The 72,089-nt window shown below is 41.3% G+C and overlaps 1 protein-coding gene across 1 annotated transcript; it reads left to right on the top strand.

The window, feature by feature from the left end:
* The first annotated feature begins 22,963 nt into the window (after window positions 1-22,963).
* Window positions 22,964-43,854, top strand: LOC126284076 (39S ribosomal protein L30, mitochondrial). The gene is made up of 3 exons (XM_049982706.1): window positions 22,964-23,950; window positions 35,712-35,838; window positions 43,499-43,854. The coding sequence occupies exons 1-3, from the start codon at window positions 23,847-23,849 to the stop codon at window positions 43,784-43,786; spliced, it is 519 nt and encodes a 172-aa protein (XP_049838663.1). The 5' UTR covers window positions 22,964-23,846; the 3' UTR covers window positions 43,787-43,854.
* Window positions 43,855-72,089: the final 28,235 nt, after the last annotated feature.

A 72,089-nucleotide genomic window follows, 5' to 3' on the forward strand; every position in this document is an offset into this window, starting at 1 on the left:
TGCTAAGCACTTTTTCGCCCGATGGAATTCTTTCGTCATTTCCACAGTCCACTATCCTTTTTCCTGCATTTACCTTCGCCAGCCAAGGCGTCTGTGAGAGGAGACTGCAATGTGGCTGCAGGGGGAAGTGTCGCCAATAGAAGCTAAGTATTCCAAGGAATCGACGAAAGTAGTGAAAAATTGCTGAAAGTGGAAGGCTTTTTACCATGTCCATATATTCCATGGTTGGTTTCATGCTGGACAAATTGAGTGTATGGCCTGAGAACGTCACCTTCATTTGTTGGAGTTGTTATCTTGTTTTGATAATTACAACACCACATTGCCGCAGCAGAGCTAGAACTCGTTATAGATTATGCGAATGGTCCTCATTGGTGCTGCAATGTGTGATAGGTGCAGCAGTACTGAAATCGACGAAGTAGGCCGTCAGTAACACGTTGCCCATTCGTGTGACGTTCTTAAGGCCACATGGCATGAAGAGCTACTCGTTCAGCCCAAAAAAAGGGTAGTGATCGTCGTTTTCGGGATTTCATCAAGTGTATTTGTAAACACACTTGCTTACAATAAATAAGACTGAATATTATTGTTCCAGCGACCACGTGTGCGAAGTCCTAAATGTTAGGTGTAAGATAGCTGTCGTGTACAGTTCTGCACTTCAATATTCTATAGTCTCCACAAAGTCTGATTGACCCCTCTTTCTTAGAGACAAGTTTGATGCTGTCTGAGAGTTGAGTAATTGTCACCTGTAAAACTTTCTGCACCGCATTATTAGCGTCTGCAGGAAACAACCGCTGGGGTGTGTGGCAAACAGGAGACCTGTCAGTGGTCACAGTTCTGTGAAAAGCTCCATTTCGCATTTCACAGTTGTGGGCTTAGGTGCATGTCTGTTTCACTGTTGAAAAACACTGCGCTACAAGGTGTACTGATTTTGTAGTAGTCGTTGTTGTTGACTACTGTTGTCATGCATCTCATCCAGTTGACTGCTGTGTGCTAAATGTGGCTGGGTAGGAGAAGTTGGTTGTAGGTGGTGCCTGTGAGCTTGTTGGGAGCATAGAGCACTCAAGTGTTCATCTGCTGATGTGAGTGCTGCCACAGTCTCATTGATGCTGCACTAGAGGCCTGTGTTCTCGATTAGTAGCACCTGTGCATGTGTTTTGCAGTTAGCTTGTTGCTTATATGTAGCAAAAATATCATCTAACAAGTGGGCATGCTTACTGAGTGCATGGGAAAAGGAGTCGTTAGTGGGAAGGCGTTCAGAGAAAAGATCTAGTATGCATGGTCGAAGCGAATGGTCCATCGATGTGATTCCCTGTAGTGTAGTGGATCAGTTACTACATCAGGAAAGAGCTGGAAGAACTGTAGAAAGTCCATGTCGATGATTAGTTCACTGATGTCTGTTATATAGAAAGACCAGGTGCACTGCAGGTTCGTTGAACATTGAACAGTGCACTGCCAGTGCACTGTCACTGGCTGACATCTGTGAGTTGTTTGCTGAATGAAGAAAGAGTGACGAGGCTGATATGATATGAAAGTTAATGTGCTGCTGTGTGGTAAGGTGCGGATGTCAGAGCCCATATCAATTAAAAATTAGTATGTACTCGATTTTCACAGTCATATTTGCACAGTAATGGCAGTACACATTATGCAATACTGTTAGCGCTCTAATCCAGATGTGGTGTGATGGGTAATATATTATGTAATGGCCACATTGCCATGACTTAATAAACTGGACTGGATTATCTGACATAGCGGATTTATTGAGTATTTCCCAACCACACAGCCACTAGTCTAAGAAGAGAGGACCTCAGTATGGTAGAACAAAGGCTGTTGATAGACTATCGACATATCTATACTTTAAAAAAGTATCGATTCATGTGGCCGATATTCCTTTCCCCAATATATCTACAATTCGATTCCAAAATAGCAATATCAAGCACTGATATTTTTCTATATCGCAGTTTTGGGTTAATATTTGACTCTGCTCTTAGTTTCACTGTGCGAAGGAGTCTTACTTCCTTTTGAGCTTTCATCACGTCCAATCTTTCTGTTTGACTGTGTGAAACAAGTATAGGTGGCACAAAGAAGATGTCTGACGTCCCTGGGTGGGGAGGGGGGGGAGTAGGGTGGTGGGGTGAATGGAACAACAAGATTTCCGATGTGAAGATATAACACACTTGTTGCGTTAAAAAACAATTTTAATGCGACTAGTGTGCAATTTCTTCCCATCGGCATTCTTCAAAAACAGTTGCTGAAAATGGTGAACGAAAATCTACATGACATGATTGGTCTTTGCGGTGGGTGGAGATGTGTGAAGGGAAATGCTGATGTACATAGTACTTGGCACTAAAAACAGAAACTAATGAGTTGAACTTCACTGCGCAATTTTCACACTACAACTACTAGGACGTTGGCATTTGGAGAGATGAAAAAACAAGGAAGTCGATATGTGACGAAAACGAACGATGGACCATCAGAAAACTTTCATTGTGCCACTTACATGCCGTGACCATTATTAGCTACTGGTTACCACCAAGTGTGAACGTGTATCGTTTTCCTTTCAGTTCTTACTCTAAGGAGGAGAGGCAAGCTGCTACCTTGTTTATGTTCAGAATATATAATAATAAATCAGTTCTTAAATACGCAGGTCTAAAACCGGCATCATGTTTACAAGGTGCAGCCGATATCATCTATCTTCAGTGCATTTACATTTTTTCGTCGGTATGTCGATTCTTTTCCAATAGATCGACGAGCAGAAAGGTATTCCTTTAAATATCGATATATCGGATTACTGATAGTCTTAAAAGAATCAAAGGTGCTACTAGAAACTCTTTCCGATCATAGATGATATGGATAGTGTAACGTATACTTCATGCACAAAGGTCATTTTACATACGCCTGCATCAAACGATAACTCAGAACGCACTGCATCTCTTTTTTCACAGTTCGAAGATTATCCTCATCGCACTCACCCAAGACGTTTGAGTCCCACTTAGATATGGATATTCCCTCAAACTCAATTGCTAAAATAAGGGTGGATGTGTTCTGGCGTAATGAAGGCGCCAGCATGAAGATGAAGCACAAAAGAGTAGGGAAGGCTATGAGACGATGTCAGCCAAAAGTTCGCTGACTACGTCCGCACCACGACATGAACGGCCTCTATATGAAGAGAATATAAACGCCGCTCCTGCAAGCCTCGGCCAGACGGTAGTAGATCGGCACTAGCAGACCCAGACAGTAGTAGACAGACACTAGCAGACCCGGACTCTGAGAGGCACTACAAGAACCATGGTCAGTGATCCATATGATCTTTTGCGATAACTAGCATGGACATTCTACTGTATAACGAAAGACATTGATTACTTGCATGTCGCCTAATTTGAGACACCATTGTAAATTGAAGTTAAGTATTGTCAATCTACTTTATTGTAATAAACAGCATTAATGTGATTTGCTTGAATTGTTGAACATCTACCAAAGAAAGCAGCATCCCTTAGGCACCCTGTAAGAGACGAGTGGGCAGGGTCCCACAGGATGAACCGAGGCGTTGTCAGAGTGTGTGTTATGTGCATAAAGGACAACAAAATTTAGTAATATAATATGGGCTGTTAATATTTGAAAGTGATTTTTTTTTCATTTTTAAATTGAGGAACTCTGATATTTGTAAAGTAAATGAGACATAAGACGAAATGATCAGTTTCATTAAGTAACGAAATGTGTTCCCGCTGCAAAGCTTTCATACTTAAATCTGATAACCGCAAATTTAATAAACGAAATACAGGTAGGCTGGGGGTTTTACAATTGGCTTACCATGCTGGGAAAACTGCTTTTTGGTGAGGAATAGCGATTATAAACGCAATAATGAGGAACAGGTTCAGAGTGACGAGTTCATTTTCGGAAATTGTGAAAAGTGTGTCATTGCCGAGGAAATCGTGTATGGTATGGACATCTGCTGCCTCTTGTTCAGCAACGAAAACACTGCACATCAGCTACCAGTCACAGAAATAACACAAGTGTCACAAGAGTGGCAGCTCTGTGTAGTTTGAAATGGCTGCTGGAGGTGAAACAGTAACAGTTTTTCGTATATATACCAATGTGTTTTTTGTACTCCATAAAATGCAGATAATTTCTCGAAGCACACCAATGGAATATACTTCAATCAAGATGTCTTAAATGATGCAGGTAAAAAGGAAGTCGCAGTTAAAATGGGTTTTATTTCGTTTTAGCAAGCCGCAAACAATGAAGATAGCAAGAGAGACAATCAGAAACAGATGGAAGTATTGCTATTTGTTGGTATTATAGAGAGGACGTGAGCTGTCGAGGAGAGTGACATGTATGAGTGAGTGAGAAAAACAAAGCAGCGCCAGCGAGTATTATTTTATTATTTTTTAATCAGTGGCATAGCTGTAACTATTAAAAACAATAATTATTCTTTGATATGGTGATGTATTAATTTCTTATTCTTACGAATGTTCTGTTCTTTCTTGGATGGAGAAATGAAATGTGCTGGCACCTGTTTGACTATAGACACGAAAAAGTCCCAAAATAATTAGCCAAAAATGAACTTAATCCGAGCTTATCACGTATCCTCATAAATGCTTTCAAAAATTTACCTTTAAGGTTCGTACATGATCTGCCAGTATAAAGTATCACTCGTCTAGCTTTGCAACCAACAGCGGCCGGGGCAATTCTGTGCTTCTTACGAGCATGCGAAGTAAGCCCATTTCTATCACGTGGCAGACTGATGTTTCTACAGCGTGGATACGGTCATTAAAACCTTAAGTCTGATTCGTTTCTCTTTCTCGGCGGTTGGTGGATACATGCCTAAGTGGAAAGACAAGTCATTCAGCAGTTCCCTAACTGATAGCGCTACTTCACATCATCTAGCTTGCTAGCAGCAAGCGAGGTAGAATGAGAAGTCATTAACTCGTAATTCAAATATTTACTTAAAACACAAAGAACAAGAAGTCATTCATAATTCATAGAAAATGAATGTGAATGCATCATTGTATGTTGTTACAAGATGGTAGGAAATAGGGTATGTATTTTCATTGTTCCTCAGATTAAAATTTAGTAGCTTCTCTTATTTCAAACTTTGGTAGTTCCGTAGCATGTCTGTAGGTTTTCATATAAATAACACTAGAAGTTAGGTTGCCCTCCATCAGGTGGGTGCACGCAATGACTGTGGTTATATTGGGTTAGATAGAGCAGCAATCGGTCGTGGAATTAAGATGCTTTAATACGACATTTATAGTCAAATGTCATATTAAAGCAACTTAATTCCACGACTGATTATTGCTCTACGTAACCCAACCCTAGAAGTGCTTACGGCGAAACCAGGAACATGAATTCTGTAGTTAAAATGTAGTAAGTTGTGGCAGTGGCTAACTGATTTGTGATCTATATTTTGATATGCCCTGACACATGTGAGGTGTCATCGTCAATTTGTCTTGTCATTGTGTTGTAGAGAGCAAAATTATAAAATGTCTAATATTGAAATCATTGTCTTGTAACACTTGCAATTGCTGACTACATTAAACTGCCATGGACGTGTTTATTTCATCGCAAGATCCACAAAATTTTTTAATATAAAACCTTGCATGTTCTATCGTCTTTCTTTGGAAGATAAACTCCTGGTGAAAGAACGAAAGCCGACGTCCCGTTTGTCTATTAAATATCTTTCCGAAAATTTGTAAGGCGCTTCCAAAGACAATGGTACAATTCAAAACCATTGATAAGTGGCAGCTTTCTAACAAACAAACTTTGTTGTTCTTACTGTATACTATTTGGAGTGGGTAATGATGGTTTTGAATGACGGAAGTGGCGTGTAGGTGAAGAGAGTCCTCAAAGGTAAAAAGCATGAATGTTCCATTCATATATCATAGCAGCTGTTAAATACAATCAGCTAGGTACAGTAAGAATTGATCATGCTCTTTCAGAAGCAACAAGCCTGGAGCCTTTGAAGCATAAGCATTATTACGAAGAGACATGTTTCGACTATCTGCTTTTTAGCACAGCTACAGTTAGCTCTTCCAGGTCATGATGAATCTGAGTTGTAAGTAAAAAAGAAAATTATTTAAAGCTTTTGGATTTCGTGGCAGAATTGGAACAATGCATGAAAAGTCATCTTCTGACACACAGAATGAGTTAATAGGTTGTATTACAGATGATGTTGAAGAACAAATTTCAAGTAAACAGTGGACGTCTCAACTACAAATCAATTTTTCGTTCTGTAAGTAAAGAATCAGGAGAAGTACAAGAGAGATTCATAGGGTTTTACGACCTATCCAAAACCTGGAGGGCATAAGACATAGCCAGTTTTATTGCAAGCGTTAAGCAGTTGGAATATTGATAAAAACAAATTAGCATCGTAAACATATGGCAATGACAGGGAAAAAATATGTTGCCCATTGTATTGTGAAACAAGCATATCTACATGCTCTCTTTATCCATTGATACGCACATCAGCTGAACCTGGTCTTCCTGTATGCTTGCAAAATGATTTACACAAGTTCAAATGTTTGTGGCAAATCTATCTAGATTCCATACATTTTTTAGACATTCCAGTAAAAAATATGAACTTCTGAGGGAAAAGGGATTTAAGCTACCAAGTTCTTGTGAAACGAGGTGGAATTTCCTATCACACACTGTACAAACCATTATTTTTCACTCTACAGACCTGAGAGAAGAATTTAATCATGTGATAATGATGAAGAGTGGGATGATAATTCTTTCCACCAAGCAATTGGGATAAATAGTATTCTGGATAATCAAACTTTTCTTTTTCTACTGCAGCTGTACAATTCGATTTTCCATCATACAAGTATCTTGTTTGACATCTTGCAAAGTAAAACTGTGGACGTAAGATTCTGTAGGCGTAAACTTCATCAAGGCTGTTCAAAGACTCAGCTGTGAGGGAATTCTTCTGATATCCATAGTGGAAGCTAAGAGCCTTATAAATTCAAGAGGAGTATCTGAAATTAATTTTAACTAAACAGAAGCAAGTATTCAGAAACTGAGAGGGAAATAACTGACACAGTACATGGAAACTAGGTGCCACAACTGCTGTGAAACAGATAATACAGAACTTAAATGAGATAAAGCTCTTAGGTTATAGTAGCCAAACAGTTTCCTACTTAAAGTGTATCCTTTAGTTTACAGTGAAAAACTGAAAAGAGAACTTACCTTTATTTACAGCAATGGAAATAGACGTCAACAGTCTCAAGACTTCCTTAAATAAATTACAAACAATGGATTAAAAAACATGTTTCCTGAATGTATTAAATTACTGTCGTTGGTTCTCGCAATTCCAGCAATCACCACATCTTGTGAAAGAAGCATGAGCACATTAAAACGCGTTAAAGGATACCTTCACAACACAATGACAAATGACAGAGTGTAAAGCATTGCGATTTTGGCTGTAGAGAAGGGAACTGTGAGATCTTCAACCAAACATAAGGGGGTTCATATCTCGTGTTATCAATGTTTATGTCCAGAGAAAGGAGATAAAGATTCTACTAATTTATAAAAAGATTTAACGGTGAGTCACTATGTGTTATATTCTCATTAATCTGTAGCTGTTAAATATTTAACATATTTCTTTATAACGATTTCTGTAGTAGTTTCAGTCCTAGAAGAAATATGCAATTAAGTTACTTTTGCAATGTTTCTGTTTTACATTGTTTTTGTTTTAAGCCTTTTTTCCTTTTTTTGATATTCGTAATTTTCGGCCTAGCCTACAAAAACATGACACACTTTGCCACTGAATATATGCTACTTAATTGGAATGATAAAACAGAATGCAATAAATTTTACTCTCATTTCAGTAATCAGACTGCAGATGTTCTCTTTTCCTTGTTAAACTGGTATTGCAGCCTTTTAGTTTTAAACAAAAATCGGTACAAGGGTGTTTCGCTGGTAACATTAAGTAAGCTGTAGTGAATCGGAACCCCATTACACTCACTTGAAACCGATTTTACGTAACGTCATATTCAGAAAGTAGTTACATGTATTCATAGAAAATGTAAACCGAAAAGTCATTGCGTAAGAGTAATCAAATCGTAGCAGTTGGCACAACATTTTTCCTGTACGATTTCTACAGCAAACGAGTGTACTAGCTGGATGATTTTTGATTAGACATTCATATTCTTTCGTATACAGGTAGCAGCTCCAGTCTCCTGGCGGAAAAAGGCGATAAGTGCAACGAAATTTTACCAACGAATTTGGAAATGCCTATATATCTGTTGTTTAGTGACATAGCCCATCACAATACAAAGCCACCACTGCAACTGAGAAAACGAAACATCAAACACATCCAGCGAAATCCAAGTCTTAACTTTCTGTTATATTACGTTACAGTAGCAAACCCTCCTTATTTATTTTCGGTACAGGTCTTGGCTAAGTACGCAGGTGTTGCATCTCTGGCGTAGAGTGCCCAATCTTTGTGACTTTTGCTTCTTTCGACTGCTTTTTTCTAGTCTTCACTTTCGGCCATGTCTGTTATGTGTCAGTGATTAATAAATGCATATTCGATACTTAGTGTGTGTTATCTCCAACTGATCCTACGTGATAACCACAGTGGTCATCCCAACACCGTCATCGTCTCATTGCGAGTTATTTTGTGCTTGTTTTCGTCATTTACGAACTTCATGTACCAGCCCACATTGTTTCCGCCACAATGGAGCTACTATTGTCTTTCAGTGCAAGTGTAACGGGGTCCTATTAACTATGGTGGTGACCACGAATGTCACCTCGCCTGTGCTGGCTTCCATGACCGTTGCACTGTGGTTGCACCACGACTGCTCACTTTCGTAACAGTGCCGGCCGTTCCGCCTGCACCTGTTACTGGGTCAGCCCGCCTGTGGCTCCACCACGACCGCCACCTGCCTGCTGTTGCAACGGCACTACGTTTTTCGTTGGGCTTGCAGATTGGACACACCGTGCTGACTTATACGCCTGCTCCCTCTTCTCCGTGTGCTGCATGAGGCCATCGTCCTATGCAGACCTCTACCGATGCACCATTCACCACTACTGCACTTCCGGTGTCATAGGTGTCCTGCTCTGCTCTTTCCGATCTCTGTCTGCTGGTACTGCGTCAACATGTGTTACCCAGCAGCTTTCTCAAGTTACCTGCTCTGCAAAAAGATAAACCAAAGACTTGGTTCACTTTGGTGCATCACCTACTGGACATCCACAGCATTTCGGGCTATGACGCCCGTTTTGTCTGCCTTCTGCCTGGTGAGCCACCTCCACTCTCAAACGGACCTCATCAGCGACTTGCTTCTCTCACTGCCTGCCTCCCTCAAATATTCGATGCCGAAAGCACTGCTTATCGAGCTCCTTTCTTGCCCTTCAGTGGGGCCTATCCACCACTTTATTCATGACGAGTGCCTCGACGAACCTTTCGCAGCTTTGGTGGCGCCTTAATCGACGATCAAGCATTACCTGACACAGTGCTTTGGATGTTGTGGATAGTCAAGGTGCCTTCAGATCTGCAGCTTCATCTACTGCCTCATGTTGCCGACCCACTAGAGGTTTCTTTTACGCATGGCGGACCAGGCTTATGCAATCATTCGTCACCGACACCGCCTGTCACAAATGACATCTCCATCACCCTCAGTTGGCATGCCCGTACCTTCGATTCTGCAGAGGCCAGTGTGCTTGCCTCAGCACCTCAACTGCCAGTCAGGAGCTGCCACCTAGTGACCACCAGGAGGTACTGCCAGTGGGCTCGTGACAGCCGCGGACCTTGCCCAAACAGCAACCCAATCGGCTACCAACCCCAACGCAATCAGCTGCAGCCTCCTCCCACAAAACTCCACCTCGTCAACTGCCTAACCGCTTATGGCGACGCCACTCGCCGCTGCCATGCACCTTGTGCCCACCCAAACGAGAACGGAGAGCATGTTAAGGTGACATGCGCCCACCACATTCCTTCACAGCGCGCCTATCGTCCAACGCTGCACCACTCGCTCTCTGCCACAGACATGTCGACAGGCATCCACTTTCTCATCAACACTGGCACTGATGTTAGCCTGATTCTGGCAAAACACACTGACAACACCCTATCACCTTCTATCCTTGACTTGATCACCGCCAGTCATTCTCCTTTTGCAGTCCATGGCTCCATCAGATATTGCTGCACCTATCACTGGTTCAGACCTACCCTTGGACCTTCCACGTTGCTGCCATGGATGAACCTGTGATTGGGTTGGATTTTCTACACCATTACGAGCTTTCACCAGACCTGCAGGCTGCTATGCTCCACCACACATCTGGCTTTACAGTTTCATGCTCACACAAGTTCAGCACGATTTCGCTCTCACTTTCCACAGGTGTGTCCCTGGTCGAGCGCATTAGTACAGGGCAGATGTGCATCCACAAATCGATGAACTTTGCACCCAGAGTGTTGCCTTAGGCAGCCGCATCGCCTCTGCCTCCACTGAATTGTCACATGCATGACTTACCATACATCACCTACCTGCAGACCCTCAATAAGGCAGTCCATCAAACACCTCTACGGTGACTTCTCACCAATCTGCCACTCTGACAAACATTCCACCGTCTGCTGTTGTTTTCTCACCACTGCAGACGAATCTACAAGACGCATCTGCATGCTACAATCCTGTACTGCGTCTTCTATCGCTGACTTCACCCGCCCCCCCCCCTCCTACTCCGTCCTGGTTCACCAAGCTCAGTGAAGCAACGTTGCCTGCGGATAGCTTCTTGTCCCCTTTTACTGACCCTCCTACGCGAGTATCAGTCATCAGTAATGGCACTTGTCATAGTATTCGCACCACCAAAGGCCCACTTGTTTGTTATGAGGCCAGGCGCATTAACCCTTCCAAACCTCTGCATGCAAAGGAAATCGTTTAGGATCTGTTGGCTTTGGACAGTCTGCGCCTCTCTGATAGCAACTGATCTTCACCTGTTCTCCTTGTTCCTTAAAAGGATGGCACCTTACACCTGTGCGAGGACTACAGGTCTGTTAATGCTGGCACCATCAGTAACTGCCCCATTCCACATATCCAGGATTCCACGCAATTACTCCCTGGTTCTAACTTGTTTCTCTGTTTTAGATTGTTCCAAAGCGTATCATCAGAACTCTATGCATCCACCGGATATTCCAAAGACTGCCATCATCTCACCCTTTGGGCCATTTGAATAATGTTACATGCCTTATTTGCTGAAAAATGCTGCGCAGATGTGGTTGAAGTTCATTCATTCCATTTTGCTCCCTCTGCCATTCGCTTATGCTTACTTAGATGATATATTAATCTTTTTCTCCTCCGCTGAGGAGCATCAAGTTCACCTTGATGCAATCTGTTTGTCCCTCATTGCCAACGGCGTGGTGATCAACTATGATAAATCTCAATTGTGTTCCACATCAGTTACCTTCCTAGGCCATACTGTCTCTGCCAACGGCCTCCAACCAACGAGTTCTCATGTCGGAACGATACTTGATTTTCCTCTCCCTGAGGATTATGTTACTTCCATCGTTTTCTGGGTGTGGCAAACTTTCACTGCCGCCAAAGTCCTCAAGCTATCTCCATCCAAATTCCCCTCACCGACACTCTCTCTGGCAAAAACACTACTGGGAAACGCAAATTGGAGTGGACAAATCCATGCTCGTCACCTTTGGTAACCTTAAAACTGCCCTTGGAAAAGCCGTCACACTTACCCACCCAGACCCCGAGGCCTGTGTCTCGATCACGACTGATGCCAGTGACTCAACTGTAGGCGTTGTTTTACAACAGCACACCACCGAATCCACCCAGCCCCTCTGCTTCTTTTCCAAGAAACTGACTAAGAGCCAGTGCAAGTGTACGGCTTTCAACTGTGAGCTAATCTCTGTGTATGAGGCGATTAAACATTTCCGTAGTGAGCTCGAGGAGCGACTGTTTACGATCTATAATGATCAGAAGGCACTCATAGACGCTCTTCATAATCTGGTTAAGGACCTTCCACCGAGGTGTGTCCGCCATATGGTCTACATCAGCCAGCACTCTTCCGACATGTGCCATATCCACGGCATCGAGAATGTTGTGGCAGACTACCTTTCCCACATCTGCATGCTAATTGCACTGCTGAATCTGGAGGAGCTCGGCCAACTATAAGCCAACGACGATGATATGCAGCAAATAATATCAGACAATGAACCATCACTCTTTCTCCAGCCCTATATACTATATGGGTCAATGATCCCTGTCCTTTGTGACACCTCTACAGGCACACTCTGCCCGCTGGTCCCTAGTACCATTCGTCATACGGTCTATACCACCTTGCATGCTCTAACCCAACCTGGGATGCGAGCCACAATGCACCTGGTTATGGAGTGCTTCATCTGGCCTGAATGCTTTGCTGGCGGAGGTCTTATAAAGAAAACCCCTCATCCTGCCAGCTTAATTCATCGAGGATGCACCTCTGACTAACGCAATCGACCTTCCAGGACGTGTAGAACGAGTGTGTGCACACGTGGCCTGCCTTCGACCACCCCTGCATTCCGCTCATTCCTCGCCATCGGTATTTGAACCCAAAGACATGGCATCGTGCAAATTTGTAATGCTGCACGACGACTCCGTATGTGCGGCCTTGGAACCACCTTACTTAGGTCCGCACCGCGTCTTATGTCTTGGACGACCAATATGGTTTCAGTTCAGCAATGAAAGCGATGTGGTCTCTCGCTGATCCGCATTCTGACACCTCTGGTCTGCCTCTCATCGCCGCCGCCTCGCCCACTGACACTGCCGATGTGACCTCCAGTGACGCTCCACTGCCTATGGAGTGGTCCAACACATGTGACCCTGTTGACGGGGCTTCCGAGGTACTGATCGTGCTGGACGCCACCTTCAACCGCCAGGCAGGCTGGTACGAAGATTTTGTGTTCAAGTGAGAACATTTCCCTCTGCCGTGCTGCGCACTGCCGGAACCGGGGGAGGGGGGGGGGGGGAGCTCTGTGTTGTGTGGCGCCTCTGGCTTGAAACGCCATATCTTTGGACCCAAGGCTCTTTGACTTACTTTATCTACTTTTCTCAGCGCACTACGTTTGTACAGCCATGATGTATTCGCCTTATTCTGTGCTTCAATAAATGTTAATTCGACAGGTAAAGTATGTTATTATTGATCTAGGACATGTAATATCCACAAAATTACTTGCTCAGAGTCTCAACACTGATACTATCTTTCGCACTGGGCACTCGACTATCGATAGTGCCTACTGCGACGTGCGTGAGGCAAAAATATATGTTCTCAATACATAAGGGGCTGTTGATCCCGTACAAATTCTTGGATGTCTTAGCTGTGCAGAAGGCAGGAGGCTAGCTTCAGGAGGCTTACTTGTTCATTCAGTGTATGGGAAACTAATGCATACTAGTCGATAATTGAAAGCTGATAGTTTTTCATCATCTCGTACACAAGAAAGCAGTCCAGAACACGTTAGCAGGCAGAGCAAATATTGTTTTTGACTTGAGACACATGTTCAGAGAGAATGGTTATAGCAAGGGAAACATTGCAAAACGCGTTCAGATGCCACCAACGAAAGACATCCTGTGAATCAGCGGAATAGGCCAAGGTGGCTGCTTTCCTGCTGTATTGTGGACCAATAGAGCGGCAAGTTAGGATGTGTGCTGCAAAGACGTGGACTGAGACCACTGTTCTGGCCCACTCCCAGCACTCTGTTGAAGATGTTATAGCTTTTCATGTATCGAACTTCTATGGTGTCCCTTGCAAATGTGGCATCGTCTATATAGGGTGAAGAGATACGCTGCACTTGTGATTCGTCATCTAGGCTGAAGACAAATGTTTATCTAGCAAAATCATGTGGGGTGCATTTAGAAAACACATGCGTGAAAACAAGAAGCTGCCAACACTGTCACAGTGTGTAGGACAGCAGACTGTACAGAGGAACGTGTATCACCTCACACAACCATATCAGCATCATAGTTCATTGAGTAGACTACTGGGACATCAAACCTCTTCCACCATGGAGCTATGTTTCTAATCTCTGTCAGATACCTTTTTTATTTCCTCTTTTATTTTTTAGCATCTGTTACCTAGCTATTGTTGTCTGTAAGTAGTACATCATTTTCTCACACAACCATTGTTTATCATATGACAGCTGGACCCACTGAACTGCATGCAAGTGTCTACTAACCGCAATCATAACTGATACTGTCAAGTTTATGTAAGGTGACTTCCCAATGGAGTACACAAACAATGAACATATCGATGGATGTGGCGCTGGGAGCACCCATTAATCAAGCAGATACTGCTGCTCATACTTATGCTGCACCATACCCTAAAAGGTGTCATCCCAATAAGAATGTTTTTCGTCAACTGGAGCAATGGGTTTGAGAAGCCGATAATGGACAGAGGTTGTCCAAAGACTAGACATACTACACAGAGGACACTGCTTGTTGAAGTGTGCATGATGAGGAACTGCATCCATGTCATTACACGTTAACTCAAAACTAGTGGCCAGATGACCACATTCGATGAGTACAGTTCTGCGAATTGTTTTTACACGAAGTGTAAGGTAAAGCACATTTTATAAATAATGTAATATGGACTGACGAATCTAGCTTCACTTATGACGGTATTGTCAACCTCTTGAGCAGCCTTTATTGGTTGGGACACAACACAGATGTCACTTGTGGAATTGGCTTTCAGGCATACTTTGGCATAAACCTGGGGGATGGAATCATGGGAGAAGTGCTTTTGGGCCGTTACCTATTGCTGGACAAGTTGAATGCGTCCCTATATCGCACGTTTCTTTGCAAACTTCCATGATGCATTAGAAAGTTTTTTATTTAGCGTTCAGCAATGGATATGGTTTCAGCATGACAGTCCACCGCCAAACTTTGGAATGAATGTGCGTAACTTTTTAAATGGAGCGTTCCCAGGGAAGTGAATTGCTCGTGGAGGTCCAGTGTTTTGGCCTCTACGTTTCACGTACCTTAATTCACTTCATTTTTATTTGTGATGACACTAAGAGGAACAAGTTTATAGTACTCCACCTATGGATGCATCTATCTAATAGCATTCATGCATGCCACTTCAGCAGTGCTTGATGCAGGGGTCCAGCAAAGGATGAGCCAGTGAGTGGTGAAGTGTTTGCAAATGCCAAGTGGTCACTTTGAACATCTTCTCTAAAGTGAACATTGCTCGTGTGTGTGTGTGTGTGTGTGTGTGTGTGTGTGTGTGTGTGTGTGTGTGTGTGTGTATGTGTGTGTGTGTGTGTGTGTGTATCCATAGGTTCGTTGAAGATAAACTTAGACGTCAAATGTACTGAGTGGAATTATTGTGTTTAACATAACATACAATCTAATGTAGCCTACCCATTGTATTTTTTGTATCTCATTGGATACAGACAATGTGACTGTTTCCACTATTATTTTTATTGGCTTTATTTGTGTCATGGACAAAACAAAGGAGTCGTTTATGTCTGAGAGATGTTCATGTTATCTCTTAATGTTTAAGTAAAGGCAACAGTGATAATAATAATGTCGTGTGATGATGGCCTACTGTCGGGTAGACAGTTCGCCTGGTGCAAGTCTTTCGATTTGACGCCACTTCGGCGACTTGCGCGTCGATGGGGATGAAATGATGATGATTAGGAGAACACAACACCCAGTCCCTGAGCGGAGAAAATCTCCTACCCAGTCAGAAATCGAACCCAGGCTCTTTTGATTGACATTCTGTCGCGCTGACGACACAGCTACCGGGGGCGGACAAGGCAACAATTACAGGGAGACATACACAAGATACTGTTCTGTGGATGTGTAAATTGGATACAGTTTGATAGTTTAACTGAAAAATAGTGTAACGCAAACACTAGTTGCAAATCGGCCTTTCTGCATATCCACTGAGCAAATGGGACAGCTCCTGCAAAGCCCAGAGTTCATGTTACGTGTTCTTGGCCACAATGGATGCAGTTACAGCGTCGCCAGAGCGTCGGTTCTTGAGTAGAATTTCTATTAAACCTGTTGGTAGGAGTAGGTTTTGCTACATACATTTTTTCGCTTGAAATGGGATGAGTAATCGTATGCTGACTGCCAAGCATTTCTTCTTCAACCTATATAGGTAAAATAATTCACAGTTGCAAAGCATTGTACTGAATGCAAATGAAATATTAAAAAAAAGGGAGGTTTAAAACTCGGCCATAGCGGAGCATTTCCTGGAAAATGGACACAAAATACTGTTTGACAGGATGAGAGTCTCGGCTCATGCATCAACATATTTGGATTCCGCTGTAAATGAGACAGTTGAGATTGTAATAAAAAGCTATAATTTTAACAGAAACCAGAGGTTCACATTTAGGAGGGTGGAGAGGGCGACGTTTGGACATCGAAAGAATGCAGAGAGACATGGCTGACACTTATAGAAAGGTGGGAGTGGCAGTTTCAAATGTGGAGCCCAACCCTCACACCACTTGACATCACTCAGTCTTGCAGCAGGCCAGAGCAGCTATCAGCTTCCCAACTCACCTTCCACGCACACATCATTTCGGCCCTCTCTGATTGATGACACATGCTGCAGTTGCGTTTACATGAGCAGCATAGTGTCCCAGCCCCAGGGACCAGTGGTCTTAACTCCTGTCGATGAAGGCAGAGATAGGAATCGAAAGCTTGAGTGTTTGATTCGAAATGCTGCAGCTTGAAAACTGGGAAGATTTTATTTAAGAACAGGAAATTAAAAATTAAGCAATATGATATAAAAAAGCAAAAACATAATAGATTAGACTTGAGGGTATATACTGTCATACTGATGGAGATAATTATAGAAAAGTATAGATGATTCCTACAAAACTGGGATAGGTGGCAACCATAATTCAACGTTTTGTTAAATTTCATTAATTTTCTTTATGTGTGTAGCATGCTTTTTCTAGAATATCTGAGTCCATTTTCTGCTATTTACTGTTACTGTCGCTTTTGCCTATATCCAATGAGGTACAAAAAATACAATGGGTAGGCTACATTAGATTGTATGTTATGCTAAACACAATAATTCCATCCAGTACATTTGACGTCTAAGTTTATCTTCAAAGAACCTATGCTACTATTCAATTCATTTTGCAGTTATTATGTTACATTTTAGTTTGCCCATCACAAAAACCTCCACATTATCGCAGTAATATTTATTATTAAGTACTACTGCAATACTAAGGTGCTGTGTGTTTGCCATGCAGAGTATTGTAGTGGACATTAAAGATTGTCTGTGTATTTTTTAGATAATCATATAAACTATGATTTTAATTTCTTTTATGTACGTATCTTTCTTTTTCCTACTGTGGTAATTTTTATTTATCTATTATTTTTTGTTTGCCATATAATTTGTTGTTAAACATTACTCATATGAAACTTCCTGGCAGATTAAAAACTGTGTGCCGGACCGAGACTCGACTTGGGACCTTTGCCTTTCGCGGGCAAGCGCTCTACCGACTGAGCTACCCAAGCACGACTCACGCCCCGTCCTCACAGCTTTAATTCCGCCAGTACCTCGTCTCCTAACTTCCAAACTCTACAGAAGCTCTCCTGCGAACCATGCAGAACCAGCACTCCTGAAAGAAAGGATATTGCGGAGACATGGCTTAGCCACAGCCTGGGGGTTGTTTCTAGAATGAAATTTTCACTCTACAGCGGAGAGTGCGCTGATATGAAACTTCCTGGCAGATTAAAACTGTGTGCTGGACCGAGACTCGAACTCGGGACCTTTGCCTTTGCGGGCAAGCGCTCTACCGCTGAGCTACCCAAGCACGACTCACGCCCCGTCCTCCCAGCTTTAATTCCGCCAGTACCTCGTCTCCTACCTTCCAAACTTTACAGAAGCTCTCCTGCGAACCATGCAGAACCAGCACTCCTGAAAGAAAGGATATTGGGGAGACATGGCTTAGCCAAAGCCTGGGGGTTGTTTCTAGAATGATGCCCTCTATTGCCATGACTAGAACAGTACCATTCTATGACATGTGATTGTTACTGGATGAACTATTTATTTAATACCCTCTTATTGATCTTCCAATGATTCTCCACTTTTAAAAAAATGTTTATATTGAATATAAACTGAGCACAGATGATCTGCATTTATATTCAATTTATATAAATTCACAGATAAATAATAATAAATAATATATAAATAATAATATAATATACTAAATATAATAATAAATAAAAATAAATAATAGTGAAACTTAAAATATGACTGGAATAGTTACTATTGTTGACATGGAACTTTGTGACTAACCTTTGAGCACTAGAAGGAAACGTCTTCCCAATCTTACTCAATTAATACACAGTCAAATTGTTCTACAGTGCCCATAATGGATAAACATAATACGTGAACTTAATAATAACTAGTATTCACATGGGACTAACTGATGTTTGACCTATAAGCAATAGAAAGAAACATCTTTCCAATCTTATTCAGTTAACCTACAATTAGAAAGTTCTATGATAGCCACAATAGACAGACTTAAAGTGTGACTGTATAATAACTAGTGTTCAATGAACTGCATGATTAACTGACACTAGTATATGAGGAGAAGAAAGAAACATTTTTCCACTATGAAATATTTTTATCTTTGAGTGTTACAAGATTTAAGTTAGCATTTTGTAGAGCAGAAGTGGAGAAAGGAGGAGTGGTCATAGTCATCAGGAATTGACATAAATGAGAGAACTTAGAAATTATCATAAATGTTTCACAGAACAGCGCATGAAAGCTACAGAAGTAGAATTTCGTAATAAATCCTTCGTAATAGTAAATGTATATGACACACATGCAGGCAACGTTAATCTGTTCTTAAATTATCTTGAAGTTCTACTGAACTACTTAAACACAAAAAAGAAATAGTTGTTACTGGTGATTTTAATGTAAAATTTCTTAAAATGAAATAAAATTGATATTGCAAAAGTAATAGTCAATGGCCTCTCAGACCAGTACATGCAATTCCTTTTATAACATGTTACTACAGACCAGGAAGAGGGTATTCAGTAAGGGAAAAACAGAGTATTTTAGGGTACTCCTTAACGACATGATCTGGAGTGATGTATGCAGTACTCATCATATCAGTGAAAAATACGACATTTGAGTGATGTGTGCAGTGCTCATGGCATCAGTGAAAAATACAAAACTTTTATTAATAATGTCCTTACTGTATTTGAATATTGTTTTCCCAAAACAAACTAACCCTGAATAGACCTAAGCTACAAAGAAGTCTTGAATTACTGAAGGAATAAAGTATCATGCAAAACGAAAAGGTAACTGTTTCTGTCAGTCAGAAATAGTTCTGATGTTGATGCTATAGCACATTACATTACATATTGCAAATATTAAAGTTAGTAATATGGACATCAAAGCAAACACATTAAGAGAAAGAGACAATCACAACAGATAACAAAATAAAGACGATGTTGGATATGGTGAAGGCAGAGACTGGTAGAACCAAACTTGAAGAGGAACATACAGCATTAAGAATAAATGACACATTGGTAACCGCTGTTTGCAGTATTTTGAATACTTTTAACTGTTATTGAAAACATGGGGTTTCATGTCCAGTAGATGCTGGACGATTAGTGATAAACAAACGAATATACGAATATATATCACAGAAACAAAAGATAATATACACTCCTGGAAATTTAAATATGAACATCGTGAATTCATTGTCCCAGGAAGGGGAAACTTTATTGACACATTCCTGGGGTCAGATACATCACATGATCACACTGACAGAACCACAGGCACATAAACACAGGCAACAGAGCATGCACAATGTCGGCACTAGTACAGTGTATATCCACCTTTTGCAGCAATGCAGGCTGCTATTCTCCCATGGAGACGATCGTAGAGATGCTGGATGTAGTCCTGTGGAACGGCTTGCCATGCCATTTCCACCTGGCGCCTCAGTTGGACCAGTGTTCGTGCTGGACGTGCAGACCATGTGAGACGACGCTTCATGCAGTCCCAAACATGCTCAATGGGGGACAGATCCGGAGATCTTGCTGGCCAGGGTAGTTGACTTACACCTTCTAGAGTACGTTGGGTGGCACGGGATACATGCGGACGTGCATTGTCCTGTTGGAACAGCAAGTCCGTCAACTGCACATACGGTTCACGTCCACGCTGTCGTGGCATGCTACCAGTGTTAAAGACTGCGATGGAGCTCCGTATGCCACGGCAAACTGGCTGACACTGACGGCGGCGGTGAACAAATGCTGCGCAGCTAGCGCCATTCGACGGCCAACACCGCGGTTCCTGGTGTGTCCGCTGTGCCGTGCGTATGATCATTGCTTGTACAGCCCTCTTGCAGTGTCCGGAGCAAGTATGGTGGGTCTGACACACCGGTGTCAATGTGTTCTTTTTTCCATTTCCAGGAGTGTACATAAAACATAAATAATTACAATCATAGAACGTATGAGTAATAGAATGAAATTTTCACTGAAGGACATATTCATATTAATAAAGTTATTTGTAGAGAGTGGTCAGAGGTATTCCATGCCAGCATCTACTGGACATGAAACCCCATGTTTTCAATAACAGTTAAAAGTATTCAAAATACTGCAAACAGCGGTTACCAATGTGTCATTTATTCTTAATGAAGTATGTTACTCTTCAAGTTTGGTTCTACCAGTCTCTGCCTTCACCATATCCAACATCGTCTTTATTTTGTTATCTGTTGTGATTGTCTCTTTCTCTTAATGTGTTTGCTTTGATGTCCATATTACTAACTTTAATATTTGCAATATGTAATGTAATCTGCTATAGCATCAACATCAGAACTATTTCTGACTGACAGAAACAGTTACCTTTTCGTTTTGCATGATACTTTATTCCTTCAGTAATTCAAGACTTCTTTGTAGCTTAGGTCTATTCAGGGTTAGTTTGTTTTGGGAAAACAATATTCAAATACAGTAAGGACATTATTAATAAAAGTTTTGTATTTTTCACTGATGCCATGAGCACTGCACACATCACTCAAATGTCGTATTTTTCACTGATATGATGAGTACTGCATACATCACTCCAGATCATGTCGTTAAGGAGTACCCTAAAATACTCTGTTTTTCCCTTACTGAATACCCTCTTCCTGGTCTGTAGTAACATGTTATAAAAGGAATTGCATGTATTGGTCTGAGAGGCCATTGACTATTACTTTTGCAATATCAATTTTATTTCATTTTAAGAAATTTTACATTAAAATCACCAGTAACAACTATTTCTTTTTTGTGTTTAAGTAGTTCAGTAGACCTTCAAGATAATTTAAGAACAGATTAACGTTGCCTGCATGTGTGTCATATACATTTACTATTACGAAGGATTTATTACGAAATTCTACTTCTGTAGCTTTCATGCGCTGTTCTGTGAAACATTTATGATAATTTCTAAGTTCTCTCATTTATGTCAATTCCTGATGACTGTGACCACTCCTCCTTTCTCCATTTCTGCTCTACAAAATGCTAACTTAAATCTTGTAACACTCAAAGATAAAAATATTTCATAGTGGAAAAATGTTTCTTTCTTCTCCTCATATACTAGTGTCAGTTAATCATGCAGTTCATTGAACACTAGTTATTATACAGTCACACTTTAAGTCTGTCTATTGTGGCTATCATAGAACTTTCTAATTGTAGGTTAACTGAATAAGATTGGAAAGATGTTTCTTTCTATTGCTTATAGGTCAAACATCAGTTAGTCCCATGTGAATACTAGTTATTATTAAGTTCACGTATTATGTTTATCCATTATGGGCACTGTAGAACAATTTGACTGTGTATTAGTTGAGTAAGATTGGGAAGACGTTTCCTTCTAGTGCTCAATGGTTAGTCACAAAGTTCCATGTCAACAATAGTAACTATTCCAGTCATATTTTAAGTTTAACTATTATTTATTTTTATTTATTATTATATTTAGTATATTATATTATTATTAATATATTATTTATTATTATTTATCTGTGAATTTATATAAATTGAATATAAATGCAGATCATCTGTGCTCAGTTTATATTCAATATAAACATTTTTTTAAAAGTGGAGAAGCATTGGAAGATCAATAAGAGGGTATTAAATAAATAGTTCATCCAGTAACAATCACATGTCATAGAATGGTACTGTTCTAGTCATGGCAATAGAGGGCATCATTCTAGAAACAACCCCCAGGCTTTGGCTAAGCCATGTCTCCCCAATATCCTTTCTTTCAGGAGTGCTGGTTCTGCATGGTTCGCAGGAGAGCTTCTGTAAAGTTTGGAAGGTAGGAGACGAGGTACTGGCGGAATTAAAGGTGTGAGTGAAAATTTCATTCTATTACTCATACATTCTATGATTGTAATTATTTATGTTTTATGTATATTATCTTTTGTTTTTGTGATATATATTCATACATTCGTTTGTTTATCACTAATCGTCAGTATTTCCACATCTTGTCTGTGTGTGTGTGTGTGTGTGTGTGTGTGTGTGTGTGTGTGTGGGTGGGTATGTGTCTGTGCGATCTCTGGATCTAGTGTACGATGTCGCTGGTCAAACCTGATAGGTGGAATCATATGCCAGAATTTATCTGTGAAGGACATATTCATATTAACAAAGTTATTTGTAGAGAGTGGTCGGAGGTATTTATTATTATATTTACTATATTATGTTATTATTTATATATTATTTATTATTATTTATCTGTGAATTTATACAAATTGAATATAAATGCAGATCATCTGTACTCAGGTTTTATTCAATATAAACATTTTTTTAAAAAAGTGGAGAAGCATTGGAAGATCAATAAGAGGGTTTATAAGTAAATAGTTCATCCAGTAACGATCACATGTCATAGAATGGTACTGTTCTAGTCATGGCAATAGAGGGCGTCAAAGTGACATACATATTTGTAAAATTTTGTAAATATTAGGAATCTGTTAAAAAAAGTTTAACACAAAAGTGAATGTGCATACCAATAAGCATAACAGTTTGTATATATATATATGATGCTTAAACATTTGCAAGTAACCCGGACGGTGTGAATGTAAATCTGCATAATGTTATTATTTGCTACATGGTGCCTGATTTATAATACTGCAGCTACTATGAGCAATAGAAAGAGTGTGTAATCATGCAGATCGTTGAATACCACGTTGAAGTCTGCAACGAAAGATAAAATTAAGGAGGAAATCATACTTACATCTTTGCATGAACAGATCGCCATTGTCTCAGTTTTGAGGAATTGATTTCGGTGAAAACTGGGCTGTGGTGGGAATCTCAACGTCCATTAAAAGTGCAGCAAAAGAAAATGAAGAAAAGTCAGCTTTGGGTATATACACGGCACTGGCAGAAAATATCAACACCAAGTTTCACCAGACTTGCAGTGATTATTTCACAACTATGCTGAACCGTCCCACGCATAGTCTTTCTTAGGTTCGTCTACTCTCCATTATTTAAATCCCATGCAAATGACCTTACTATAAATTTTGAAGAAACATGAAATGGCGCATTTAGGTACTATAATAATTAATTATACTACACGTCGTCAGTTACTGATACTGTCTATTCAACAGATTATGCGGTATTTGTTATCATCTTAACCAATGTCAACGATAAAACTCAAAGTTGTCTGTTACTGAAACGTAGATAGATATTATCACTGTTGTGAAGTAGGGTATGCTTTTCCTGTGGACCGGTAGAAAATAAAAGTATATAATATCTTATCCCTGAATATAATTCCATTCATTGGTAAGAAATGCGTCCATTATGGAGCAGAAGTGAACTTCGCGTGATACCTGTGTTGTTGGAAAGTCTATGGCGCTTAGTATTTACGTGCTTGGTATTTCCGAAATACAAAGATAATCTGTGAGTTGTTTATATTTTGAACTTAGAAGAATGTTCGGAAGGTTCGTTAGCAGGTTGTGGAGCTATGGACGTTTGAGGAATTATTCAACGGATGGTGGTGGCATTAAATACCATGGATTCACGTATTACCCAAGGTATAATTTTTAATTTTCTGATACAGTTGTGTTATTTTCTTAATAAAGGATCGCCGAGCAAGTTACATTATTAAATCGCTATTAGTAATGATTTAGCATACTTGTGTCTTAGCACCCATTTAAGCTCTATTGTATTCATTCAAGAGTTATTACATTTCATACGAAATCGTAAGTGCTCGGTCCGAGAAATCAGCATTTTAATATATATGTTTGTATGTTAAGTGTTATGAGCCACTTTTTTGTAATTACATCGTATTCCATTTGCGTAATTGGATACATCGCACAATTTTTTGTGGTATTACTTAATTGTTTCGCACAAAATTGGTCTTTCGAGTCGACGGGGATGTGTAAACAAGTTACGTACGTCAACATCAACATCTTACGAAGGACTGGGAAATATATTAGTATAAGTACAGTTGTACCATGTAACAGTATTTCACCCCTCTCCATTCGCGTATGAGGCATGGTAATAATGACAGGTCATTTGCGAAAGGTTCAGTTCATAGGGGATTGTATCTTATATCCAAATTCCTCAGTTAATGCTTATTCTTGGAACGGATCTAGTGGAAAACACGAGCTATTGATATAGTCTATGAGGTGTGATGTCAGTGTGAACCAAACCTACGGATACCCGATGGCAGTTTCGTCTCGTAACATAATCATCATGTTGCGTATGATGCAGTACACATGCAGACAGAAAGACAACAGAACCATGACATTATTTCTTTTGCGTCTGTGTAATGTTTGGACTTAGGTTGACGGACCGATCAGTAACACAGACAGAGAACTTGGTTAGGTTGGAAGCTGGCAGTTTGCCTGCGAGTTGGTGAATTCAACGAATGCAGATTCGAAAACTTACATGTGGTAACAAATCGATCCACAGCTTAGTGCGACGTATAGGTTAAGATGATAGGTGACAGTTTGGTTGTGAATTGGCAAAGCAGTATTGAACGTTTCTTTTATGTATTTGCAGTAAGTAATTCAATTCTTATTGGTGGTGGTATAGACAGTGTTGTTTGCTAGAACTATTGCTAATGGAGATGGCTGTGCATGCAAATGTACAATGATTTAGGCACTGTTTATACTAGATCTATGTAGGTCTAGTGGAGATGGCAAATGTGTAGAAGACTGCAATAGTGCCGTTCTGCTTTGACCAGTACCAACTGAAAGATAGACTGTAGCTTAGCTGTAGATGTAGTTTGGGATTTGCCATAGAGATAGTTTGAGATCTAAATTAGGTTGGAAGGTGATAATGCAGTTGCGATTTGATGAGTGACAAAGTCACTAATTTTAGTACAAAGCGCCCTCTATCATGTTCTGTATAGTGGCTTGCAGAATATGTAAGTAGATGTAAAATATGTTATGTGCCCACTGGGTTTCTGTTTGGCTTTCCATCATTCCTAAAGTTATGTAGTAGAGTCTTCTAATTAAACAATGGAAAATCCAGCATGGAATGTAACAGTCAGATGATTCTATATACATGTGTTATAGGTCTTCATACATACAAATTAAAATTTGTAAACTTTCCATCTTTTTAAATTTGTATTGCATTCCTGTTACCTGCTATGTAACCTACATACAATTATTCATCTGCACTATTCTAGGTGCTTATGACCACATGATCCGGAGAAGGGGAATACTGCTCTTGTACTTTGGCCCCTATTTGATCAGTGGAAGTCTGCTATCTTCATGCCAATTCTAAATGTGTATGCTTATTACCGACCTGAGCTTTATAACAGTTTTGTGAACCATAGCCATAAGTAGCCAGTGTAGATAGTGTGTTGATCCGTGTGTAGTGACTGTTGATATTTTATGTACAGAAATGAGTGAAGAGGCTGTACCTGAGCCTTCTACTGAATCATTATCAAGTTTCACATAACTTCTGCTACAAATTAAACCATTACATGCTTTTTTTTAAAAAAAAAAGCTATTTGCTGGCTGTTCTGGGAGGAAGTTTGGCTACTTACAGCGGCCGATGTGCTATTAGTTGATCACAAGATTTCCCTTTTGACATCCTTTGCTTGTGGCAAGTAAAAGTATGCAATCGGTACTTAATTTTTAGTCAGATTTTGGTTTATTGTATTGATTCCAAAGTCTTATTTTACTGTAATAAAAGTTTTTATATTAGTTAAATAGTGTACAAAAATTAATCATCAATATACACTGATGACTGGTTGATTTGGACACATACCTGTCTGTCAGACTCTGCCTTGATGGCAGTGGGTGTTAGACACTACTAATGTTGTCCTGATTCATGACAGCTCATCAGCCACTAACAACTCTCAAAGATAGATCATGACTTGGTTTATGGCATCCATATCTAATGCGAGTGTCCATCAGATATAGTTAATAGCAAGAAGTTAACTGTCCGGGAAGTATCAGATGAGCACACTCTCAAGCCCACCAAGTGTTTCTCAAACCATTCTAATATGATGTGGGAGAGACAGGATGGTGCATATCTTACTGAGATTGCAGATCCTGTGGGATACTGTGAATAAACAAATAGATGCACATTTTTAGGGCAGTATGTTCCTGTTTGCATAAATCATGCGTGTGCTTTCACATGGCAAAACTTAAATCAAATTTTGGGGCACAACCAGTGCAGGCTGACAACAGTAGCTTTTCATATTATAAAGAAATATACAATTATCCTTAATCCCCCTCCCCTCACCACTTTTTGGCAGTTTCATACTTGGTTACCACGGGGCCCCAACCTTTTGCAACATCTTTTCCCTTCCAAGCTGCATATCTATCCTCTTGCTGTTCTTTTTTCTCTCCCTTGGGGAACATGTCTGGGCTGTTTTTGGAAATGTATTCTGCATTTTTGGTAGTCAGTATCAGAATACTCTCCACTGTTTTTGATTCCTTTTTTCTTTTTTTGTTCACCTTCTCCCGTTGTTCGTCCACTTGAGGTTCCTCTTTTTTATTCTTCCTCCCTGTGCACTCCTGAAGGCCATCCCACACATCTGACACATAACAGGTGACTGGGTAACATGTAATTCCCAGCCTCGTGTCGATAGGTAGGGTTCGAATATACCTACTGGTACAAGCCAGGCCCAGGGAGGGGTGACTGCCTGAGCTGCTACTTTCCCAAATTGCCGATTGGTCCCTCTGTCAGGTGTTCAGGAGGTGTGGACAATAACCTAAGGTGGGTGTGCCCCCTCCTGAAGTCCCCCCCCCCCCTCCCCCCAGTTGTGGAAGCAGCATGCTATTGGAGATGATGGCAATTGTGGGGGATATACTCGCAATGAGCCAATCATCCTCAAAATCAATGGCTACGAAACATAAACGGAATGAGGCTAATGATTCAAAGAGCCTCCCAGCTGCAAGACGGTCAGTTCTTCGTATGGTAAATCCGTTAATTATTCAGAAAGCCGTTGATTCAATTGCTAGCCCTGTGAAATCCTTCTCTCATTTGTGCAATGGCACTTTGCTTTTGGAGACTACTTTTTCTCGAGTACAACAACTGCTTGCAGCTTCGCTCCTCCATGGCTATCCTGTTCGTGTCGAGACCCATCAAATGCTGAATTCTTCCCGTGGTGTTATTTACACTTCAGCTGCTCGATGATCTGACATGCAGAAATCCAAACGTATGTCTCTGGTCAGGGTGTCATAGCAGTCCCTCGGGTGATGAAAAAAGGAGGTGCTTCCTTAGTGCCTTGGAATAAAGTGGTTCTTCCGTCAAAGATCAAAGCAGGCTATGAAGTCATCACAGTCAGGCTGTATATTCCATACCCAATGTGCTGCTACCAACCACACTAGAGAGTCCTGTCAACACCCAACCAAATGTGTAACATGTGGTAAGGATACTCACAAGGCCGCCTCCTCCCAACTGCAATGGTGACTATCCACTTCCTCCTGCGATTGTCCCATGTATCTTGACGCGCAGGCTGTCCAAGAGACTACTTTCGGTTCTCAAGTACAACTGCTTGCAGCATCGCTCCTCCATGGCTATCCTGTTCGTGCCTTAGCTGGTCACTCACAAGCTGTTTGGTAGTCAAAAACCCTGCGGTCTACCATCTGACACCAACAGTACTGTTCTTGCTTCATCTCCCTCCGTGAAGAATGTGGCCATGCAGACATTTGACCTGAAATTTTGCACCAAGATTGTGCAATCGCACTCCAATGTTGTAGTGTCCCTGTTTCCTTCTCCAACTATGCAACAAAATACCAGACTTTCGCTTCACAGGGTGAAGTCACCAGCTACACTACCGGCAGGCCAGAAAGGACAGAAGGAATACTCCCGTGAAGACTTCCTATGTCCCTCCAGCTAACCATCCATTCTTCCTCTGCCAATCAGAAAGGCTCTAAGAAGTCAAACAAAGGCAAACAGTCTTCTCCTTTGCTGACTTGGATATCCTCTTTGATGGTGTCACCATGTGATACCCTCGCCCAGGTGACCTCCATGTCTCCGGTATGCACCACCAACCATTTAACCATTTTTCTGCCCTGGACTCCAAAGGCCTGCTGAAGAAGAATGCCGACATCTCTGTAAACCTCATGAAGCAAGATCCTCCTGCCTCTGCGCCGTATAGCAGCCAGTCTTTGAAAGCTGTCACTTGGCAGCCACTGAGGTAACACCCCTTCATTTTTTTCTCATTGTGTCTCTCTTCCAGTGGAACGTTTGCAGTCATTGATCCAACAAAGAGGAATTATGGCTGCTCCTAGAATTGCAGTCCACTTGTTGTCTGCCTTCAGGAAACAAAATTGTGTCCTCATGGCCAGTTTGAGCTCTTGCATTTCTTCCCTGTCCATTTTGAACTTCCTCCCTTGAGGAAGGCATTCCATCTCATGGGGGAGTCATGCTGCTCATACAGGGTGACCTTCATAGTCACCCCATCTCCCTGACTACCCACCTTCAAGCTGTTGCAGTTTACCTGTTCCTTCCTTGAGATTTTACCTTTGTACCTTTTGCATCCCCCTGCCATACGATGTCATCAGGGCAAACTTCCTCCAGCTTATTGGACAGCTGCCCCACCCCATTCTGTTGCTCGGTGACTTTAATGCACACTGTCCCCCTGTCCGGGAGGTGCCTACTGGACTGACCTTCTCAATTAACTTAACCTCTTCTGCTTTAACACAGGAGCACCCACATTCCTTTCAGACTCTACGCACACCTATTCCTGTTTGGACCAGTACTGCCCAGCATGCCCATCGTCTTGGGTGGTCCATTCTCTCCGACACATATTCGAGTGACCATCTCCCATATGCTGTCCATTTTCTGTCTCCTACCCCACCTACATGCACACCCAAATGGCAGTTTACTAAGGCCAACTGGAGGCTTTACTCCTCCTTGGCAACCTTCGATGAACAACAGTTCCCCAGTTGCAGTGACCAGGTAGAATATCTTACAAATGTTACCCTTACTGCTGCAGAACGTTCCATTCCTCACACTTCTTCTTTACCACACTGTGTATTGTTGGCCCCTTGGTGTTCTGAGGTGTGCCACGATGCAGTTCATGCTTGGAGATGTGCTCTCCGCATTTTTAACCATCCTCCTACGATGGTAAACTGCATTCATTATAAACAGTTGCGTGCATGGTGTCATCGTGTTCTTCGGGATAGCAAAAAAGCTACCTGAATTTCATTCACTAGTTCTTTAAACAGTTCCACTCACTCTTCCATCATGTGGTCCAACCTCCCAAGGCTCCCTGGGACCAAGATCCATTCCCCGATTTCCACCCTGATTGTAGCAGACAATGTCATTGTTGACCCTGTTGGTATCTCTGACACCTTGGGCCACCATTTTGCGGAGATTTTGAGCTCCTCTCACTATCACCCTGCCTTCCTCCATCGGAAATGAGCAGAGGAGGCTCAGGCGATACCATTTTCTGCTCAGAATCGTGAGTGCTACAATGCCGCCTTTACTATGAGGGAGCTGCATCGTGCTCTCACTCCGTGCTGATCTTCTGTCCCAGGACCGGATGATGTTCACATTTGGATGTTGCAGCACCTTTCTGTTGCAGGCAAGCAGTTTCTGCTTCAAACGTACTGCAGCATCTGGGCAGAGGGCACATTTCCCAGATGCTAGCGTGAAGCCACTGTTGTACCCTTGCCTAAGCCTGGTAAGGACAAACACCTTCCTTCTAGCTACCGCCCCATTGCTCTCGCCTGCTGTTTTTGCAAGGTGATGGAACATATGATTCATGCCCATCTGGTATGGTGGCTTGAGTCTCACAATTTACTAACCACTGCACAGTGTGGGTTTCGAGTGCACTGTTCTGCAATTGACCATCTCATCACTTTGTCCACCCATGTTGTGGTTGGTTTTCTGTGGAAATCTCAGACTGTGACCGTGTTTTTTCAATTTGGATAAAGCCTATGACACCTGCTGGAGGACTGGTATCCTCCATACTCTCTAAATGTGGGGCTTCCATCACAGCCTCCTTCGTTTCCTTCAGGAATGTTTAAAAGACCAAGTTTTCAAGATACGTATGGGTTTTGCTTTGTCGGACACCGTCATTCAGGAAAATGCTGTGCCTCAGGGTTCCATCCTTAGTGTCATCCTCTTTGCTATTGCCATTAACCCTATAATGGCCTGTCTCCTGTCGGGCATATCCGTCTAGCTTTTTGCTGATGATTTTGCCACAGACGTGACTCATTGAGCGGCATCTCAATCGTCTTTGCTCATGGAGCGTTGACAGTGCCTTTTGTTTTTCTGCTGACGTAACCATTTGTTTGAATTTCTGGTGGCGCAGTTGGTTTCTTCCACCGTATTTACATCTTGGACCTGTTGCTCTTCCATTCATTGAAACCATGAAATTCCTGGGGCTTATGCTCGATAGGAAACTTTTTTGGTCTTCCCACTTGACTTACCTGGCAGCCTGCTGTACATGGTCCATCAGTGTCCTTTATGTCCTCAGTGGTACTTCCTGGGGAGCAGATTGAACAACCCACCTCCATTTGTACCGGTCACTTGTCCATGCGAAACTAGACTATGGGTGTTTCCTTTATGCATCTGCATGTCTGTTCCTCTTACACCGTCTCAATACTACCCGCCATTGTGGCTTCCATTTGGCCACTGGCACCTTTTACACTAGACTCGTTGAGAGTCTGTATGCAGAAGCTGCTGAACTACCTTTGTCTTAGCATCATGATTTTCTTCTCGGCAGATGTGCATGCCGTTTGTCTGCATGAATGGCCACCTGTCCTGTGCCTCCTTCAATACTTCCTTTGATCACCAGTATGGGGCGCGTCCCTACTCTCTGTTACCTCCTGAAGTTCGCTTTCAGCTCTTGCTCCGGTCGCTTATCTTCATGCTAACTGCAACCTTCCCAATGGGTGTAAAACCTTCACCACCTTGACTTCGTGTGGCAGCCCATGTTCACCTTGGCCTTCTTTCACTTCTTAGAGACACTATTCCAGCCTTGCTCTACCACCTTCAGTTTTGCGGCCTTCGCATGGAACTTGACGATAGTACCTTTGTATGCACTGATGGCTCTGACTGAGCGTCGTGTCAAGTGTGCCTTTGTCATTGGCAATGACAGTTTTTGGTATTGGCTTATGGAACAGCAGAGCCATCTGTGCGCTGTACACTGTCCATCCCTTAGTGCTACAGGTCCAGGAAAGCTGTCACTTGCTCACTCTTGATGGAGCCACTGTGATGTTCATGTGGGTCCCTGGTCATGTAGGCGTGACAGGAAATGAGGCTGCTGATGCTGGCTTCCCAGGCTGCAGTTCTCATACCTCAGCCCGCTAGTCCATCCAGCGATCTGTGTTGCCATCTGTAAGCAGGTAGCGTCGCATAGGCATCACCACTGGTCCTCCCCTCATGGGAACAAGCTCCGGGTTATTAAACATCTCCCATGAGATCATTTTAACTAGGTTGCGTATTGGGCAATGTCTTTTTAGCCATTGCCATTTGTTAAGTGATGCTCCCCTCCCCACCTCTTTGTGCGTATTGCACTTAACTTTTAATGGTCTACCATTTCTTAACAGAATCCCCTTTTTTTAAACTGCTTACGTTCTTGTTTGTGTTTGCCGTCTGAGTTATCGGCCGTTTTAGTGAACAACGTGGTACACAAAAAAGGTCCGAACGCTGTTGCAGAGGCAACGGAAAAAGCATGCGAAGTTCAGAAGAACGCGAAATCCCGAAGATGGGCTAAAATTTACAGACGCGCGAAATTTGGCACGTACTTCGATGCGAGATGCCTTTAATAGGTTCCACAACGAAACATTGTCTCGAAATTTGGTAGAAAATCCGAAGAAATTCTGGTCATATGTAAAGTACACAAGTGGCAAGACGCAGTCAATACCTTCCCTGCGCAGTGTCGATGGTACTGTTATCGACGACTGTGCCGCTAAAGCGGAGTTATTGAACACAGTTTTCCGAAATTCCTTCACCAGGGAAGACGAATGGAATATTCCAGAATTTGAAACACGAACATCTGCTAGCATGAGTTTCTTAGAAGTAGATACCTTAGGGGTTGCGAAGCAACTCACATCGCTTGATACGGGCAAGTCTTCAGGTCCAGATTGTATACCGATTAGGTTCCTTCCAGATTACGCTGATACTATAGCTCCCTACTTAGCACTCATATACAACCGCTCGCTCACCTATAGATCTGTACCTACAGATTGGAAAATTGCGCAGGTCGCACCAGTGTTCAAGAAGGGTAGTAGGAGTAATCCATTTAACTACAGACCTATATCATTGACGTCGGTTTGCAGTAGGGTTTTGGAGCATATACTGTATTCAAACATGAATCACCTCGAAGGGAACGATCTATTGACACGTAATCAGCATGGCTTCAGAAAACATCGCTCTTGTGCAACGCAGCTAGCTCTTTATTCGCACAAAGTAATGGCCGCTATCGACAGGGGATCTCAAGTTGATTTCGTATTTCTAGATTTTCGGAAAGCTTTTGACACCGTTCCTCACAAGCGACTTCTAATCAAGCTGCGGAGCTATGGGGTATCAGTTGTGTGACTGGATTCGTGATTTCCTGTCAGGAAGGTCGCAGTTCGTAGTAATAGACGGAAAATCATCGAGTAAAACTGAAGTGATATCAGGTGTTCCCCAGGGAAGTGTCCTGGGACCTCTGCTGTTCCTGATCTATATAAATGACCTGGGTGACAATCTGAGCAGTTCTCTTAGATTGTTCGCAGATGATGCTGTAATTTACCGTCTAGTAAGGTCATCCGAAGACCAGTATCAGTTGCAAAGCGATTTAGAAAAGATTGCTGTATGGTGTGTCAGGTGGCAGTTGACGCTAAATAACGAAAAGTGTGAGATGATCCACATGAGTTCCAAAAGAAATCCGTTGGAATTCGATTACTCGATAAATAGTACAATTCTCAAGGCTGTCAATTCAACTAAGTACCTGGGTGTTAAAATTACGAACAACTTCAGTTGGAAGGACCACATAGATAATATTGTCGGGAAGGCGAGCCAAAGGTTACGTTTCATTGGCAGGACACTTAGAAGATGCAACAAGTCCACTAAAGAGACAGCTTACACTACACTCGTTCGTCCTCTGTTAGAATATTGCTGCGCGGTGTGGGATCCTTACCAGGTGGGATTGACGGAGGACATCGAAAGGGTGCAAAAAAGGGCAGCTCGTTTTGTATTATCATGTTATAGGGGAGAGAGTGTGGCAGATATGATACACGAGTTGGGATGGAAGTCATTACAGCATAGACGTTTTTCGTCGCGGCGAGACCTTTTTATAAAATTTCAGTCACCAACTTTCTCTTACGAATGTGAAGATATTTTGTTGAGCCCAACCTACATAGGTAGGAATGATCATCAGAATAAAATAAGAGTAATCTGAGCTTGAACAGAAAGGTTTAGGTGTTCGTTTTTCCCGCTCGCTGTTCAGGAGTGGAATAGTAGAGAGATAGTATGAATGTGGTTCGATGAACCCTCTGCCAAGCACTTAAATGTGAATTGCAGAGTAGTCATGTAGATGTAGATGTCGACAGTGTTTTACTTTTTATCCATTTTAGCAATATGGTGAAGACCATTTAATTTTTAGTTCTGGACATCTGTTTCTCTATGGCATATTTTATCTTTCTTCTTGTCACTCTTTTTAGCTGTCTTCTCTTCTGTCGATTAGAATTGACGTATAGTCATTTTTAACTCCTCTTTGTCTTTGTGTTCTATAGTTTTGACATGGACACGTGTGACACTAGTTGTTTTTGCACCTTGAAAAAAAAAAAACCCTCAATAATAATGAAAACACTGTTAGTGTAGGAAAAACTTTAATGCCTGCCAGTGTTGTATATTGTGATGGATAGTTTTTTTTTTTAAAAGGAACTATGATATAAGAAGTGCAAACTGTGAACCATTTTGCTACATGCTGCTAGTAACACTCGGGGAAAGTAAATTTTATGGAAAGTTTATGACAAGTTTTAGATGCATATGGGTGTAAAATTCCCATTTATGAATCAATAGGTGTTGAAGTTTCTGATTTCATTTGCAAAAACTTACTTTTGCAGGACTAACTATTCTGCATTAGCTGAATAAAATCAGAACACCACTCAAGGTTAAACTTTGTAATCAAGCAAGAGTAATCATTTTGAGCAGCTTCACGCCACAATTTTACTAAACTGTAATCTGAAAAACTGGCATCCATCCCATTGAAGTTTATGGTTTCTCATTAAAACCTGGAATTTTTAAATCACTCAGTATCAGTTTGTTCTGACATATGTTATGGTTAACTCCAGGAATTAAGTCTTTCACTCAGTTCTTGTAACATTATATTTATTTGTTGTCTATAGTGTAAACTTAATACACATTTACATTTAAAACTAATGCCATATCACACCAAACTAAAAAATTAATATTTTAGATGATTTTTCACCTCTTTAACTGTGAAAACACACAGAAACTGATTTTTTAGTGAATATAACCTGAAATATTTTAATTTGCCTACTGTTTTGTAATCATTGTCATACATTTATGATTTTTGGAAGTATCAGGTTTTTTAGTATTTTCCTTGGAACAGATCAGTACAATACAATGGTTGTCATGTTCGGCAGTGTCAACAAACCGTTGTGCGACTTAGCAGATTTATGTTTTCCATGGTTTCCTAAATCAGTGATGGCAAATATCTTGGTGGTCCCTTTGAGAAGTATCTGTGGATTTCATTCCTCATTCTTTCCAGTCCAAGCTAGTGCTCAGTCTATGATTACTTGACCATTGCTAGGACGTTACTCATCATGATGATGGAGACAAGACAATACACTCCACATGCACTAGTCACAGTAACCTACATGACACAGTTAGTTTAAACATCTGGACATGTAAGCCTCCTTAATGATGTCAAATAGAGACAGGGACTTAAAAGTCAGAGGTGCTTTCTAATGGGATGACAAGAATCATTGTGTAAAGTGTTCAGAAGGTTTTTGTCAAAGCCTGATAGCATTTTCGATTATGGTGAATTGCTCTTATTGAAATTCTTTGATATGACAGAACTGTGGCATTATCACCATACATAAGTTTTTGAATGAAATCATCAGCCTTTGATCCTCTGTCAGACTAAAATATAAAGAAAGTGTTAGAACTACTAGCTTTTTCGGATTTGTGAGATTTTTCTTTAGCTCAGAGAGTGGAAAACTTTCTTTAAATCTACAAAATTCTACACACATTTACAGGAAAAATGCCACAAACAATTAATGACAGATACCAATGGTAAGCATTGTCTATGCAATAGTATAAGGCCAAAAATACTGTAAAAAGTGCTTTGGATTTTTCACCTAAAGATTACTGTTATAGTAGGTTGTAATAAATTACTTAACATATGCAACTGCATTACAGGTTTCCAGACTTCAAGGACCCACCGTATGAACCATCAAAACTTTTTATGGTGCAACGTGTGAAAGCTCTCAAAGGCCGCCCATACTGGGAGAAAAATATGATGAAGGAAATTGGTCTGGCTGGAAAGGTTTGTATAAACATGCCGTTTGTAAGTAGTGACTATAAGAGCAGCAGCCTTTAATTTTATTTTTACAATTTTTCATTAAAATGGATTTGAATGTAACTAACTAAAGCTGTCTTCGGACCAAATGTAGGTATGAACACCTCAGTGCTTTACTGCGCATGGCCCTATTTGAAGTGGTATGCCCTTCCCATTCACACTGACTTCACCAGCCAGCTACACGATGATGTATAGTTCAAGATAGAATTTAATGCACAGTGCAATAGCACGTTTTTGAAATGTATAAATTGATGTTGGAGCTGAAAGAAGTGATAGACAAGAATTTTAAAACCCACTGAGGATTGATTGAATTCCCAACCACCGACATTATGAATACATGAGAGGAAACAATAAAAATGGAAGACAGAGGAAGGCATGCTTTGATTAACAGCGATGTAAGGAAACAATGCCTACGACACAAACAGAAGATGATGATAGAGAGAAATATATGAAGACTTTGATCAGTCGTGCAGTTTGTAAAATGATGTGAAGATCTAACAGTCATGTGGTGCGAAGGAATTGGTATTAGCAGCAACAAGTGCTTTTGAAGTGGCTGGAAGTTGTGGAGGGTAATGACAACTTAACAATGATACAATTAATTAACAATGCTGCTACTGAACACAATAAACTGTTATTCTCCTAAAATATCACCATCATCAGTACTTACTTCCAACAAGCCGGATAGGAACTTTGTGAACGATATGCCTCATTTGGTTTCTGTCCTGGTATAGCTTTTCCTTCTCCACTAAATCTCATGTTACTCCTCTACTCTTGAGATCTTCCTTAACCTGGTCTGTCCATCTCTTTCTAGGCCACCCAACTGGTCTTCTTCCTGGTACCTTCAGCTCCAAATACTGGCGTGGAGTTGGGTGCATTCGCTTCACATGACCGAACCTCTTCAGTCTCCTAGCACTCATTCTCTCCTCTGCAGTCAGTGTCACCTGCAGGTCTCTCCTTACATAATTATTCCCGACTCTGTCTCTCTCTTTTGTAGAGCTCTGACCTAAAGAACTTCATTTCACATGCTTGTATTTGACTCTCTTCTCTCTTATGACACAGGCCTCTAGGCTATACATCATGATTGGCAGGAGATAAGTTTTATGCGTGGTCTGTTTGGCTGTTTGAGGGACTTCCTTGTCCCAGATTAGATTTTGTACATGGTGGAAAAAGCTAGATCCTTTTGTTATTCTGTTTAAGACTTTTAGTTTGGAACTTCCATCGCATGATATGATGCTACACAGATAATTGAAGCTTTTCAAAGATTCAACCTTCTCCCTCTCCAGTATGATGTAACAAGGTGTGGGTGTCCTGCTCATCTTCATTGACACTGTCTTGTTTCTACTCATAGTTAACTTGAATTTTTTAAATTTTGTGTTCCAGTAATCTCTCCTCTGAACCTCCATTTCTGTCTCTCCCCAAATGGCAATGTCATCATCAAAAACAAAAGCGTTGAGATCTTCATTTTATTCTTCCTTGATTTCTTTCATTATTGTGTCCGTAAGTGTAATGAAGAGTAAAGGGGAGAGCGAACTGCCTTGCTGAACACCTCTCGTTGTCTTAAACAATTTTGATCTTTCACCTCCTACTTGTACACTGCTCTCACAACCATCGTACAGCATCTGGACTTTTTTAATTAATCAGGGTGTATATGACCCAGGACAACCAGGAGATCTGGGAAAAGCCTGGGAATTTTTTCATCCGGGAGGAACCTGGGAAATTTTTAGAATTCTGGTATTTTTCATTGTTTTAGTTTTCTGTTAATTTTTTTAATTTTGACTGGTAAGAACCGATACTCCAACAAAGGATATTACTGTATCCCACTACAGCAGAATAATACTTTAACAGTAAAACATAAACGAGAGAAAAAATGGAAATAACTGAAATTGAAAATATATACAGCAACGACACACAGTGATCATGCAAGCATCTGCCAACTGCAAAATGTGTCAAAGGCTTTAGGAAGACTATGCAATGCTTCCTAACAACAAATTACCTCCAATGAGCGTGAAGCCATGACTGTTTACATTATATTTGTTTTAGCAGTTACAAATGGGCTCATGCGCATGTACGGTTGAGTCTCATTTAAGTTGTAGATTCTCCTCTTTCTGGCTACAGGAATGTGGCTGTTGCTGGGTGATTCAACCTATTGTGCTGCCATTCATGAATAGCATTCCAGGGGTGTTTTTCAACAGGAGAATGCTCACCTACATACTGCAGTTGTAACCCAACATACTGTGGAGAGTGTCAATATATTGCTTAGCATGCTCGATCACTCGACCTGTTTCCATTTGAGCACATATGGGACATTATTGGATGACAACTCCAGCATCACCTACAACCAACATTAACTGTCCAATGTATGGACCAACCAAGTGCAACAGGCATGGAACTCCATCCCACAAACTGACATCCAACACCTGTACGACATGGTGCATTCTAGCAGTTACACAGGTTGTTAAAGTAACAACATTTCACATTTGCAATGGTATATCTCACACTTATATTAACCTGTGATCTTTCAATGAGAAACACTTAACATACGTTAACCTAGATTCCTGAAATTTCAGTACTATAATTAATTAATCTTTGGTGTTGGAATTTGTTTTCCATCAGTGTATGCAACAACTCCTCCTTTTCTGATATGGTTCTGCATGAGTAAACTACTAGAGTGTAATCTTTTGTATGTGCCATATCTAACCCTGTGGGTATGGGCGCTAAGAAAGACACAGGACTGGCTTCACTATACTTTTCAGTGCTTTCAAAATTTTCTGAATTGGTAAGAAGCTCTTCTACCTTATTGATGAAATAAACTAACCTTAATTTTCTGTGCATTCTTAAGCATTTTGTGGGGCTCTTCTGTTATTTTCACTTCTTTCAAAACAAGATGCGTGAATCCTGATTCTAATCAGAAAAAGGTACTTCTCTGATGCAACACCAGGAACCACAGGGATCTTGCTTTGTGTATGACGGCCCTCTGTACATTTTCTGCAAAAAGCTCAGTTGTAGACCATGGCAAGTATATCCCCACCTCCCAGGTGTAGTGACAGACACTGTGCTCATATGAGATGTCATTTTGGTCAGTAGCAGCCTGCTCGACTCAGTATTTACAGGGCTCACAGCAGTGTTAACCCAGGGCTGGTCACTACACTGTAGGACCTCCACAAAACTCACATGTGTGTGTGTATTTGCTACTCCTATTTCATCCAGGTCACTTCAAATGCTGTAGTATCTTAGCCACACTGTTCCTACTCCACCTACTGCAATAACCTTCCAAAATCATTTGCACCATTTCCATACGTCCTCTGTCAATTGCCTAGCACTTGGCTTCACAATAGTTGTGACCTGGTACCATCTGGCCTACACCCCTCCCATGGTTACTATCTAATGGCAAGACTCTTTTCTTCCTATTCTCTTTGGGTGCTGGTGTACTCTTAATTTGTTTACTAGAAGTCTGGTGCATCCTAGTGTGACCTACAGCTGGATTAGGCTCTTCCCCTCCTACTTCAGGCAAAAAGTCAAATTAATTCAGTAGACTAGCTGAAATGCAGATGAAGAAATTTTAAGACCAGTCTCCTTTTACCTGTTGCTTGTTATTGTTACCCATTTCCCATTATCTTCAACCCCCCAACTCCCATCCCATCAATCTGTGTTGTTGTTGTTGTGGCCTTCACTCCAAAGACTGGTTTGGTGCATCTCTCTATGTTACTCTATACAGTGCAGGCCTCTTCATCTCCAAGTAACTACTGCAACCCACATCCTTTTGAATCTGCTTACTGTATTCATATCTTTGTCTCTCTCTACAATTTTGCCCCCCCCCCCCCCCCCCCCTCACTTCCCTCCAGTATTAAATTGGTGATCCCTTGATGCTTCAGAATGTGTCCTACCAACCAATCCCTTCTTCTAGTTACGTTATACCACAAATTTCTCTTCTCGCCATTTCTAGTGAGTAGCTCTTCATTAGTTACGTGACCTACCCATCTAATCTTCAGCATTCTTCTGTAGCACCACATTTCAGATGCTTCTACTCTCTTCTTGTCTAAACTGTTTATTGTCCATGTTTCACTTCCATACATGGCTGTACTTCATACAAATGCTTCCAGAAACGACTTCCTGACACTTCAATCTATACGCTCTGTTAACAAATTTCTTTTCTTCAGAAATGTTTTTCTTGCCATTGCCAGTCTGCATTTTATATCCTCCTAAAATGACCATAATCACTTATTTTGCTTCCCAGATGGCGAAATTCATCTTCTACTTTAAGTGTCTCATTTCTTAATCTGTTTCCCTCAGCATCACCTGATTTGAATACATTCCATTATCCTCATTTTGTATCTTCCTTTCAAGATACTGTCCTTTCTGTTTGCCCGTCCAAGTCCTTTACTATCTCTGACAGAATTACAACGTCATGTCATCGGCAACCCTCAAAGTTTTTATTTCTTCTGCCTGGACTTCATTCCTACTCCAAATTTTTCTTTTGTTTCCTTTACTGTTTGCTCTATCTACAGATTGAATAACACCGGGGATAGGCTACAATCCTGTCTCCCTCCCTTCTCAACCTCTGTTTTCCGTTTGTGCCCCTTGACACTTATAACTGCCATCTGGTTTCTTTACAATGTAAATAGCCTTCTGCTCCCTGTATTTTACCCCTGCCACCTTTAGAATTTTAAAGAGAGAATTCCAGTCAACAAAAGCTTTCTTTAAGTTTACGGATTATATAAATGTAGGTTTGTCTTTCCTTAACCTATCTTCTATGAGAAGTCATGGGGTTAGTATTGCCTCGTGTGTTCCTACATTTCTCCAGAATCCAAACTGATCTTCTCTGAGGTCAGCTTCTACCAGTTATTCCATTCTTCTGTAATGGAGTCATGTTAGTATTTTGCTGCTGTGACTTATTAAACTGATAGTTGGTAATTTTCACATGTGTCAGCACCTGCTTTTCTTGGAATTGGAATTATTATATTCTTCTTGAAGTCTGAAGTTATTATATTCTTCTTGAAGTCTGAAGTTATTATATTCTTCTTGAAGTCTGAAGTTATTATATTCTTCTTGAAGTCTGAAAGTATTTCACCTGTTTCATATATCTTGCTCACCAGATGGAAGAGTTTTGTCATGATTGCCTCTCCCAAGGCTATCAGTAGCACTAATGGAATGTTGTCTATTCCTGGGGCCTAGCTTCAATTTTTAAAAAATACCTTTGTCAAATTCTTCACACAGTACTAAATCTCCCTTCTCATCTTCATCTACGTCCTCATCCATTTCTAAAATATTGCCCTCAAGTACATCTTCTGTTTGCAGACTCTCTATAAACTTCAATCTTTCTGCTTTCCCTTCTTTGCTTAGGACTGGTTTTCCATCTGAGCTCTTGATGTTCATACAGGTGGTTCTCTTATCTCCAAAGGTCTCTTTAATTTTCCTGTAGACAGCATCTGTCTTACCCCTAGTGATATATGCTTCTACATCCTTACATTTGTCCTCTAACCATTCCTGCTTAGCCATTTTGCACTTCCTGTCGATTTCATTTTTTAAACGTTCGTATTCCCTTTCACCTGATTCGTTAATTGAATTTTTATCCACTACTGGCCATTAAAATTACTACACCAAGAAGAAATGCAGATGATAAACTGGTATTCCTTGGACAAATATATTGTACTAGAACTGACATGTGATTACATTTTCACACAATTTGGGTGCAGAGATCCTGAGAAATCAGTACCCAGAACAACCACCTCTGGCCATAATAATGGCCTTGATGCGCCTGGGAATTGAGTCAAACAGAGCTTGGATGGTGTGTACTGGTACAGCTGCCCATGCAGCTTCAACATGGTACCTCAGTTCATCAAGTGTAGTGAATGGTGTATTGTGACGAGCCAGTTGCTCGGCCACCATTGACCAGACGTTTTCAATTGGTGAGAGATCTGGAGAATGTGCTGGCCAGGGCAGCAGTCGAACATTTTCTGTATCCAGAAAGGCCCGTACAGGACCTCTTTGCAGTTTCTTCATTTTAATTTGCTGTTCATAACCAATAAATTGTGGTCAGAGTTCACATTTGCCCCTGCAAATGTCGTACAATTTAAAACATGGTTCTGAAATCTCTCTGTCTTACCATAATGTAATCAATCTGAAACCTTCAGATGTCTCCAAGTCTCATCCACGTATACAACCTTCTTTCATGATTCTTAAACAAAGTTTTAGCTATGATTAAATTATGCTCTGCGCAAAATTCTACCAGGCGGCTTCCTCCTTTGTTCTTTTCCCCCAGTCCATATTCCCCTGCTATTTTTCCTTCTCTTCCTTTTGCTATTTTTGATTGCCAGCACCCCATGACTATTACATTTTCGTCTCGCTTAACTATCTGCACAATTTCTTTTATCTGGTCATACATTTCTTCAATATCTTCATCATCTGCAGAGCTAGTTGGCATATAAACTTGTACTGCTGTGGTGGAAGTGGGCTTTGTGACTAACTTGGCTACAATAATGCATTCGCCATGCTGTTCATAGTAGCTTACTCTATTCCTATTTTGTTATTAATTATTAAACCTATTCCTGCATTGCCACTATTTGATTTTGTACCCTTCAATCTATGTAGTTGAACAGGAAGCAAAGATTTGTGTCCTTCAGGTGGAATTATAACTCGCAAAATTTGAGCTAGATAGCCCATCAATCTATCTAGATCAACTTTCATGTGTTGTAACTCAACCTGAAGGACACAAATCTTTGCCTCCTGTTCAGCACTTCTCTTGTCTTTTTTTGCATAGCCTATGGTTCGAGGTAAGAGCCTCGCTGAGTTCCTCATTCAGTTCCCCACTACAGTCTCCCAAGCTAAGTTCCAATCCACAGTCTACACATACCGCTCCCTCTTTGACTATCCTATGACAACACCCACACTTACCATGCATTGTAGGACAGATTACACACTTGAAATTAAATCTCTTTATTATTATTTGCTTTTATGGCCTTGTTGCACCACCACACACTAAAAGACTCATTTTTTTATTGGGTGAGAGAGAATGACGTGACAGTACAGTAAATGGAGAAAAAAACAATAAAACGACATGGAAATCACAGAAAGTTGGGAAAAAATTATGCAGATTACATTTGAAGAAATACTTAAACTAATGATATATTGGGACGTAATCAATAAAACTGTTAAAAAGAAGATTGGGTAGGAAGTACAACAAATGGGAAAGAAAAGCTCTATACATATTTGAGATTTTTTTGACAGAGATATTTAGCTCACTGTATGAAATTTATCATTTAAACTTTTAATATGAATAATGTAAATAGCAAGATAGTAATTGTGATATTGTAGTTACAACAAATTCCATTCCACTTGCATATTTACGATTCATCGGACTTCTTGCTATGAGTAAGTACTTTATAATTTCTAAATTGACAGAATGTGCAGTTACTTCATAACCTATAATTTTGTAGTCATATATTCATTGCATTCAATGTTCTCTTCAGGCATACATCCCATAGATATTTTGGGTCATTTGTGTTGGTCATTTCTTTATTCCTAAATTAATTTTCATGCAGTTCTGTTGTGAAAAGCAAATTATGTGTCTTCAAGTTTCCTGTGTCATAATTCTTGTAGTAATTTTTCCTTCTTTGTGTTTCCTGTGTAGAGGAGTGATATTGTTATCATGAAGAACATACCGGAGAACAACGCTCGCCTTTGGCAAGTTAAACATCTAGTTAAGATAACACCCATTACATGCCCAAATGGTCTTCCACCTGATGGCGACTACAGTGGTACATACCTTAAGGAAAATGGTGAATTCATTGTTACACCAAAGTTGAAAGTGCCACAAGAACAGGAAACAGCACTGGAGGTTTTTCAGAGTAAGAAGGACAGACTTGATGGAGAAACCTTGAGGAAGCACTTACGGCTTAAATGGCTGAATCCTTGGTGACCTGTGATTGTTTATTGTTGTATTATACTTTTAAGTAATTATTAATTGTAATAAACAGCTTATGTCAACTTTGGCAGAATTTGTGATTTATTCTTTCCTGATTTCTGAAGTCTATGATATGTCAAGATTTTATACACAATATGCCAACTAAATTACAGTTTTGGTGTAAGGAATTACATTTTTGCACTTCCCTGGTTTTCACTGCCATTTTCAACCCAATGAATCCAAACAATTGGTATTCTAGCATCTTTGATTTATAGGGTGGGGTCCATGAGATTTCTTTGTTTTGCATTGACACAATTATCAGGTGTAGAACTGAAATGAGAGAACACTCAAAAAGGGTGAACCTAAACTCAACCAACAAAATTTTGAAGGTTGTTGTATGGGATATTTTCCGAGTATTTTGGCATAAGGGACTCTTGCTCTCCTGTGCCTCGTTTAGTAATTGCATTTGATGTGATTTCTTACCCCCATTTTTACTATTGTATCCCAATAGTCCTGTCTTTGATTTATTTTTTTGACAGTGTTTGTTGTGTATTAACAGTGATATGCAGCAGTATGGATAGATTTTCCAGTAAAGAGTTTGCCGATACACACATTGTGTGTGGGTTCACTGAATGCATGGAGAAAAAGCACAATGACTTTATAATGAGCTGCTCCCACAGTGATCCCAACCGCATCAGAGTACTTTTTGCGCCCCTCTGTGAGGATTGTTTCATTACTCTTTGGTGTACATTTTAATGATTGCACATTACAGACTTTCACTGTTATGAAGATGTTTTGACAGAAACAAAAGGTAATTGAGCAATAATCAGTATAAATCATAATTACAGTATTTGTATGTAATGAGTTACTGGAAACCACCAGACACATAATTCAAAATAATCAGAATATATCCCTGTACAACCTACGAAAATTTTTTGGAGTTTGCATTCACCCTATGTCTGTTTGCTAGCTTTCAGACTAAATTTTGCGGGCACACGTGATTGCGCTCTCTCTCTCTCTCTCTCTCTCTCTCTCTCTCTCTCTCTCTCTCTCTCTCTAACGCTGCTACCCTTTGGACGCAAAAATGAAAAATATAAATCTAATTCTCACACCTCAATAGAAGCCCCAAACCCAAGATCCAAATTTCATAGAAAGAAAATCAAAGTCCCTCTGTACTAATATTGCATGACTAGTAGCAAGTAGACTAAAAAGAAAGTAATATAAGAAGAAATAGAAAGAAATCTTGGTAGCAAAGTAACTTAATGTTTTGAAAAAAGACTAAAGAAATAGACTCCATTAGTTCCAAGATGAAATAATAGTAGATCACAAAGTAGTAGACTTTTAGATCATGAAGTATAACAAGTGACCTCATAGAATACTCCTTTTGAGTACTCTTTGAGGGCACTGCAAAATACAGACGCTAAAGTTGTACATTGTTACTGTGCTTCTGGCGCTTGTCTTGTCGTGTTGTAACTGAACTTGTGCGCTCATACATAATATTGGTAGGCGACATGAGATTGTTTGTTACATTTTGGAGGTTTGCAATCTGCTAGAAATGATGAAAAACCGAAAGAGGTAAATCAGCAACTTTGAAAATATCTTTGAAGTAATTCAGGCTAGGAAAATAACCGAGTGTATTGTCTTAATGTGATTATTATCAACAAAAAACTGAACTTGGACCCAATGCGAAAGACAATTAATAGTTCAACTGATAGGAAGTGATGAGTAGTGTAAACTGTGAGGAATACACCTAAACTGTGCTAAAGGATCTTGCTGTAAAATCTTTGGCTGAATTTACGTAACTAATTCCACCCATCTGAAAGAAAGGTGTTTGACATTTCTTTCAACCCATTTAATATTACATGCTCATAAAACATTTATCTGTGCGACAACATAAATTATCAATAGAACGTAGCATTCATACATATTCTTTGGTGCTCTAGAGAGTTATCGCACTGATTCAGATTTTTTAGTTCATGCGAATTGTAAACTTTCATAGATAAACTCAGGATGTATATAGACTGTAATCATGATTAGAGCAATAATATCAGTGTGTATGCATTTACGTGTAGTTAGGCTCGTACACGTTGGGGAGCAGATATTCATCTGAGTAAGCTGGTACAACTAACAGGCACTCGGTGTAAATACATTACAGCAAGACAATTCCTTTTTTGTGACTTTCCACGAGCTAGCTGGAGTGTGCGCTACACACACACACACACACACACACACACACACACACACACACACACACGCACAGTCCACCTGATGAATTGCAAACTTGGCATTGCCTACATCGTGTTGGCTGGATGCTCATTCGCAGGATTGCAGTTCATCAGGTGGTCTAGGTGGTGGTGGGAAGTGCCAAAGAGAGACAGTAGGCTGGAATAGAGGTGGTCAGTGGGTAGCGACTAGGAGGTGGGAGAGAAGAAGGTGTTTTATTTGTTAGGGATGAGCATGTGGGCACAGGTGTTGGAGCCTGTGAAGAGCAGCACACAATGAAGTTGAGAGGAAACTTGGAAGAGGGCAGGGGAATAGGGAAACTTCCTACTCTAGTGTTGTAACTAGCTTACCCTACTACATCAGAGACAAGGCCATTCTTGAAAGCAGCCATGTCATATACCAATCCTACTGCAATTACTGCACAGCCTTTTATGCCAGTGTGGCAGCCAGTCAGCTAGCTAGCTATCTATCCACCAGAATGATCATTGCCAAACTGTGGCCAAAGAAATTTCATCCACACCAACTTTTCTGAACTATGAGAGTTATCTTAGCAACACAATCTCCACTTGTGTAACCCTCCTGGCATCAGTCTCCATTAACCCACTGATCCCATATTATCCATTCAACAGTTTCACCATCCTCTGTCTTTGTTACCCCCTCCCAATTCTCATCTTCACATCACTTTCATTGTGTGCCACTCCCCACCTGCTTGGACACCACTATGCACAGGCCTGGCCTGTGAATGTTCGAACCTAATGCTATATTTCACATGTTTTATCAGTGCAGCTCACTATCTTTTGAAACTGCATGAAAGATGATGAATGAAATAAATGTCATGTTAGGTTTTGTCTTTCAGTAATGCCAGTTCTCTGAGATGTTGAGACAAGCAACAGGCTGTGGAATCTTCAGCATACTAATTTGGTTAAAACTTGGTCATATGAACTCCCCAAGGACATAGAAGATAAATCTTAAAATGAAGATTGACTGATTAGAAAACACAACAGATGGAGCCCAAAAATGTGTTTGGAGATCAAGAAACACACTGAGATGACCTGCATTATATTGAGCCCCATGCTGGGCACCAAAAATGTGTTAAACTTGAGAAGGATGTGCAAATGGCCTCCTGTTGGGTGCAAAAATATGTGGTAACTCAAGTAATATTGAGCCCAAGTCAGAAAATGTGACAAATGGGAGTTTTTAGCATGGATATAGGGAAAAATTTATTAATTTTCTTATTTGCTGGGCACCAGATTTGATTATAATTAATCAAACCAGATGCCACTTCTTTAGTGGATGTATGCAAAACACCAGAATGATTGAGAGCTGGACACAGATACAATATTAAAACACAAAAAAACAAAAAAACACAGTAAACATTAAGTACAGGGTCTCAGAGTCCTTGAATGGGTGTTTTGAGAAGCTGGCTTGTCAGTCAGATTTTGCAAAATTCAATTGATCAACATCAGTGCAGAATTGGCTATCGGCAAGTGTCAATCTTTGGTTTTATGCATATTGCGCTCTTATCTTCTCCTTCATCTCTGCAAGTGGGCAGTACCTGCTGGATTATTGGCAGTAATTGATGTTGTATGGCCTATTCCCTTTGTGCATGCTGAGAGAATTGGTGCTGTGGTCCACTGGTAGTTGCTAAATAACCACACATCTATCATTCAGGTAGCAGCAAGGGTCAGTTCTCTGAAGTTTTGTATGCCTCTGGGTTACAGAGAAGCCACACAGGAAATTACATTTTAATCAGATGGCTGTGGCCATGAGAGTTACTCGTTGGCAGCAGAGTCAAAACTTGGATCAATTTTGGACTTGAAAATGCTCTTAGCAACATCATATGGGAGACAGAAGGCTAGCTTCATAAGAGGAAACAAAGTTGAACACTCATGGAATTAAGCATTGAACTGGAATGAAATCCAACATAGACTGAAATGGAACTCAGAAAAACAATGAGTAGACTGAATTCATTGTGTGATCAGATCAATGTCAAGGGTAAGTGTAGACCAGGTCCTGACTACCATGTCAACAACATGGTAAAAAGTCTCGCGAAAGAATGCTACAAAGTCTCACTCTCATAAAAAAAGACTGCTGAACATAGTCTTTCTGCCAACAAAAGCCCTATCCGCTCTGTAACTACCCAGTTTCTGTGCATGTATTCTCTTTTGTGCATTTCCAGCACACTGAAATTTGTTGTCACACCTTATCACTGGCTAATGACGTGTTGGTGCCAGCCCATTGATGATTGATTTCTCTTAAGCTGTTCTCCTCATCTTGATTCCTCATTCCAATGGGGCAACGTTCTATTATTATGGACCTTTTGTGTACACATATCCAGCAAGTTTTCTCATGGTTTTGCCCTGCAGGATGACAGCTTACGATGTGTTGCAGATTTGCTTATCTGCTCGAGAAGCCTTCAGTTGGCTTCAGTGTGGATGGTTACCTGTAGGACAGTTAGTTTCCCCATTACGTTTCTCATTGAGGCACTGGTTTAGAGGAAGAATGTGTTTTCCTAGCACAGAGTGTCAACTGGTGACAAATACCTCGTCAGTCATGAGCCTTTCAGAGTAACGTCTCACTAGTAGGAAACAATGCTCTACTCTGGATGTCCACTTTGTATGTCACTCACATTTTGAGGAAGGGTTTCTACGTACCACCAACAAGCAGTTAAACTATCCTCCTTGTGTGTAAAGCTGGTGCTTTCAAGTACTCATAACAAACTGTCTGTTATACTTTAGCTTTCAGTACAGCATATTGTCTGGTGTTGATGTTTTCCTTTTTTTAAACGGCGACTTCTTTTTGCATAAAAAGAGCCGTTTTGGACCCTCAGCTTACTATTCCAATGCCTGCAATTTCAGCCTCTCAAGAACTTGGAAGTTTCAATAGTTAAATGTGTTAGAAATGATGTGAAAAGTCTTTTCTTATGCTGTAAAAATGTGTGATGGTCCCTGGATGTGTTATGTTTCGATTGTATAGGATAAGATGGGATTAGGGATGGTCCGTGGGCTTGTGTATCGAAATTTTGGTACTATTTATTTTAAAAAGGAATACACCTGGCTACAGAAATAACTCATCAAAACTAACTGATTGTGTGTATTCGTGTTTTATTTATTTATTTATTTATTTTTTGGTGAAATTCTGAAAGCTGTTATGAGTGACTAGCCAACACATTAGCATTGTGATCACTTACTGGACTCAAGTATTGTTTGCTTGTATGATGGTGACACCTCCTGAAGGAAAAGAAACCTTGTGTTATGTAAATGAAGCAAGATCCATGTTTAAGCTTATTGTTTAGCCATATGCGGCCATTCAAAAATCTCCCAAACAAGGTTAAGAATTAGTTAGTTAGTCCAGGTACCAGCTGGTGAGCATGTTGTTATTAGTAAGCTAATTCCAGATCACAGCATTATTTGACTGTACATCTCACTTGTTATTTATTTTTGACCATAAAATGTGCCAAAGACATACATTATTGTTCTGAAAACTTAGTTCCCATGATGTCAAATGCATTTTTATTGTGGTTTGAACTTTTTGGGCTTGCTGAATTATACTGTTACTACTGTAAGGATCGCTGTTTAGACTCCACAATTGTGTGAGCAACAAGTTTCATTGCCAACCATGATGCGGCAGAGTGTCCTCCACCTCTTTCAGGTGTTGATAGTTTCACATGTAGCTGAATTTTCTAGTGATGTATCCCTTTGGTAAATAGAGAAAAAAAGAACAGAATGAGAAACTTTGGATATTTCAACATGGACAATCTATGCGTACTACTGTGCAAACAGTGTGGTCACTGGCGTCTGTCACACTTTTATGTTCACTTAGATCTTATTTGTATGACACTGATAGATGTCTGAGTTACAAAGAAGAATTGTTTTGTTGATGTAAAAATATATTCTAAGCAAATTGTTGCCATAATCTAATTCAGAAAACAGATTTCAGAATGTCAGTGATTCACTTGGATTGTGATGGTTCCTTTCATAAGAAAAAAGTAGATCCCTAATGACGTCTATTGCTTGTGATGTATAGACTAGTGTCTGTTAAGCATTACAAAATGAAGTAAAGCTGCATCTCTCAGTATTTGATATACCACTCTGTTAATGGGTGTAATGAGGTGTTTTCTGAGAGCAAACATACACCTAAAAAGAAACGTAGTATTGTGAATATCCGGATCCTGAAAGTAAAAAGGTAATAGGTGAAATGATGCCATAACTGATACAGACATGGCAATAATGTGTGACACTATCCATGTGATGGCTTATAATTTCATTCCTGTGGGTGATTTGCTATATACTCTTTGCGCTTACATTGTTAAAATTTAAATTTAACCTTCTAATTCCAAAAGAGCTGATGCTTTTGAATTTGGAGGGATTCCCAGTTTCCGTCTGATGTAGCTTGTTTAAAACATTTGTGCCATAATCCAGATCCCCACTCTGTACTGTAGACAGGGTGAATAAGTTTACATGGAAATTCATTTTGTACACATACTATGCACTGTGTATATATATAAATCACAGTCTGTCTGAAACTAATTTTTATTGTTTGTAAGAAAACACCTGTGAGATGTAAATTGCAGGAACATGATTGTATCTTTGAAGATATCTCCACACTATTCTTACTGCTAACATTTGTTGAAGTATTTTATTCACCTATGTTTTCCCAGAAGATAAATCTGTACAGGGGTGAAAGTATGCAACGTAAGTTAGCACTATATCAACACAGTAGAGATACTCCCAAGTGCAATATGTGCAAAGCTAAACTACAGTACCGTTACACCGTATAAGATTATTTACATGTCTCCATCTTAGTTTGTTGTTCAACTCGTCTACATATAGTATTTCATTTATACGACTATTGTGACTTACCTGTCGGAACCTTATACAGCATTACTACCTGTCATAGTTTCAATTAATGTTTCAGTACAAAGTAAGTGTTGGAGTTGAAATTAGATTAAAATGGGGCATTTTTTTGTAAGCTGCAATGTTGTCAAAATAATCAGTCATAAGAAGATATCAGATTATTTATAAGGCATCATACTAATAAACCAGAAGTGTTCAGATGCATATCATGTTGATTAGGATCCACCTAAATAACAATGCCCATCTCTCTTGACTGGCTTTCGAAACTCAGTTTGTCCCCCACAATGTTTTATTAAGGGCTTTTACAACTCATACTGACACAATGTTTACATCATTCTGAAGAGCAATATCAGTCATGTGTCTGATGTTAAGTTTTGCATCTCTTCTGTGCTAGTAAACTACATAATTTTCGAAATTTTTAGATTTGCAGTCAGCTGCAAACTGACACGCTGTGAAATCATAAATTCTGCAGAGGAAACATGAAAGATGGGTAAACAACTTGTTTGAATACTTACGAGATTGTTCCCACTTTCTGCCATCTGCACAACTTCTAACTCGTTTCTTGAAAAACCCAACTTCTAAAGAGTAATCCAGTACTTCTGAAATCAACATAAATTTTGTAATTGCAAGAATTAATGGGCATACCAAGGAACAGAACAGCTCCTTAAAATTTTTATGAGCTGCCATATATCAATAACTAGCTGCATGATGTTTGGGCACAGAGTCTTCTGGTCATCTTCGGGTGTATACTGACGAAAGTAAATTAAGCTCACCTTTTTAAACCACACCGACACATGCATGGTGTGCTCTTATCACTTTCAGTATAGACGCTAGAGCGCATGCGGATCTGCTGCAAGTCTGTGCACAGCTGGGAGCATCCTCTTGATTATCATATCAATTGTTGTCACATGGTAAATTTGCAGAATGATGCCATTATGCAGAACATGAAGTTTTTCTATAACAGGGCTCCATGCATTACCTACATCGAAAGTGCTGTCACGATTGTTAACTGCCTCAGTCAGTCATATTTCCTCTGGAGCTATAAAAGTTTGAAGTGGGGGCCAAAATTGTTGTTTTGTTGTGTTTCATTGAATGACTAGTAGAATTACAGAGTTCTGTGACAGTGGATTTGCTGTCTTGGAGGAAGTCAGTGCGCTGCTGGTGTTTCATGATGTGCTCCTTTGTGTACATGACTTGCCACAGTTGTTCGGGAGCACATCATGGAATACCAGCGGCTTACTCGCAATCTCCAAGACAGTAAAGCTACTACCACAGAACACTGTAATTCTACTGGTCATTTGGTGGAATACACAAAAACAAAAATTGTGGCCTACCTCAAACTTTTGGAATTTTGTTAACAATGAGGCAGTGGAAATACAACTGTTTGATGCCCTTATCAGTCGGGATGGTGCTTACCATTTAGATAATGCATGCAGTAATTTTACAGAAAAACTTCCTGCTTTGAATAATTAGCATCATTCTGCAAATTTACTGTTTGAAGACAACCAATCTGATATTGAAGAGGATGCTCCCAGCAACACAGACATGCAGCAGTTGCACACACAGTCTAGTAACATTTGAACAATCACAACATGCACACCATGCATGCACTGGTGCAGTTTTTACAGAGGAGCGCTGTGTACTTTCGCCAGTGTGTACCTGAAGATGGCCAGGAGTCTCTGCACTGAAACATCATATCATATACACTCCTGGAAATTGAAATAAGAACACCGTGAATTCATTGTCCCAGGAAGGGGAAACTTTATTGACACATTCCTGGGGTCAGGTACATCACATGATCACACTGACAGAACCACAGGCACATAAACACAGGCAACAGAGCATGCACAATGTCGGCACTAGTACAGTGTATATCCACCTTTCGCAGCAATGCAGGCTGCTATTCTCCCATGGAGACGATCGTAGAGATGCTGGATGTAGTCCTGTGGAACGGCTTGCCATGCCATTTCCACCTGGCGCCTCAGTTGGACCAGCGTTCGTGCTGGACGTGCAGACCGCGTGAGGCGACTCTTCATCCAGTCCCAAACATGCTCAATGGGGGACAGATCCAGAGATCTTGCTGGCCAGGGTAGTTGACTTACACCTTCTAGAGCACGTTGGGTGGCACGGGATACATGCGGACGTGCATTGTCCTGTTGGAACAGCAAGTTCCCTTGCCGGTTTGGATGTACCGTGCACTATTCAGTGTCCCCTCGACGATCACCAGAGGTGTACGGCCAGTGTAGGAGATCACTCCCCACACCATGATGCCGGGTGTTGGCCCTGTGTGCCTTGGTCTTATGCAGTCCTGATTGTGGCGCTCACCTTCACGGCTCCAAACACACATACGACCATCATTGGCACCAAGGCAGAAGCGACTCTCATCGCTGAAGACGACACGTCTCCATTCGTCCCTCCATTCACGCCTGTCGCGACACCACTGGAGGCGGGCTGCACGATGTTGGGGCGTGAGCGGAAGACGGCCTAACGGTGTGCGGGACCGTAGCCCAGCTTCATGGAGACGGTTGCGAATGGTCCTCGCCGATACCCCAGGAGCAACAGTGTCCCTAATTTGCTGGGAAGTGGCGGTGCGGTTGCCTACGGCACTGCGTAGGATCCTACGGTCTTGGCGTGCATCCGTGCGTCGCTGCGCTGCGCTGCGGTCCGGTCCCAGGTCGACAGGCACGTGCACCTTCCGCCGACCACTGGCGACAACATCGATGTACTGTGGAGACCTCACGCCCCACGTGTTGAGCAATTCGGCGGTACGTCCACCCGGCCTCCCGCATGCCCACTATACGCCTCGCTCAAAGTCCGTCAACTGCACATACGGTTCACGTCCACGCTGTCGCGGCATGCTACCAGTGTTAAAGACTGCGATGGAGCTCCGTATGCCACGGCAAACTGGCTGACACTGACGGCGGCGGTGCACAAATGCTGCACAGCTAGCGCCATTCGACGGCCAACACCGCGGTTCCTTCAGTTTTAATCTACAGGTCATAACCAATAGATTGTGGTCAGAGTCCACATCTGCCCCTGAAAATGTCTTACAATTTAAAACCTGGTTCCTAAATCTCTGTCTTACCATTATATAATCTATCTGATACCTTTTAGTATCTCCAGGGTTCTTCCATGTATACAGCCTTCTTTTATGATTCTTGAACCAAGTGTTACATATGATTAAGTTGTGCTCTGTGCAAAATTCTACCAGGCGGCTTCCTCTTTCATTTCTTTACCCCAGTCCATATTCACCTACTATGTTTCCTTCTCTCCCTTTCCCTACTACCGAATTCCAGTCACCCATGACTATTAAATTTTCATCTCCCTTCACTATCTGAATAATTTCTTTTATTTGATCATACATTTCTTCAATTTCTTCGTCATCTGCAGAGCTAGTTGGCATATAAACTTGTACTACTGTAGTAGGTGTGGGCTTCGTATCTATCTTTGCCACAATACTGCATTCACTATGCTGTTTGTAGTAGCTTACCCGCTTTCCTATTCATTATTAAAGCTACTCCTGCATTACCCCTATTTGATTTTGTGTTGATAACCCTGTAGTCACCTGACCAGAAGTCTTGTTCCTCCTGCCACCAAACTTCACCTATCCATTTCCCTTTTTGAATTTTCTAACCTACCTGCCCTATTAAGGGATCTGACATTCCACGCTCCGATCCGTAGAATGCCAGTTTTCTTTCTCCTGATAACGACATCCTCTTGAGTAGTCCCCGCCCGGAGATCCGAATGGGGGACTATTTTACCTCCGGAATATTTTACCCAAGAGGACGCCATCATCGTTTAATCATACAGTAAAGCTGCATGCCCTCGGGAAAGATTACGGCCATAGTTTCCCCTTGCTTTCAGCTGTTCGCAGTACCAGCACAGCAAGGCCGTTTTGGTTAGTGTTACAAGGCCAGATCAGTCAATCATCCAGACTGTTGCCCCTGCAACTACTGAAAAGGCTGCTGCCCCTCTTCAGAAACCACACGTTTATCTGGCCTCTCAACAGATACCCCTCCGTTGTGGTTGCACCTACGGTACGGCTATCTGTATCGCTGAGGCACGCAAGCCTCCCCACCAACGGCAAGGTCCATGGTTCATGGGGGGGAGGGGCAATTAGGTAGCCTTGTTATTGTTGAATGTGATGACTTGTTATTGTTGAATGTGATGACTTGTTTTAAGTGTCATTTGCAAGTTTATAGTCAATGGTTAAGAGCCACAGCAGTAGACACAACTGAACACACCACAAGAAGACAACCATATTGAATGAATAAAGATGGCTACAGCATATGCTGAGATTGTAAACAGCCTTGTATACTTCTGTTAAGTGTTTTTTGTGTTGCCTTTGTACCCTGAAGAGTATGTTTATATCTGAAAACATGTTGCTTAATTGAATCATTGAAGTCAACAAAACTTTTGGCTATGGTGGTCTCTGATAAAATCTTTCATATTTTTGAAACATTCACGATTGAGTCACAGTCAGTTTGGCCTTAAATTCTCTTGAAGAAAGCCATAAAACAACTGGGCACACTGTCAACAGGCTCAGAATACATTTACTCTCAAGACGTTCCTTGACAACAACCAGTCCTAGCTGGAAAATGATAGTAACATTTTTAAATACTACAAAGAAAAATGACCTACAATATCCACAACTCTACATCCACATCTACATAGATACTCTGCAGGCCACCATATGGTTTGTGGTGGATGGTACCATGTACCACTACCATTCATTTCCTTTCTTGTTCCACTTACAAACAGAACGAGGGAAAACAGACTGTCTACATGCCTCCATATGAGCCCTAATTTCTCATATCTTATCTTCATGGTCCTTGCGTGCAATGTGTGTGTGTTGATGGCAGTAGAATTTTTTGGCATTCAGCATCAAAAGCCAGTTCTCTAAATTTTCTTGATACTGCTTATTGAAAAGAATGTCAAATTCCTTCCAGAGATTCCCATATGAGTTTCTGAAGCATCTTTGTAACACTTGTGTGTTGTTCAAAACTACCGGTAAGAAATGTAGCAGCCTGCCTCTGAATTGCTTCAACATCTTCCTTCAGTCTGACCTGGTACAGATCCCAAACACTTTAGCAGAACTCGGAACAGGTCGTACCAGTATCTTTTACAGATGAACCACTCTTTCTTAAAATTCTCCCAATAAACTGAAGTCAGCCATTTGCCTTTCCTACCACAGCTCTCACCTACTTGTTCCATTTCATATTGCTTTGCAGTGTTATGTCAGGTATTTAAACAACTTGACAGTGTGAAGCATGACACTAGTAGTACTGTATCCAAACATTACAGGTTTGGTTTCCCTATTTGTGCGCATTAACTTACATTTTTCCATATTTACAATTGTGTCATTCATCACACCAACTAGAAAATTTTTCTAAATTGTGTTGTATCTTCGTACAGCCACTCAACTTCAACACCTTACTGTATACGACAGCATCATCAGCAAACAACTGCAGATTACTGCCCACTTTGTGTACGAAATAAGTTATGTTAGATCAGTCACATTGTCTTTGTTTTTAAATAATTTATGTATGTAGAGGACACTTCCCTGGGGCACTCCTGACGATACCCTTGTCTCTGAACACTTGTTGTCGAGGACAACATTCTGGGCTCTGCTATTTAAGAAGTCTTTGAGCCATTTACATTTCTGTGAACTTATTTCCTATGGTCATTCTTTATTAATAGAGGCACCGTGTCTGACACCTTCCAGAAATTTACAACTATGACGCCTGTGTGTTGCCCATCATCCATAGTTCATAGTATATCACGTGAGAAAAGGCCAAGCTGAGTTTCGCACAAGCAATGCTTTCTAAAACCAAGCGGATTTGTGAACATAAGTGCCTCAGTCTCAAGAAAGTTTATTGTGTTTGAGCCGAGAATATGTTTGATTCTGCAGCAAACCTAAGTTAGGGATATTGCTCTGTAATTTTGCGGATCCATTCTTTTACCCTTCTCATAGACTAGAGTTGCCTGCACTTTTTTCCGGTCACTTAGGACTTTGTACTGAGCGAGAGATTCACAGTAAATGCAGACTAGGTAAGGGGACAATGCTGTCGTGTCTACTTTGTAAAACCGAATTGGGATTCTATCTGGAACTGGGGAATTATTTGCTTTCAAATCTTTCAGTTGTTACTCTACGCCAGGTATACTTATTATTATGTCATCCATATGGAAGTCTGTCCGATGGTCAAATGACGATGTGTTTGTACGATTCTCCTGTGTGAACTCAGCAACTCAACCTTAGTTAGCACAGAAAAGAGTGAGGTATTCAACAATAAAAATCTTTGACTAACCTACTTAACAGTGTAAAGAATTTAATAGATAATAAAATTAACTTCAAACACAAACTGAAATCATATCTGCTGTCAACCCCACTGCATAGAAAAATTTCTGAATGATTCATTCCACGTCATAACAAGAGGTTCCAATTAGGATTTCATGGAACATGCAAATAACTAAATTACACTCCAACTTTAAATCCCCTGGCAAATGAAAACTGTTTGACATACAGAGACTTGAACCAGGAACTTTTAGCTTTCACAAGCATGGATCTAAGCTACTAAGGTACAACTCTCAACTAATCTGCTGTTACGAACATGGATTCTGCAGGTTCCAGTTGTGTGAATCCCAGTGCTCTGTTGCTTAAGCTACTTAGAAAACCACGTATATCAGAGCCCAAGTCGATACATTGCAACTGGAATATGCCACAATGCTCAAATATACAGTGCTTTTCTCAATATGAAAGATTTAAGCTGGAACAACCACATAAATCTAATTGTTGGGAAGACAGGTACAAGAAACCTAAGGAACTATTGTATGAATATTGTTCACTGGCTGGGATTTTTATCAAGTTAGATTAATAGGAGAGATATATAAAGAAAACTGGGCAATTTGTCACATATTTATTAAGGTGACACACAGAAATCCACAAATATTCCCAGTTGCTCGAAACATATTATACAACACATGAATGTTTACTGTTGAGATTTTGAAAATGTGTTGATATACATGTTACATAGTAACTATGGACATAAAAGAAATATTTTAGAATTGTACAGAGGCACACCAATTTACAGCTTCATAAACTCTCATACATTGTGACACATGCTTTCATAGAAATTATGTTGGGGATCACCTTAAAGAGTACATCTTATAATCTAATAGGAAAGGGTAATTCTTTCCACAATTAGCTATTTTTGTGGCATCACCCTACTGTTTGATTTGCTGTAGACCACCACAAATTTCTCCTGTATGCAAATGTCGATATTCGATCGCATAAAAATAGTAATATTACTGTGTTTTTTAAATTTTGATAAGTACAGCTTTTAACCTTGACATCTACAGATTTTAATTAAGTATTTTTGGACATAAAAGTTAGTCACAAAAATCTACTGAATACAGTATGTGCACATGTAATGTAACAAAAATACCAGACGCCACCTGTCGGTAATAGTGATATAATTAATATAAATGACGTGCATTCTGCCAACCAATTTTATGTGATGCAGCATGTGAAAGTTGCTGTATTTGGATGGGTTACTCCTGTAACCGAAATATCTAGTACGCTCTGGTACATTTGATGTTGACTACATAAGATGAAAAAGATTTGCATTCGTCAAATAGTAAATTAGTATCATTATCGTTACAGATCTGAAGATGGTCCTAGATGAACCGAAACCAATCATATGAATAAACATTTTGCAATCATGACAGATTATAATTAACATTGTAAAATCACTGATTGCGGCTATCCTATTAGGCACTAAGTCTGTTTTTGCAAACTTAAATATATAGCTCTAAAGCTGGCAGTATATTTACAATTTGCAGCCGATATTTTTACAGGCAGGTACTTCAAAACTTTTCATGTGGATATATCGATACTTTACTTGATATACCGTGAGAGAATAAGCATACTTTTTAAATATCAATATATCGGATTCCTGATTTTTTTAAAAAAACCAACAGTCCTAGTTCAGACGCAGCTGCCACAGCGTTTTGTCTCTGAAGCTGTGTCCGACACAAGGTAATGAAACATAACTGAATAGTTTAATGCATAGACCATTACTTCTCAGCCAGAAAGTTCTAACAGAGGTTGACATTGGCAGTGAAAGCCTGCACTCTATCATCCATGGATAAAAGACAGGAGTGGGCACCTATACTATTAATACAAAAAAGTAGCACATTCTTGTAATAATGGGACTGTGAGCATAACTTTTGTGTCCATGTCATCCATGTCACAAAATACATTTTATTTTCCGTTCGAATGGGAAAAGAAAAATGGTGAGCCTTCAGCGTAAATGACAGTTGATATTCTCACAAACCGGTATGTGCAGTGAGTGTAGGAATGAAGTACCCTGTACTTTGAATAGCCACATTTAGGGATAAATGAAGGCAGTACATTAGGTCCATAACTTTTGTGTGATGTTTTGACTTTCTCTTAATGAATGTTTCCACAGAATGGCAATAATACTTCTTTTTGACCCCATTTTTCAGGTTTGGTTTCCCAGATTCCTCAAAGCATATGAGAAGAATCTCATTGTAGAACTTTACACCTTAAAGTGAACTCGAACACGGGAGAAAGTCACGAAAATGCTGAAAAAATTGAATTAGCAAACGTATGAAAGCAGACGTCAATTATTCCGCGAAAGCCTGCTTAGAAATTTGCAAGAAGTAGCATCAAGCGAGAAATCTAGGAATACACAACAAACATCTACGTATTACTCCCGCATAGCTCGTGAGAAAATGATTAGATTACTTAGAGCATTCACAGAGGCATTTAATCGTCATTCTACTCGCATTTATCACTTGAAAGGAAGGAAATCATAACATGTGGCATATAGACTTCACAGTGAAGTGATCTGGAGGGTATAGATGTAGATGCAGAATAGTGTGAAGGTGGATTTTGTAAGCAACTTGGTATCTCCATAACAAAAATTCAGGTGGGTGTAAATCTGGGGAACGAGATGGTCACAATCCCTTCGAACTTACATGGCCATAAAACGCTGATCCAAGAAAGTTGTGGTGTATGTGGCTGTATGAACCATAGTATTATCCTTCTGAGACCACATGTACTGTAGCTGTGTTCAGGTATAAATTGTTACGCCCAAGGGTGCCCATGCCTGGGGCCAAGCGCCCCTCCTTTCCTCCCTCGCCCTGTTCTCAGGCCAAGGTAAAAATACAGTGTAGTCAGATGTTTTTCTTTCAAGAAATTGATTTAAGATCGGTTTTCGTCGGTTCTTAATTGGGTCGCATCTGGAACTTCTTTATGGTTACTTAAAAGTCGGGATTCATCTTCGAAAACATTAAAAATATTTCACACCTCCAGGTCTAGGACCCCTCTCTCCCAATTATCTGTCATATGGCCGCCGTTGATTGCGCCATCTGTATTTGAGGCTCACTGTTCATACTGTGTAATATTTCTGGCTTAGTCACCCATCATATTAGGCTCCAAGAAGCTGTACCCAGAGTGTTGGAGATGCAAGAAGTATATAGATGTCGAAATGTGGTATGAGGTACCTGTGACAGATGTGTAGTAAGAATCCCACATCTAGTCCAGTCAAACTAGGCGCCAGCATTCAGTGACTGATATCTGTAGATTTCTTCTTAACGATCAAAGGGATCTCTGTGTTAAGAAGAAATCTACGGATATCAGTCCCTGAATGCTGGCTCCTATTTTGAGTATACCAGAGGTAGCTTTCTTCCTACATGTAGGTCAGGGAACCTGAAGATGGCGTAATGTGGCGCTGAAACTGGTTGCTCAAATAAAATAACAACTGGAAATCTAGACGGGCTGAAAGCATTTAGATTCGACATTTTTACTGAACAGCCGGGGTGCCGCAACCATCTGTGTAAAGGTGGAATTACAAAGATTTTTCAAAAATGGTTGGTGCACAGTGTGGGCTGAATAGCCGGTTCTTAAAATATGTCTATCTAAATCACTCTGAACTTTTCTGAACGCGATTTCACTCCTTTACACAACGCCAACATAACTGTTAATGTTACCAGCAATATAATAAGCCAACTTTTATTCAAGTTTGTATTTTTTCAGACAGTGCAAAAGATATTGACTCAAAATTTGAGTAGTTTCGCCTGATACGTCATCGAAATTTAGAAGTTTAAATTGAACCTTCACCACAGTGAGATATCTTACAGTAATCGGAAAAGTTTTACTTGACCACTGTTTTAGCTTCCCATCGTTACGGTTATACACTCCTGGAAATGGAAAAAAAGAACACATTGACACCGGTGTGTCAGACACACCATACTTGCTCCGGACACTGCGAGAGGGCTGTACAAGCAATGATCACACGCACGGCACAGCGGACACACCAGGAACCGCGGTGTTGGCCGTCGAATGGCGCTAGCTGCGCAGCATTTGTGCACCGCCGCCGTCAGTGTCAGCCAGTTTGCCGTGGCATACGGAGCTCCATCGCAGTCTTTAACACTGGTAGCATGCCGCGACAGCGTGGACGTGAACCGTATGTGCAGTTGACGGACTTTGAGCGAGGGCGTATAGTGGGCATGCGGGAGGCCGGGTGGACGTACCGCCGAATTGCTCAACACGTGGGGCGTGAGGTCTCCACAGTACATCGATGTTGTCGCCAGTGGTCGGCGGAAGGTGAACGTGCCCGTCGACCTGGGACCGGACCGCAGCGCAGCGCAGCGACGCACGGATGCACGCCAAGACCGTAGGATCCTACGCAGTGCCGTAGGCAACCGCACCGCCACTTCCCAGCAAATTAGGGACACTGTTGCTCCTGGGGTATCGGCGAGGACCATTCGCAACCGTCTCCATGAAGCTGGGCTACGGTCCCGCACACCGTTAGGCCGTCTTCCGCTCACGCCCCAACATCGTGCAGCCCGCCTCCAGTGGTGTCGCGACAGGCGTGAATGGAGGGACGAATGGAGACGTGTCGTCTTCAGCGATGAGAGTCGCTTCTGCCTTGGTGCCAATGATGGTCGTATGTGTGTTTGGCGCCGTGCAGGTGAGCGCCACAATCAGGACTGCATAAGACCGAGGCACACAGGGCCAACACCCGGCATCATGGTGTGGGGAGCGATCTCCTACACTGGCCGTACACCTCTGGTGATCGTCAAGGGGACACTGAATAGTGCACGGTACATCCAAACCGGCAAGGGAACTTGCTGTTCCAACAGGACAATGCACGTCCGCATGTATCCCGTGCCACCCAACGTGCTCTAGAAGGTGTAAGTCAACTACCCTGGCCAGCAAGATCTCTGGATCTGTCCCCCATTGAGCATGTTTGGGACTGGATGAAGAGTCGCCTCACGCGGTCTGCACGTCCAGCACGAACGCTGGTCCAACTGAGGCGCCAGGTGGAAATGGCATGGCAAGCCGTTCCACAGGACTACATCCAGCATCTCTACGATCGTCTCCATGGGAGAATAGCAGCCTGCATTGCTGCGAAAGGTGGATATACACTGTACTAGTGCCGACATTGTGCATGCTCTGTTGCCTGTGTCTATGTGCCTGTGGTTCTGTCAGTGTGATCATGTGATGTACCTGACCCCAGGAATGTGTCAATAAAGTTTCCCCTTCCTGGGACAATGAATTCACGGTGTTCTTATTTCAATTTCCAGGAGTGTATGATGAATGTTTTTCAAAGAACGCAACACATTATCAAATATAAATGGTGAAATAATGTTAACAATGATTGCCTCGGTTTTGGTTCTAGCAGAAGAAACTGCTGAGTCATACAACTGTTTGACTAGTTTAGATGTGCAGTCTGATGTTCTGAAACTGAGTTTGTGTCTAGCAATGTGCTATGTAAATGTAGGCTCGTTAGAAGCACATTCCAGATCACAGTTCCCATCTTTGACTTTAAAAAAATAGCTTATATTTTATGAGCAGTAGCATTAACAGCACTCCTATGTTTAGCTATTTTCATGTGATCTTTAATATCACCTTTCCTTTAAGTGAACAGAACATACTCCAGTACATTCCTGACAGAACAGATACACATATACGAGGGGCGTTTGAAAAGCCCGTGCAAAGTTCGAGAGATGGCACCACCGATGCGTATCGAGGTCATGTTTAGTTAGTAGCATCTTTGGTGAGAACGCACACCAAGTTTCAGACATATTGGTCTATTTATTTGTGCTTAGCATTCGTGTGAATCAAGGAAGTCGAGTGATTGTCAAAAATGGACGAAAAAGAATTTAGTATGGTGATTAAACATTACTTTATGAAAGGCAAAACACCTCAGGAGGCTAAAGAGAAGCTTGATAAACATTACAGTGACTCTGCACCTTCGATTAGAACAGTTTATAAGTGGTTTCAAAATTTTCGATGTGGCCATATGGGCATAAGTGATGCTGAACGGTCTGGACGCCCTGTGGAGGTTACAACTCCAGAAATCATTGACAAAATCCATGATGTGGTGATGGATGACAGAAGAGTTAAAGTGCGTGATATTGCTAGTGCTGTGGGCATCTCGAATGAACGGGTACATAATATTTTGCGTAAACATTTGGACATGAGAAAGCTATCCAGAAGATGGATTGAAGATGGGTTCCGCGATTGCTCACGCTTGACCAAAAACGTAATCATGTGAAGTGTAGCAAGGATGGTTTGCAGCTGTTCAGGGAGAACGCGCAGGACTTTAAGCATTGTTTCGTCACTTTGGATGGAACATGGATAAATTGCTATAGTTCTGAGACCAAACAACAATCCAAACAATGGGTTACCAAGGGATATTGTGCACCAAAAAAGGCAAAGACCATTCCTTCGGCCGGAAAGGTTATAGCGACTGTCTTTTGGGATTCACAAGGGATAATCCTCATCTGCTATCTAGAAAAGGGTAAAAAATTACAGGTGCATATTATTCATCGTTATTGGACCGTTTGAAAATCTTTCTGCAAGAAAAACGCTGGCGATTGGACCGCAAAAAGGTCCTTTTCCTGCACCAGCACACACCTCAGCAGTTGTGGTCGCAGAATTAATGGAAATACGATTCCAACTCGTTTCACATCTCCCCCCCCTCCCCCCCTCATTCTCCAGACTTGGCTCCCTCGAACTACTATTTGTTCCCCAATTTGAAGAAATGGCTGGCGGGACAAAGATTTTATTCAAATGAGGAGGTGATTGCAGCAACTAATAGCTATGTCGAAAAATAAAAAAAAGGTTTACCATAAACACGTAAGTAGTTTCATTTTTGCACGGACTTTTGAAACGCCCCTCGTTTGTAATAATATCTAGGCGCATAGACAGCGTATGGTTGTTTAGGCGCGGATGCGCACTAAGTCTGAGCTACTGTGCGACTCAGGCAAAAGGCGCGAGCAAAAGTGGCTACTATCGAATGACATGTTGAGAACTTGGGTCGGGTGGGAAGCTTGTCCAGATGGTCGAGGCGGTTAAGGCGACCGCTCGCATAAAGTGGGAAATCGGATTCGAGTCCCAGTACGGCACAAATTTTCACTTGGCACCGTTAAATTTACTTCAGGGTCCAATTGGGACCGTTGTCTTAGTTTCTCGTAAAATCTTGTATACGCATACAGCTGCTGTATCACAAAGTGGCGTCTCTTCTGTCAGGATGTCTAACTATTGATGAGTAATTTAATCTATTTCAGGAGCGTTGCTCGTTTAAGTTGTAGTTACCTAAAACTCCCAAGAAATCTGGAATAAAAGATATCGAATGAATTTTTGACTCTGCAGCACAGTGAACGCTGAAGTGAAACTTCGTGCCCGATTACAACTGTGTACCAATTTCGTGCCCGATTACAACTGTGTGCCGAACCTCGAACTCGGTGGCTTTGACTTTTGCGGGCAATTGTGCTACTGACTGAGTTACTCATCTGCGACCCATGACCGGTTCCCAGAATTCTACTTCCACTACTACCTCATCTCCTACCTGACTGCTTTAGTAGAGTATAGAAATTTACATTTGCACACATTTAGGGTGCATGGAGAAATATAATCTAATGCTTCGTTCAGGCAGTCTAACCTAGTTTCAGGTGTTAAACACCTGCCTTGTGCGATGCTCATGGTGTTTGGAATATCTGTGATTACTCGAATAAAAGACTGGTGAGGAACATAACCAATGTACCTGGCTGCCATTATCTCGTTTGCTAGAACCTTGATACTGACTGAAGTGGGAATATTACATAAAAACAAACGTAAAAATCCTACTGACCTCCTAGCAATGAACATGGAGATGGTGAGTTCAAGTTTGCTCGGTTTTGCGAGACAAATGTGTGATGTTTTACGTTCTGCGGAAGTGTCACTGTTAAGTTCTAACATGAGCAATGCAAAGTAATGATAACGTACATGAAGATACAGGGGTGCCTAAACCGACGTTCTTCAACTGCACTAATGTAGGACTCGACACAGGCGAACATCTATGGCAAGTATAACGTTGAGTGCAAAACAAACACATGGCCTCTTGCTGTGTTCTAATTTTTGAGCGCTTTGTTTTAAAGTCCTATGTCATTTACAAAATAGGCACAAGTAAAAAGATACAAAGGAGTTTACTTCTCAATGAAGTTAAACCTAACAAATAAGAGAACGAAGTTGTTTTCGTTGTGTATATGAATGGAAGTATCAACTCAGCAGCAGTAGTAGTAATAACAAAAATACGAAGAGAACTGGACTAACATTCCAGAAAAAGGAGAGATGTCGCATCTGTCCTAGCATAAACGTTAACTGGCGTTGCCATAGTATGGCACTTACCTGCCAAGGAAGTATGTGCAAAATACTTTCCAACATTATGTGCACAAAATTTTCAGCGACTTGTAGTTTTGTAATGTTTTTGTATACTACGTTACACCACCTCAATTTTGCAAGTAATAATTTGTGTAATTAACTGCTAATAATTAAATGGTGTTTAGACAGTTTTCATAATTATTTCGTGTTTGTCAATAAATAAATTCTTTTATTGTATATACGTGTGGCTATAAAATAACGGGACTGATGCCGTCGCAGAGTGAGTACGCACGCGCCAAAGATGAACGACCAGTAGGTGTGAAGCATGAAACTTTCTGCCGAGGAGAACACAGCAAGTGCCATAATCGGCTTCCCCGAAACTTCGCTGAGTGGAAGAGGGGTCGATATAAGCTAACACGTGACGCGGCTTTTTCATTGGTAGTCGACCTTTTTTGAAAAATGGTTCAAATGGCTCTCAGCACTATGGAACTTAACATCTGAGGTCATCAGTCCCTTAGTCTTAGAACTACTTAAACCTAACTAACCTAAGAACATCACACACTTCCATGCCCGAGGCAGGATTCGAACCTGCGATCGTAGCAGCAGCACGGTTCCGGACTGAAGCGCCTAGAAGCACTCGGTCACAACGGCCGGCTTCCTGAAGAAAAAAAAAAAAAAAAAGAACACGACGGTAAAAGCTTTCGAGGTACTTTCCAGGTAGTGTATGTGCCCTTTACCGCGCAGCACCCTCAGACGAAATGGTGGCACAGTGGTTTGTGTAGACGCTTATTAATTTTGCGCCCCGTGTTCGAAACCTGATAATTTATTTTTCTTTTATGTTTTTTCGTTTATATACCCATGTGTGTAGAAGATTACTACGTGAATGTTTTCCATTGTACGTTGACATCGCGTTGTCCTTATTCGTCTACAAATTGTGTGTTAGATGGGTGAATTAGGAAAAAAAAAAATGAGAAAATTTGTTGAATTTGTTTTCGGTGAATTGGTTTGCCTCGAAATTATTGCCAATGCTTGAAACCTTCATCAATGTTAACAAAATTTCTTTTCCGAGTGAGATTCATACAAAACTATGGCAAATCTGCCTTCGTGCGATGCTTGTGGTGTTCGGAATATCTTTGTTCCAAATGTTTCTACGGTCGGTATCATCCAAGGGAAGCATATAAAAAAAAGACAAAATTGACATAAGAATTTATGAGAGAATGAGATATGACAATTTTAGAAGGCTGCAACCGCTTATCCGACCATGTGCACATTATATAGTAAAGGTGTCATTCAAGGGAAGCACCGAAAAGCATATAAAAAAATATAAGAATTGACGTAAGAATTGATGCGAGAATGAATTATGACAATTTAAAAAGACTTCATCCGCTTGTCTGACCATGCACACATGTATTATATAATGAATGTCTGACACCGTGAAATTTATTTGTAATGTTACAATTACTGTAACACACTTGTATCACCTAATTTGATAAGGAACAGTCGTGGTACGGGCGTGGGCAGATAAATGATAACAATAAAACCCAAATAAAAACAATAATCGGTTTTCGAACACGGAGAGCAAAATTAAGAAGCCACAATGCTAACTCAGCGACCATTTCGTCAGAGGACACCGCGCGGTAAAAGGCACGTAAAGTACCTTGAAAATACTCCGAAAACTTTGACGGTCGTTTTTCAGCAACGGTCGCGTGTCTTCCGATAAGACGAGACACGTGTTCGCTTGCTTTGACTCCTCTTCCACTGAACGATGTTCCTGGGAAATCGGGAGACGGCACTCTGTCGCGCTGACCACTCAGCTACCGGGGGCGGAATAAAATGTTTTACAGTAATAGTCCCGTTACTTTATAGCCACACCTCGTACACCCAGTCCAGGCACATAAATTCACCACCTGTCAAAAGCCTGAATAACCACGTACTGCAAAATGGTTCAAATGGCTCTGAGCACTATGGGATTTAACATCTGAGGTCATCAGTCCCCTAGAACTTAGAACTACTTAAACCTAGCTAACCTAAGAACAGCACACACATCCATCCACGAGGCAGGATTCCAATCTGCGACCGTAGCGGTCTCGCGGTTCCAGACTGTAGCGCCTTGAACCGCTCGGCTACACCGGCAGGCCCACGTATTGCAGCGTGCATGTAGAGCAAGTGAGTCAATGGAGTTTGTAAGGCGCCGACAGGAATGTGGAGGCTGCACTGAGAATCCACAGTGCGAAAAGCCCGGTCGAGGTGATCCCATAGATTCTCGACTGGATTTAACAGGGGGTGGGGGGGTGGGGTTGGGGTTGGTGGCCAGGGGAGTAAGGAAAAATTATCCTGGTGCTCTTTAAACCATCCACTTACACTGCAAGTTGTGTGCCACACTGCATTGTCCTGTTGGTAGGTCCCATCTTGCTGAGGAAGAACAGATTTCATGTAGGGGTGGACCTTGTCCCGCAGTATAGATGCGTACTTGGGTTGATCCACTATGGCTTCCAGAATGACGAGAACATTCAGGGTATGCCACAAAAACATTCCCCAGACCATAACGCTCCGACGATTGTTGCAAGGTTTCGCTTTCATACGTTTCACATAGTACTACTCTTCATCTGTCATCTGTCAGATAGGGCATAAAACATGATTCGTCTGAAAAGGCCACCAGTCAGACGTCCAGATGTGGTATTGGCAGCGTGCAAATTCCGGCCTTCGTCGCCGAAGAACAGCAGTCAGGAGGCCCACACACCGCAACCCTCGTTGAACAGTCGTTGAGGAAACACTTTGGATAGTGCCATTTTGCCATTCAACTCATAGTTTAACCGCTGCGCCACAAGAAGTTTACAAACGTAGCCTTTTCGAAAATACTTACTCCCTTGGCCCGGAAGCCACTTACTCCCTTGGCCCGGAAGCCAATAATCATGCCGTTTTGTAAAATTGCTCCATTTCCACATTACGACAACGACTGCAATGTTTCCCGCATCCCCTCAACACTTCGTATACACCTTTTCCTGTTAGTTGATGTCGAACGTAGGCAGTAGTCGTGTTAATGTGACTGGAGCATGTATAATCATATATACAGGGTGTGATTCAAAAGTTTCAAGACTTAACTCAGAACCAGAAATTTATTGGAGATTCAAGTACAGCGGACTAAAATTCTTCAAATATGATCCTTCAGCATCAACACAGCGCTGCCAGCGCGTCTTCCACTGTTCGTAGCCCTTCTGACAGGCCTCGCGCGTCATGCTGTCAAGTGCTCTCGTCGAAGCCTTCTGGATGGCGTCGACGGAGTGGAATCGCTTCCCATTTAGGCCTGTCTTGATATGTGGGAAGAGGAAAATGTCACTTGGAGCCAAGTTAGGGCTGTAGGGTGGCTGCGGCAGTGTTATCACGTTGACCAAAACTTAGGCGGCTGCGCGCGGCGTGTGAGCGGACACGTTTTCGTGGTGGAGAATCCAGTCGCCCTTGATCGCCAGGAGGACGCTGCGAACTCGACCCCTGTCCATGAGGAACAAACTCCTTGTGAATCACTCCTTTACCATAAACAAAGAATCAGCATGCACTCCATACACGACTTACCCATGCGAGTTTTCTTGGGCTTCGGCGAGGAAGCAGTGTGGCATTCTGAGCTTTGACGCTTCGACTCAGGATCGTACGTGTAGACCCAGGTCTCATCACCAGTAACCACTTTCTCCAGAAGGTTCGGTTCAACATTCAACCGTTGGAGCATTTCCTGGCAAACAGTCATGCGCCATTTCTTCTGATCCACCGACAAAACTTTTGGTACCAATTTGACACACACGTTTCGCATCATCAAATTCTCCGTCACAATCCTCCACATCGTACTCTGACTGAGTCCCAGTTCATTGACAGTTAATCTAGTACTAAGACGACGGTCATTGTTTAAAAGTTCTCAAACTCTCTCCACATTTTGATTCATTTGGCTTGTTGATGGCCTCCCAGAGTGGTCGTCGTCTTCAACATTCCCGCGGCCATCTTTGAAACGTTTTTGCAATACGTGTAACGACATTCCTCTCAACAGCGAGTAGTTCGCCTTCCGCATGTTGTCATGCGTTGTAGGTAATCACGATAGCAAATATCCTTCATCTTTCCCCACAGAAAGAAATCCGGAGACTTCAGATCCAGTGAACGCGCGGTGCTTCGACAACCAATCCACCGGTCATGAAATATGCTATTCAGTACTGCTTCAACCGCACGCGAGCTATGTGCCGGACATCCATCATGCTGGAACTACATCGCCATTCTGTCATGCAGTGAAACATCTTGTAGTAACAACCGTACAACATTACATTCGAAATCAGCATACATTGCACCATTTAGATTGCCATCGATAAAACTGGGGCCAATTATCCTTCCTCGTATAATGCCGCGCCATACATTAACCCGCCAAGGTCGCTGATGTTCCACTTGTCGCAGCCATCGTGGATTTTCCGTTGCCCAATAGTGCATATTATGCCAGTTTACGTTACCGCTGTTCGTGAATGACGCTTCGTCGCTAAATAGAACGCGTGCAAAAAATCTATCATCGTCCCGTAATCTCTCTTGTACCCAGTAGCAGAACTGTACACGACGTTCAAAGTCGTCGCCATGGAATTCCTGGTGCATAGAAATATGGTACGAGTGCAGTCGATGTTGTTGTAGCATTCTCTACACCGACGTCTTTGAGATTCCCGATTCTCGCGCAATCTGATGAGCGGATTAGCCGCGACAGCAGCTAAAACACCTACTTGGGCATCATAATTTGTTGTAGGTCGTGGCTGAAGTTTCACATGTGGCTGAACACTTCCTGTTTTCTTAAATAACGTAACTATCCGGCGAACAGACCGGACACTTGGATGATGTCGTCCAGGACACCGAGCAGCACACACAGCGCACTCCCGTTGGGCATTTTGATCACAATAGCCATACATCAATACGATATCGACCTTTTCCGCAATTGGTATCGGTCCATTTTAACACGGGTAATGTATCACGAAGCAAATACCGTCCGCACTGGCGGAATGTTACGTGATACCGCGTACTTATACGTTTGTGATTATTACTGCGCCATCTATCACAAAGCCAAAAAAGTGGTCCAACTAAAACATTCATATTGCTTTACGCATTACACGAATATGTAATAAAAAATGGGGGTTCCTATTTTTAAAAAAAGCAGTTGATACCCGTTTTACTTACGGTTGCGTCATCTAGCGGGCCAACCATAGAACCATCTAGTTTCTCCCTTCAAGCTAGACGAGTTTCATTCTTTGTAGTTTTTTCGTTTGATGCTTATTTCGTAAACTATTTGGCCCGGTCGCTATCAATGGACCACTCTGTATGTATGTATTGAAGACTTCAGGTACATCATGGAGTGCACAGTACGAAGCTGTTAAAACTGTATTTCGGTGTTTTAAAAAGATTATTTTTGCCATTGATGAACTGTCAACTCATTCAGAAAACATAGAAATCTTAATCTGTGTCTGCATTGTCTGATTTCTTGTCTTCGTGTGCAGGAAGAACTGTCTTAGAAGAATTCAACGACGCTCAAAAGTATTCACATATTTCTGTAGTCAGCTTCGGAATGCGTGTTACTAAGATGAGAACCCGTCTCGAAAGTCAAGAGAAATTGTCATGATGACGAAGCACTTCGATATGGGAAGGACACGTGTCGAGCTGGGCGTTCCTGTGGTAGAAAGTAGAACTGTCAGGAAGACGAAAATGATGCATGGAGAGAAGGCTGCTGAGGTTACGCTGACTTAGCACCAGGAACTGAGAAGGTCAATATTAGAGTGCATCGAGAGACCTTGCAAAACCATGGAACACAAATCAGATCGTTTTGCTGTTTTAGAGCCCAGAGATCTGATTAAAGTTCAGGAACGGAAATTTCCATGACTACAAAAAATGTAGTGACAATTATGATCAGATTTCTGGGCAGAAGATTTCTGCAAGCTGCCAAAGTTGGTTAGACATCTTTAAGATTCTTACAGGTCTTCGTTGCATATGAATTTTCCGAATCTGTTCCGAACCTCATTTCGGCGTTATCATTGTTTTTAACTTTGTGTTTGTGTAGCGTCATGTGAGAGGAGTTTTCAAAACTAAAGCTAATTAAAAGTTGTGTTACGTCCGCTATGACTCTGTAGTTTGGGAGTTTTGTCAGTCGAAAGTAGTGTAGCTAAAGCTATCGATTCTGATTACCCAGTTTCAAAATTTGCAGCAGAAAATGTCGGAAAGAAGAGATTCTAAGCTACATGTTAATCATCTGTCACTAAGATGATCTTTGATTATTTGTATACTACTTCATTATTAATCAACTGAACTGTTGAAACTTCCTGGCAGATTAAAACTGTGTGCCGGACTGAGACTCGAACTCGGGACATTTGCCTTTCGCGGGCAAGTGCTCTACCAACTGAGCTACCCAAGCACGACTCACGCCCCGTCCTCACAGCTTTACTTCTGCCAGTACCTAGAAGAGAAGTGCTAGTTCAGCAAGGTTCGCAGGAGAGCTTCTGTATAGTTTGGAAGGTAGGAGACGAGGTACTGGCAGAAGTAAAGCTGTGAGGACGGGGCGTAA

Source organism: Schistocerca gregaria, chromosome 8 (genome assembly GCF_023897955.1).
Source record: "Schistocerca gregaria isolate iqSchGreg1 chromosome 8, iqSchGreg1.2, whole genome shotgun sequence".
NCBI lineage: Eukaryota > Metazoa > Arthropoda > Insecta > Orthoptera > Acrididae > Schistocerca > Schistocerca gregaria.

Excerpts from the sequence above, each read along its gene's own strand:
- LOC126284076 (XM_049982706.1), top strand. The coding sequence starts at position 23,847 with ATGTTCGGAAGGTTCGTTAGCAGGTTGTGGAGCTATGGACGTTTGAGG. Across the intron at positions 23,951-35,711 it reads GGATTCACGTATTACCCAAG|GTTTCCAGACTTCAAGGACC; the intron begins GTATAATTTTTA and ends ACTGCATTACAG. Across the intron at positions 35,839-43,498 it reads AAATTGGTCTGGCTGGAAAG|AGGAGTGATATTGTTATCAT; the intron begins GTTTGTATAAAC and ends TTTCCTGTGTAG.